This window comes from Triticum urartu, chromosome 3A (genome assembly GCF_056163025.1).
Source record: "Triticum urartu cultivar PI428250 chromosome 3A, HENAU_Tu73, whole genome shotgun sequence".
Classification (NCBI taxonomy): Eukaryota; Viridiplantae; Streptophyta; class Magnoliopsida; order Poales; family Poaceae; genus Triticum; species Triticum urartu.
The window spans coordinates 12,796,300-12,868,388 of record NC_141875.1 but is presented as its reverse complement, the minus strand read 5'-3'; the positions used below and the strand labels follow the sequence as shown (position 1 = coordinate 12,868,388).

Sequence of the window (72,089 nt, the reverse complement as noted above, 5' to 3'; positions counted from 1 at the left end):
TTGACCATAGACTGAACCGCCATATTGTTATTTATTTTTCAGTTCGTTACTCATCATGCCGTCGAAGTCACCGACCGTCTGTAACTGGATCCCTTCTTCCGTAACTGAGGAACGGTTAAAAGAATTCTTCATCGTTGGGTTTCTGCCTTCAAAGAATGTCATGTCTTATCGTGCTCCTGACCCGGAGGAAGAAAGTCCCAATCCGAAAGATGGAGAAGTGATTATCTTTACTAACCACATGAACCGGGGATTTTCACCACCCGGTTCAAAATTCTTCAGAGAGGTCCTTCATTTTTTCAAACTCCATCCTCAAGACCTTGGACCCAACTCTATTTCCAATATTTGTAACTTCCAAGTGCTCTGTGAGGCGTATCTTCAGCAAGAGCCCACTGTAGAATTGTTTAGAGAGTACTTTTATCTGAATCGCCAGAATGAATGCACCAACGGTTCTAGCTTAGAACTTGGAGGCATTTCAATTCAGCGCCGTCAGGGTGCTGTTTTCCTCTCATCGTCTTACCGAGCCACCCAAAAGATTGGAACCAAACTTGGTTTTATTGTCAGGATACTTCTCCAGCAAACGAGAAGCCTTTGCCAGGTTATCGCCCTAACCGTCTTGACTCCAAGTTCACCCTTCCGGATAAGCTTACCGTCGCTGAACGTAGGAAGCTTCTTCCCTCCATTAGAAGAATGAACGACTTATTGGGTAATGGTCTAACCGGAGTAGATCTGACCCGTTGCTGGATCTCATGGCGGGTTATCCCATTAAGTCATTGATCTCAACTGATGTATGAATATGACGGTAGCCCGAACCACCCTCTTCGTCACAGCCAAATTGAACTCACCGAAGAAGACATTGTTTCAATGTTGACCCTTTTGGTAAATGGGAAGTACGAAGATTGCAGTATTGTTGGGTTAAGTCCCTTCTGCAAGATTAATCCGATGCCAGAAGTAAGTACATTCCGATCTATTTTTTTCTTTGTGTTTTGCCCGGCTATTAGTACTTAATACTGATCTTTCTTCTTGTCTTTACAGGCCAATTCTGACTTCTGGAAGGTGAAATATGATCACGAAGCTGCCAAGAAGGCAAAACTCGCCGCCATGAACGCCAAGAAAACAGCCCGGAAATCCAAGAAGAAGAAGAAGAAAACCACTGCTGAAGATTTAATGAAGCTTGATGACTCGTCTGACTCGGAGGTAGTCCTTGACTCCCTTGGCCAATTTTTTAACACTCTTATTGACACTGATCCTTACCAGGATGACACTGGGGCCAGTCAGGCTGAGGAAGTAGAGGTAACTATTATTTCCTCCGACTCAGAGCCCTTACCAAGACACAAAGTTCGTCGAGTGATCCGTAAAGTAAGGTTTTATAACCCTTTAGCTCACTTGGATCCCAACTTTCATTCGAAAAAACAGCAACATGAAAGCCACCGTGAAGTTGGAATTGAGGATGAACCGGCTGTTGTCCTTCAACAGACTCCTCGGAAACGCCCAAACGAGGTTTAATTATTACTGTCTTTAACCCGTTTTGATGAATCCTGCTCCTTGTATTTTCTTTAACTCATTTCATTTACCTTTTCAGGAGGTGTCTCGTTCTTCGGGCGACTCATCACAAACACAATTTTCGGCTTTCAAGACTGCTCCTGGGTAATTAAAAACCCTCTTTTCTTCCGAGTTTGATCAATTGTTATCTTAATGCTGATTATTCTGAAATATTTTTCTTCAGTGGTAAAGCTAAGTCCAAAAAAGCGAAGGCAACAAAACCAATGGAAGATCCGCCAGTACTGGCATCTGAGCCGACTAGGACACCTTCTCCATTGATTGTCGCCCCAGAAGACCCACCTATTCTTCATGAAGCAAATCCTCCAGAGCCATCCCTTGTCAAGAACACTATTAACTCTTCTGCAGTTGGTCCATCAAGCTCAACCGGCCCACCGTCTCCCCGTGTTCAAGATGTTCAAATTACTGGGAGCCGCTATGTTGAGCCGGGGAACCCGACGGTTTTGGCACGGTGCACCGCTAAGCAAGAAGCTTTGGAGAGGCGGAAGGTTCGTCTTGATGTTGCCAATTATGACCATCTTAATGCCAGTGATATCTTATCCAGCTATCTGAGTCATGTACACTCCAGTCGTGATTCTTAGATGGAGATGGTCAAGCAGCTTCAATTGAAGTATGAGGTATGTAATTTCTGGTTTATCAACATTCCTTCAGCCCCCAAGTCTGTAGATTATGAGAGAAACAGAATAACCTATAGACTTACAATATAGACTGATACTTTTACTTCTGAATCTTTGCTTGATATTAGTAGAACAAGACTTCACTCGTAGTCCCCAAGGACCGGTTTATTTAATTATTAATGAATCGGTACTTCAGAATTGAATGCCATATGTAAAATACTTAATATTCTGGTTTAAACTTGAAAAACTTGCTGAACTGCATGCATTAGCCCCCAAGTGCCAAGTGCTGTTACTTTGTAAAGGACTTGGGACTTCAAATATGTTGGTAGAGTCATAAAAAATTGATTTGACATACATTAGCCCCCAAGTGTCAAGTGGTTTATTCATAAAGTATTTGAGACTTGAATCTTTGAAATTGGATACTGGAATTTGAGGCCAAGTCTTGATTTATCTGAATGTGTTCACAGAATGCATTATCTGAACTGAACTCCCAACTGACTGATACAAAGACCCGGCTAGCGAACCAGGAATCAGAAATTAAATCTTCCACCTCCCAACTGCAAATAAGTCTTTCTGAAACGGAGAAGTTGAAGACTGACTTTGCTGTCAAAGAAAAAACGTGGGCATGTGAGAAGATACTTCTGACCTGGCGAGCTGAGATAGCCGAAACAGCTCTGAAGGAAATTTCAATCAAACTGAACAGTTTAAAAGGCCGGGTGTCTCAGATGGTCGCTGCTATCTTTGGTAAGCTTCCTGATTTGATCTTTCATATGTGTTTCCTGTCAAGCCAGAATATGATCCGTTAACTGACTCTGTGAAAAATGTGTGTAGGTCCGCGAAGTAAGAATCTAGACCAAGACCCGTTGATTAAGATGAAAGCCGTATACACTTTAACTGCACAATTGTATATCGGCGCACAACGAGCTCTGGCAGCCATCTCTCCTACTAATCAAGGGTCTAACCGGATCAGTGACGTCCTGAAGAGGTTGTCCATTTTCCCTGCCAGATTCCAAGAGGTGAAACGCTCCTGCGCGCGAGCCGGAGCTTTGACTGCCCTAAGCCGCTCCAAGGCTTGGGTACCAAATCTAGACCCGACAGATGTGGCAAGGGGTTATCCTACCGTGAAGGAGGACGGGTCTCCTTTTGATCAGGATGACTTTATAGCCTGCGCCCGTGAAGTCCGGCCTCAGGCGACTAGCCTTGGAGATGACACCAATGTGGACAAGTATCAACCGGGTTTTGACAGTGAAAATAAGAAGATGGCCCCTCCTTCCTATAAAGTAACCGACTTGATCCCATCGGTGAGACAAGACACATTTTCCCCGGAGGTTGATCCGGTCGGCCTGATTGATGATGAAGCTGAATTTGTCGCCATGAACGGCTATGACTGGTCAAAACCCAACTTCTAGCAGATTCAAGATGTTGAGCCAGTGAGGGAAGGACAATGATCATCTTCATGGGCTTTAGAAAGCCCTGTAATAGCTTTAGCTGTTAAAAACACCGCATGTTTGCTTATGCCATCGCGCATAAAACGCTTCTCTGTGAATCTGTGCTTCCGGGTGCCAATGTTTTAATGCTGTTCTTATGCCTTGTTTAACACTTGTCTCTGCAATGTTTAAACTCTGTTCCTGTGAACACAAGGAAAAAGGAAAGACCTGGCAAGGCGGTTTAGAAACAACTGGGTTTAAACACCTCTTTTACAGCCCATATTTCCACCTCAAAAAACAGAGAAAAATATAAATAAAGGATAAGGTTTAATACCAACTCTGAAGTTAACACAGCCGATAAGCGCGTGTAAGTAAAAACCATACCTTGTCCTTGGTGATCCTTAGATCGCCGGTTTAAATAAACCGGGTGATGAATTTGAGAATTCAATATAAAAGTTGAGACTCCTTGAACATTCAATAATCATCATACCTCAGTAGCTCATACCTTCGGATCCTTAGACCACCGGCTTGGATAACCCGGGCGGCTGTGTTGTCCAATAATTGAGCCGGCGAAGAGAATCAGGCCATCTCATTTGTAATATGGAAGCAACAAAAACTCAAAGGCAAGCAGCAGATAAAAAACATAATTTTAACTCTGTATTTAAAAGATTGGGGGTTTCTGATTCGAATACGACCAGTAAACCGGACCAAAGGGGTTAAGCTAAGGTTCGAATGCGACCATATAGCCCCCAGTGGCTTTGGCGTTGCGCCGATCAAGAGGGTACCGACAGCTATGTTCTCTTTGGTTCGAATACGACCTATGTTTGAATAGGAAGCCCCCAAATGACCTTGAGAGGTTTTTAACGACCCTGATTCGAATACGATCTAAGTCGGCTCAAAATGGGTTAAGCTATGATTCAGATACGATCAAGAAGCCCCCAAGTGAGTTTGGCCTTGAGCCAATCAAAAGGGTTACGACAGCTATGTTCTCTTTGGTTCAAATATGACCTATGTTTGAACAGGAAGCTCCCAAGTGACCATGATATTTACAGCTAGATTCGAATACGATCATAAGCCGGACTAGAAAAAGGTTAAACTTGATTCAAATATGATCAGCTCCTTAATAGTCATTTGTGAAAAAGTAATAAAGATGCATAATCTTTGAAAAGAAAAGAGACCGATGGTCTTACTTTATTGCTTATCATCGTATATACAGGATGAACGTATGTACAGGATGAGAGCCGGTGGCTCAGGTATAGTACGGCCGAAGTTGAGCAATGTTCCACGGCCGGCGGGTCTCCTCTTCCGGCTTACGTGAGTCTGCATGCTCTCGAACGTCAATGAGGTAGTAGGACCCATTGTTTAAATTTTTACTGACCACAAAGGGTCCTTCCCAAGGTGGGGATAACTTGTGTGCATCTGAAAGATCTTGGATGAGCCGGAGCACCAAGTCGCCTTCCTGAAAATTCCTGGTCTTAACCCGGCGGCTGTGATAACGACGCAGGTCCTGTTGATAGATTGCTGATCGTGCTGCTGCTAAGTCTCTTTCTTCATCCAACAAGTCAAGCGCATCCTGTCTGGCTTTTTCATTGTTAGCTTCAACATAAGCCGCCACACGGGGCGAGTCATGATGCATGTCACTGGGCAATACCGCTTCTGCCCCATAAACCATGAAGAAGGGCGTGTAACCCGTAGACCTGTTGGGTGTAGTATTGATGCTCCATAACACTGAAGGCAACTCCTCTACCCAACAACCCGGCGTTCACTGTAAAGGAATCATAATCCGGGGTTTTAGCCCTTTCAGAATTTCCTGATTGGCTCTCTCAGCTTGACCATTGGATTGAGGATGAGCTACAGAAGAAACATCAAGCCGGATGTGCTCTCGCTGACAAAACTCTTCCATAGCCCCTTGGGATAGATTGGTGCCATTGTCCGTGATAATACTGTGTGGAAAACCGAAACAGAAGATTATTTTCTTCATGAACTGAACCGCCGTGGCTGCATCACACTTACTCACAGGCTCTGCCTCAACCCATTTAGTGAACTTATCAACAGCCACCAGGAGATGTGTCTTCTTGTCCTTAGACCTTTTGAAAGGTCCCACCATGTCAAGCCCCCAGACTGCAAACAGCCAAGTGATTGGAATCATCCGGAGCTCTTGAGCCGGCACATGCGCCCGTCGTGCGAATTTCTGACATCCGTCACATCTACTAACTAGATCCTCCGCATCAACGTGATCCGTCAGCTAGTAAAAACCGTGACGAAACGCCTTGGCCACCAAAGATTTTGACCCGGCGTGATGACCACAATCACCTTCATGGATCTCGCGAAGGATTTCTTGACCTTCTTCGGGGGAAACACACCGTTGAAACGCTCCAGAAACACTGCGATGAAATAACTCTCCATCCGAAATCATCATGGAGTTAGACCGCTGGGTTATCTGTCGAGCCAGGGTCTCATCCGCTGGAAATTCTCCCCGGGTCATGTAATCCAAGAACGGCACCGTCCAATCTGGGATGACATGAAGAGTCGCCACCAACTGCGCCTCCGGGTCAGGAACAGCTAAATCTTCTTCTGTGGGCAATTTGATAGAGGGGTTATGCAAAACATCTAAAAAGGTGTTGGGTGGTACCGGCTTACGTTGAGACCCCAGCCGGCTCAAAGCATCAACTGCTTCGTTCTTTCGACGGTCAATGTGTTCCACCTGATAGCCTTTAAAATATCCTGCAACAGCATCGACCTCTCGGTGATAAGCCGCCATGAGAGGGTCTTTGGAATCCCACTTGCCAGACACCTGCTGAACCACTAGATCCGAATCACCAAGACATCTGACCCGGCTCAAGCTCATCTCCTTTGCCACTCGAAGACCATGGAGCAATGCTTCATACTCTGCTGCGTTGTTATTGCACGGAAACATCAATCGTAACACATAACAAAATTTATCACCTTGTGGGGAAGTTAATACAACTCCAGCCCCCGAGCCCTCCAATTGCCTGGACCCATCAAAATGAATAGTCCAATATGTGTTGTCCGGCTTTTCTTCTGGCATCTGCATCTCTGTCCAGTCATTGATGAAGTCAACCAGGGCTTGAGACTTAATTGCAGTGCGTGGAACATACTTCAGCCCATGAGACCCAAGCTCAATTGCCCACTTGGCAACTCGCCCTGTAGCTTCTCTGTTTTGAATAATGTCTCCCAAAGGAGCAGAGCTAACCATAGTGATTGGATGTCCCTGAAAGTAATGCTTAAGCTTCCGGCTTGCCATGAACACCCCATAAACAAGCTTCTGCCAATGTGGATATCGTTGCTTAGACTCAATTAGCACTTCACTGACATAATAAACCGGCCGTTGAACCAGATGCTCTTTGCCAGCCTCCTTGCACTCTACCACCATAGCCACGCTAACAGCCCGTGATTTGGTAGCTACATATAACAATAGCGGCTCTTTCTCAATTCGAGCAGCTAGGACCGGCGGCTCAGCTAGTTGTGCCTTCAGATCTTCAAAAGCGGCGTTCGCAGCATCACTCCAAACAAACACATCTGTTTTCTTCATCAACTGATACAGAGGCATAGCCTTTTCCCCTAACCGGCTTATGAACTGGCTCAAAGCAGCCACACGACCTGCCAGTCGTTGAACATCATTGACGTAAGTTGGTTTGGCCAGGGATGTAATTGCTTTGATCTTCTCCGGGTTAGCTTCAATGCCTCGGCTAGACACCAGAAAACCCAAAAGCTTGCCAGCTGGCACTCCAAAAACACATTTGGCCGGGTTAAGCATCATCTTGTACACCCGAAGATTATCAAAAGTCTATTTCAAGTCTGTGACCAAGGTTTCCTCTTCCCTGGATTTCACTACTATATCATCCACATAGGCATGAACATTGCGCCCAATTTGATCATGAAGAAAATTCTGCACACACCGTTGGTAAGTCGCCTGAGCACTTTTGAGCCCAAAAGGCATAGACACATAGCAGAAAGCCCCAAAAGGTGTTATGAACGCTATTTTCTCTTGATCCTTGATTGCCATCTTAATCTGATGATACCCGGAGTAAGCATCTAAAAAACTCAACCATGCACAACCCGCCGTAGCATCAATAATCTGATCAATACGGGGAAGAGCAAAAGGATCAGCCGGACAGGCCTTGTTTAAATCTGTGTAATCCACACACATATGCCAGGTGCCATTCTTTTTGAGCACGAGCACCGGGTTAGCTAACCATTCTGGGTGAAAGACCTCCACAATGAACCCGGCTGCCAAGAGCCGGGCCACCTCTTCTCCAATGGCCTTACGCCTTTCTTCATTGAACCGCCGAAGAAACTGTCTGACAGGCTTGAACTTTGGTTCGATATTAAGAGTGTGCTCAGCGAGTTCCTTCGGGACACCTGACATGTCTGAAGGTTTCCATGCAAAGATGTCCCGGTTCTCACGGATGAACTCGATGAGTGCGCTTTCCTATTTCGGATCCAAGTTTGCGCTGATGATGAACTGTTTGGATGAGTCGCCAGCTAACTTGAACTTCAACTCCGGCTCATGCTCTGTGGTTAGTTTCTTTAATGACGTCATGTCCGCCGGGTCAACCTGATCCTTATAGAATTTCAACTCCTCTGTCGCACAAACAAATTCAACATAGGCAGCATCCCCCTCTTCACATTCCAAGGCGATCTTTCGGCTCCCATGGACTATAATGGTGCCCTTGTGACCCGGCATCTTGAGCTGTAAATACACGTAACACGGCCGAGCCATGAACTTGGCATAAGCCGGTCGCCCAAACAAAGCATGATATGGGCTTTTGATCTTAACCACTTCAAAGGTTAATTTTTCTGCCCTGGAGTCATACTCATCCCCAAAGGCTACCTCCAGCTCGATCTTACCAACGGGGTATGCCGACTTACCGGGTACTACACCATGAAAAACAGTGTTGGATTGTTTAAGATTTTTATCCGTCAATCCCATCCGACGGAACGTCTCATAGTAAAGGATGTTGATGCTGCTGCCTCCATCCATGAGTACCCTAGTAAACTTGTACCCACCAACCTGAGGTGCCACTACCAAAGCCAAGTGACTCGGATTATCAACCCGGGGCGGGTGATCCTCTCTGCTCCACACAATAGGCTGCTCCTACCAACGTAGATAACGTGGGATTGCCGGTTCAACGGCATTGACGACCCTCTTGTGGAGTTTCTGGTCTCTCTTACATAAACTGGTAGTAAAGACATGATACTATCCGCTACTCAACTGCTTCGGGTTGCTCTGATAGCCGGATTGTTGCTGTTGTTGATTCCCTTGGTTGTGTTGCTGATTATATCCCCCCTGATGACCAGGATGACCATGAAAACCTCCTCCGTTTGAACCGGCGCCCGGGCCCTGAAAGCCGCCTGAGCCGCCACCCGGACCATGACCCCCATCAAACGCGTTTGAATTTTTGAATGCCTTCATGATCGTACAATCCTTCCACAAGTGGGTAGCTGGCTTCTCCTTGGTGCCATGTCTAGGACAAGGTTCATTCAACAGCTGCTCAAGGGTGGGACCTGACCCGCCCGATCGAGGGGGCTGTCTGCCCTTGCGCCGCTGATTACCACCCTGTGCATTAGTATTAGCAACAAACTCATCAGCCTTACGCTTATTACCTCCTTGATTTGCCGGGTTATGCTGGTGACCCTTGCCATTGCCGTTCTTCTTTCCCTTTGTTGCTTTTTCCTCATCAGACACCGGGTCTTTGGTGGTATCAGAATCGGCATACTTGACAAGAGCCGCCATCAATGTTCCCATGTCATTACAATCTCGTTTAAGCCGCCCCAACTTCTGCTTCAGGGGCTCAAAACGGCAATTCTTCTCCAACATCAAAACTGCTAAACCGGCGTCCATTTTATCAGACGAATGTATTATTTCCTTGACCCGGCGCACCCAATGAGTCGTAGATTCCCCATCCTCTTGCTTGCAATTGGTCAGGTCCACAATTGACATTGGCTGCTTACACGTGTCTTTAAAGTTATGGATGAACCGTGCCTTTAACTCTGCCCATGAGCCGATGGAATTGGGTGGCAATCCTTTCAGCCAGGTCCGAGCCGTTCCATCCAACATCATGGTAAAGTACTTGGCCATTGCAGCATCACTAACCTCCAACAACTCCATAGCCATCTCATAACTCTCAATCCAAGCCCCTGGCTGTAAGTCAGCCGTGTAGTTTGGTACCTTACGAGGCCCCTTAAAATCCTTGGGCAACCGTTCATTGCATATGGCTGGGACCAGGCAAGGTACGCCTCCGGTTCTCGTAACTACACCTGCCTCCACCGAAGTCGCTGGGTAAGCTGGAAAAGTCTGGTGAGCCACCTGCTCCGCTGCTATCTAAGCCGTCCGTTCCGCCTCTTGATGAATTCTCTCCTGATCCGCCAAGTTGAGGGCTCCAGCCCGCACCGGCTCATGCCTATATGGCCGGTTGTGGCGTTGACCGTTACTTGACATCTCTGCAGATTCCATGTGCCTACTGTAACTTGGGCTCTGGCTTGGGCGAGGAGTTGAATGAATCCTGTCTCGACTGTAGGAGTATGCATCTTGCTGGGCCAAAGCTGTCTGAAGTAGTTCTCTACCCTCCGGGTTTCAATTGCTTCTGGCGAGTCACCTTCCATCGGGAGAGCTGCTGAGCACGAGCATCCAAGGCTGCTCGTTCTGCTGCCATCCAGGTTTCCTCCATAGCCAAAATTTCCTTAGCTTGCACCATCTCCTCCCGCACGCGTGCCACTTGCGCGTCATGCTGGGCTTTATCCGCCGGCTCTACCGCAGCGGTTAACAGAGTCGTCAGTTTATCCATGAGGTCCATGAGAACCTGAGCCGGGGGGCGCGCGGGGTCTCCTGACCCGGCAGCTGCCGACCCGGTGGCGGCTGCTGTCGCTACGGTGGAGTTCTGCCCGGGCTGCGTCCCTGCCATGAAGACTCCGGCCCAAGTTGGCGGCTCAAGGGGGTCTGGAATACTGCTGCCATCGGAACAGCCCCCGAGCATGCCGTCTTGCAGTTGGTACAATGAGTCCGTCTCACCCGTTGAAGATGCAGCATCAGAGCAGATGGCCGTCTCCCCGCCTTCCATCAATCCTTCAGAGTATTCACCGCCATGGACGCAGCCTACGAAGGCATGCTTCACGACAGATTGAACACGGGCGGACCCGGCACGCTGAGCCGTTTTGATGAGGTCGGTGTGGACATCCGGCTCAGGGCCTGACTCGCCGATCTGGCCGATGAAGACGTGGATTCCGCCGAAGGGGACCCGGTACCCGTACTCGATTGAGCTAGCCTCGGGGCCCCAGCCTTCGTCGTCGATGTAGATCTTGCCTCGACGAGTCTTGGTCATCCGGCCCACAGCGTATCCCTTGAGCCCTTCGAAGTTGCCCTTCAAGAACTCAAATCCACCATGCACTGGCCCCACGGTGGGTGCCAACTGTCGTGGAATTGTCACAGCAGATGTCCTAGAGCAAGGACTTAGTCGTAGGGCCATCGCACTAGGAAGCTTAAAGGGGTTAATCGGGACAAAGGACACGAGAGAGTTTTATGCTAGTTCGGCCCCTTATGATGAAGGTAAAAGCCTACGTCTAGTTGGGTTTGGTATTGCTGGGGTTTCGATCACCAAGAGGCTTAACTCGCCGGCTTGGTTATCGACTTGTTGTTTCTTACCCTAAACCGCCACTGGGTCGTCCCCTTATATACATGGGTTGACGCCAGGTGGCCTACAGAGTCCCGGCCGGCTCATAATCGTGTCCGGCTCGGTGACTTTCTTTATATGTCTTTCTGTACAGGTATTTCCTTACATGTGGCGTTTTACAATATCGGGCCTTAAGCCGGCCCCTGACCTTTGGGTCTTCTATAAGACTTAATAAACTACAAACTTGGATGTTTACTGAACTTCTTGCGTAACCCACCATTGAAGCTGACCCGGCCCCTCCTGGGCGGGTCTCAGCTGATAGTAATATCCCCAACACATCCCCTCTTTCGTCTTCGTCCATCGGTAACTTTACTTGAGGCTATATTTTTATTCATCACATGATATGTGTTTTTCTTGGAGCGTCTTGTATGATTTGAGTCTTTGCTTCTTAGTTTAACACAATCATCCTTGCTGTACACACCTTTTGAGACAGACACACATGAATCGAAATTTATTAGAATACTCTATGTGCTTCACTTATATATTTTTGAGCTAGACAATTTTGCTCTAGTGCTTCACTTATATCTTTTAGAGCACAGTGGTGGTTTTATTTTATAGAAATTATTGATCTCTCATGCTTCACTTATATTATTTTGAGAGTCCTTTAGAACAGCATGGTAATTTACTTTGGCTATAAAATTGATCCTAATATGATAGGCATCCAAGATTGATATAATAAAAACTTGCATAAAAAGGTGCATTGAATACTATGAGAAGTTTGATACTTGATAATTGTTTTGAGATATAAAGATGCTGATACTAGAGTTGTGCTAGTTGAGTAGTTGTGAATTTTAGAAATACTTGTGTTGAAGATTGCAAGTCCCATAGCATGCACGTATGGTAACCGTTGTGTAACAAATTTGAAACATGAGGTGTTCTTTGATTGTCTTCCTTATGAGTGGCGGTCGGGGACGAGCAATGGTCTTTTCCTACCAATCTACCCCCCTAGGAGCATGCGCGTAATGCTTGGTTTTTGATGACTTGTAGATTTTTGCAATAAGTATGTGAGTTCTTTATGACTAATGTTGAGTCCATGGATTATACGCACTCTCACCTTTCCATCATTGCTAGCCTCTTCAGTACCGTGCATTGCCCTTTCTCACCTTGAGAGTTGGTGCAAACTTCGCCGGTGCATCTAAACCCCATGACATGATATGCTCTATCACACATAAACCTCCTTATATCTTCCTCAAAACAGCCACCATACCTACCTATTATGGCATTTCCATAGCCATTCCGAGATATATTGCCATGCAACTTTCCACCGTCTCATTTATGACACGCTTCATCATTGTCATATTGCCTTGCATGATCATGTAGTTGACATCGTATTCGTGGCAAAGCCACCATGCATAATTTATCATACATGTCACTCTTGATTCATTGCCCTTCCCGGTACACCGCCGGAGGCATTCATATAGAGTCATATTTTGTTCTAGTATCGAGTTGTAATCATTGAGTTGTAAATAAATAGAAGTGTGATGATCATCATTAATAGAGCATTGTCCCAAATAAAAAAAGAAATAAAAAGGGACAATGCTACTATCCTTTTTCCACACTTGTGCTTCAAAGTAGCACCATGATCTTTATGATAGAGAGTCTCTTGTTTTGTCGCTTTCATATACTAGTGGGAATTTTTCATTATAGAACTTGGCTTGTATATTCCAACAATGGGCTTCCTCAAATGCCCTAGGTCTTCATGAGCAAGCAAGTTGGGTGCACACCCACTTCGTTTCTTTTGTTGAGCTTTCATACATTTATAGCTCTAGTGCATCCATTGCATGGCAATCCCTACTCCTTGCATTGACATCAATTGATGGGCATCTCCCTAGCCCATTGATTAGCCACGTCAATGTGATACTTTCTCCTTTTTGTCTTCTCCACATAACCCCTATCATTATATTCTATTCCACCCATAGTGCTATATCCATGGCTCACGCTCATGTATTGCTTGAAAGTTGAAAAAAGTTTGAGATTACTAAAGTATGAAACAATTGCTTGGCTTGTCATTGGGGTTGTGCATGATGAGAGCATTCTTGTGTGACGAAAATGGAGCATCACCAAACTATATGATTTTGTAGGGATGAACATTCTTTGGCCATGTTATTTTGAGAAGACATGATTGCTTAGTTAGTATGCTTGAAGTATTATTGTTTTTATGTCAATATTAAACTTTTGTCTTGAATCTTTCGGATCTGAGTATTCATGCCACAATAAAGAAAATTACATTGAGAATTATGCTAGGTAGCATTCCACATCAAAAATTCTGTTTTTATCATTTACCTACTCGAGGATGAGCAAGAATTAAGCTTGGGGATGCTTGATACGCTTCCAACGTATCTATAATTTTTGATTGTTCCATGCTATTATATTATATGTTTTGGATGTTTAATGGGCTTTATTATACACTTTTATATTATTTTTGGGACTAACCTACTAACCCAAGGCCCATTGCAAATTGCTGTTTTTTTGCCTATTTCAGTGTTTCACAGAAAAGGAATATCAAACGGAATGAAACCTTCAGGAGAGTTATTTTTGGAACAAACGTGATCCAGGGGACTTGGAGTAGACGTCAAGAAAGAAGCGAGGAGGCCACGAGGCAGGGAGGCGCGCGTGCCCCCTGGGCGTGCCCCCCACACTCGTGGGCCCCTCACAGCTCCACCGACCTATTTCTTCCTCCTATATATATCCATATACCCCAACAACATCCAGGAGCACCTTGAAACCCTATTCCCACCGCCGCAACCTTCTGTACCCAAGAGATCCCATCTTGGGGCCTTTTCCGGAGCTCCATCGGAGGGGGGATCGATCACGGAGGGCTTCTACATCAACACCATAGCCTCTCCGATGATGTGTGAGTAGTTTACCTTAGACCTGCGGGTCCATAGTTATTAGCTAGATGACTTCTTCTCTCTCTTTGGGTCTCAATACAAAGTTCTCCTGGATATTCTTGGAGATCTATTCGATGTAATTCTTCTTGCGGTGTGTTTGTCGAGATCCGATGAATTGTGGGTTTATGATCAAGTTTATCTATGAACAATATTTGATTCTTCTCTGAAATCTTTTATGTATGATTTGTTATCTTTGCAAGTCTCTTCGAATTATCAGTTTGGTTTGGCCTACTAGATTGATCTTTCTTGCAATGGGAGAAGTGCTTAGCTTTGGGTTCAATCTTGCAGTGTCCTTTCCCAGTGATAGCAGGGGCAACAAGGCACGTATTGTATTGTTGCCATCGAGGATAAAAAGATGGGGTTTATATCATATTGCTTGAGTTTATCCCTCTACATCATGTCATCTTGCCTAATGTGTTACTCTGTTCTTATCAACTTAATACTCTAGATGCATGCTGGATAGCGGTCGATGTGTGGAGTAATAGTAGTAGATGCAGAATCGTTTCGGTCTACTTGTCGCGGACGTGATGCATATATACATGATCATGCCTAGATATTCTCATAATTATGCATTTTTCTATCAATTTCTCGACAATAAATTGTTCACCTACCGTAATACTTATGCTATCTTGAGAGAAGCCACTAGTGAAACCTATGGCCCCGGGTCTATTTTCCATCATATAAGTTTCCAATCTATTTTATTTTGCAATCTTTATTTTCCAATCTATATCATAAAAATACCAAAAATATTTATCTTATTATCTCTATCAGATCTCACTCTCGTAAGTGACCGTGAAGGGATTGACAACCCCTTTATCGTGTTGGTTGCAAGGTTCTTATTTGTTTGTGTAGGTACGAGGGACTTGCATGTAGTTTCCTACTGGATTGATACCTTGGTTCTCAAAAATTGAGGGAAATACTTACGCTACTTTGCTGCATCACCCTTTCCTCTTCAAGGGAAAACCAACGCAGTGCTCAAGAGGTAGCACCTACGGACCCGTAGGTCTATGGTGAACTACTCACGCATCATCGGAGGGGTACCAATGAGGATGATGAACCCCTCCGTGATCGTGTTCCCCTCCAGCAGAGTGCCAGAATAGGGCTCTAGATTAGATCTTGTGGTTCTGCAACTTGCGGCGGCTGGAATTGTGTTTCTTCAACTCCCTAGGGTTCTGGAATATTTGGGTATTTATAGAGCTGAGAGGCGGTGGAGGTGACCCCCCGTGGGCCCCACAACCAATCAAGGCGCGTTAGGGGCCTCTAGCACGCCCTGGTGTCTCATGGGACGCACGGGCCTCCCCTCTGGTGCTTCCTTAGCTCCCAAGTTGTCTTCTGGTCCAAAAAAAATTCCAAATGTTTCACTGTATTTGGACTCCGTTTGGTTCTGATATTATGCGAAGTAAAAAACAGGCAAATGACACTGGGCAGTATGTCAAGAAAGAATTCCTTATTTAACACTATTTTAAATTTCATTTCCCTATTTAACACTGAAGAAATATTTCTTCCCTATCTAACACCAACTTTAAATTTTGTTCCTAATATAACACTTTCGCCCATTTTTTGACCTAACGGTGTTTAATGACACGTGAAATGACAAGTTTACCCCTGGTTCTGGCTGAAAAACTTCTCAAGACATGGTGGTGGGGACGTCGAAGGCGCAGTGGACAGGAGCGGACAAGTGTTGCGTGAGCCCGTGGTGAAGTGTCAGTTTTAGAATGCCAAGTCGATTCACCCAAGCAGCGCACGTACGTGCAATGCTAGCTCAGAAATACATGCAGCTTGATTAATTTTTTCCTAGATGCAGAACGTGCTTGTCTCTAGCCGCGTATGTACGTACGTACTTGAGCGTTGAGTCTTGCTTGCGTTAGCTTGGTGAATAGAACAAACAGGTCGAAGAGATTTGTTGGTCATGTCGCTCCTGCATTTTTTTACACTTCTCAATCTTTTTTCCTGTTGTACAAAGCAGTCTTGACGGTAAGCACAAAGCAGTCTTGACAGTAAGCATGTCTATGCACTATCAGAGACTTGATTAGAACTAGAAAACCTAAGTCTAATATAAAGAAAATGATTGAATAGATGTCTGAGGGCAGAATTGTCATTTCACGTGCCATTTAACACTATTTGCACAAAAAATGGATGGAAGTGTTATATTGGGAATAAAATTTAAAGGTTGTGTTAGATAGGGAAGAAATATTTTTTCAGTGTCAAATAAGGAACAAATTTTTTAGACAGTGTTAAATAAGGAATTCTCTCCTATGTCAATAGGTTAGTCCCAAAAAATGATATAAAGTAGCTATAAAATGACGACAAAACATCAAGAATGATAGTATAACAACATGGAACAATAAAAAATTATAGATAGGTTGGAGGCGTATCAACATCCCCAATCTTAATTCCTGCTCGTCCTCGAGTAGGTAAATGATAAAAACTGAATTTTTGATGTGGAATGCTGCCTAACAAGTTCATTACATATTATTTTCTTTTTGTAGCATGGACATTTGGACTTTCATATGGTTCAAAGAAATAGTATAGTTTTGACATGAAGATTTCAATACGCAAGCATATCAAAAAGCAACCATGTCTTTCAAAATATCAACACCAAAGAAAGTTATCCCTAGCCCATCATGCTCAATCATTGATCTATTCACGAAACACACCCGCATATTAGCTACATACAATGCTCAAGTATGATCATAGTGCTCCCTAGTTGGCGCTTTATAAGAGAAGATGGAGACTCAAATAAAAATAAAAATTGTATAAAGTAAATAGTTAGGCCCTTCGCAGAGGGAAGCAGAGATTTTTAGAGGTGCCAGAGCTCAAAGCTTAAATTGAGAGATAATTTTTTGAGAGGCATGATTTTCCTGTCAACGACAAGACCGAGTAGTTCCCAATACTTTCCATGCTAGATACATCATAGGCGGTTCCCAAACATAAAATAAAGTTTATTCCTTTTTGCACCATTCTTTCACAATCCATGGCTAGTCGTATCCACGGGTGCCTTCCATACCAACACTCCCCAAGGAATTTATTATTTGACAACATAAAGTAAATTTTCTTTTCGTTTCGGCACTGGGCATCCCTATTAACGCCGTACTCTCATGCAATGACAAGTGAATAAACACTCATCTTGAGAATAACACATCTAGCATTGAAAAATATTGGCCACCCCTATGATACGTCTCCGTCGTATCTACTTTTCCAAACACTTTTGCCCTTGTTTTGGACTCTAACTTGCATGATTTGAATGGAACTAACCTGGACTGACGCTGTTTTCAGCAGAATTGCCATGGTGTTATTATGTGCAGAAACAAAAGTTCTTGGAATGACTTGAAACTTCACGGAGTCTATTTTTGGAAATAATAAAAAATACTGGCAAAAGATCAAGACCAGGGGGCCCCTACCTCGTGGGCCCCCTGGAGCTCCTCCGACCTCAACTCCAACTCTATATATTCGTGTTCGGAGAGAAAAAATCAGAGAGAAAGATTCATCGTGTTTTACAATACGGAGCAGCCGCCAAGCCCTAAACTCTCTCAAGAGGGCTGATCTGGAGTTCGTTCGGGGCTCCGGAGAGGGGAATCTGTCTCCATCGTCATCATCAACCATCCTCCATCACCAATTTCATGATGCTCACCGCCGTGCGCGAGTAATTCCATCATAGGCTTGCTAGACGGTGATGGGTTGGATGAGATTTATCATGTAATCGAGTTAGTTTTGTTAGGGTTTGATCCCTAGTATCCACTATGTTCTGAGATTGATGTTGCTATGACTTTGCTATGCTTAATGCTTGTCACTAGGGCCCGAGTGCCATGATTTCAGATCTGAACCTATTATGTTTTCATGAATATATGAGAGTTCTTGATCCTATCTTGCAAGTCTATAGTCACCTACTATGTGTTATGATCCAGCAACCCCGAAGTGACAATAATCGGGACCACTTCCGCTGATGACCGTAGTTTGAGGAGTTCATGTATTCACTATGTGTTAATGCTTTGGTCAAGTACTCTATTAAAAGGAGGCCTTAATATCCCTTAGTTTCCGCTAGGACCCCACTGCCACGGGAGGGTAGGACAAAAGATGTCATGCAAGTTCTTTTCCATAAGCGCGTATGACTATATTCGGAATACATGCCTACATTACGTTGATGAATTGGAGCTAGTTCTGTGTCACCCTAGGTTATGACTGTTACATGATGAACCACATCCGGCATAATTCTCTATCACCGATCCATTGCCTACGAGCTTTCCATATATTGTTCTTCGCTTATTTACTTTTCCGTTGCTATTGCTATCATCACTACAAAACACCAAAAATATTATTTTTGCTACCGTTACCTTTTGCCACCATTACCACTACTATCATATTACTTTGCTACTAAACACTTTGCTGCAGATACTAAGTTTCTAGGTGTGGTTGAATTGACAACTCAGCTTCTAATACTTGATAATATTCTTTGGCTCCCCTTGTGTCGAATCAATAAATTTGGGTTGATGATGCCACTTCTAATACTTGATTCACCTTCTGTTTTGAGTAAGCTTGCGACATCTAAACCTGCTTCTATTATTAATTCCGATATGTCGCATATTATTGATGATGCCACTTCTGCTATGCATGATACTTACGATGAAAGTACTTCTATGCTTGATACAACTGTGCCACTTGGTGAATTTCTTGATGAACAACTTGCTAGGGCTAGAGAGAATGAAATTATTGAAACTGATAATACTGATGAAAGTGATTATGAAGGCTCTCCTAATAAATATGAATTACATGTTGTGCCTGAGGGCTATGTTATGGATGAAGAAACTAAAAGAGACTTTCTTGCTTGCAATGATAGAAGTGATCTTAAGAAATTATTAGCTAAGCTTAAACAAAAAACTCTGAATGCTAGAATGAAATATGATCCTGCTTATGCTACTTCACCTATCTTTGTTACTGATAAGGATTATGAATTCTCTATTGATCCTGATATAATTACTTTGGTTGAATCTGATCCTTTTTATGGCTATGGATCTGAAACTGTTGTGGTACATCTTACTAAATTAAATGATATAGCTACCCTATTCACTAATGATAAGAGAACTCGCTACTTTTATATCCTTAAAATATTCCTATTCTCATAAAGGGTGATGCTAAGATATGGTTTAATTCTCTTGATCCTGGTTGTGTGCGTAGTCCCCAGGATATGATTTATTACTTCTCTGCTAAATATTTCCCTGCTCATAAGAAACAAGCTGCCTTAAGGATATATATAATTTTGTGCAAATTGAAGAAGAGAGTCTCCCACAAGCTTGGGGGCGGCTTCTCCAATTACTTAATGCTTTTCCTGATCACCCTCTTAAGAAAAATTAAATACTTGATATTTTTTATAATGGACTAACCGATGCTTCCAGAGATTACCTGGATAGTTGTGATGGTTCTGTTTTCAGGGAAAGAACACTGGATGAAGCTGAAATTCTATTGAATAATATGTTGACAAATGAAAATAATTGGACACTTCCTGAGCCAACTCCTGAGCCTATTCCTAAACCAACTCCGAAGAAAAGGGGTGTTCTATTTCTCAGTCCTGAAGATATGCAAGAGGCAAAGAAATCCATGAAAGAAAAGGGTATTAAAGCTGAAGATGTTAAGAATTTACCTCTTACTGAAGAAATACATGGTCTTAATTTACTGCTTGTTGAAGAAATATATGGTTTTAATCCATTACCTATTGAAGAAACACATGGTCTTGATAACCCGACATAGGTAGTAAAGGTAAATTCTCTCTATAGTTATGATAAAGCTGAAATCCCATTTACTAAGTTTGCTAGCCCATGCTTAGATGAGTTTGATAAATTTATGGTTAAGCAAGAAGACTTCAATGCTTATTTTGGTAGAGAATTAAAACATAGTGTTGATATGCTTGAACACTTGGGTGATTATATGGCTAATGTCAAAGGTGAACTTAAACTTATTAGTAAACATGCTTCTATGGTTACCACTCAAGTAGAACAAGTACTTAAAGCTCAAAATGATTTGCTCAATGAATTGAATAGTAAGAATAAGGACTATGCTGTTAGAGTGGCTACTAGAACTAGTAAAATGACTCAGGAACCTTTGTATCCTGAAGGCCACCCTAAGAGAATTGAGCAAGATTCTCAGAGAAATAATACAGATGCGCCTAGCCCTTCTAAAAGGAAGAAAAAGAAAAATGACAAGACTTTGCATGCTTCTAGTGAATCTATTGCTGAAACACCTGAGAATCCAAATGATATTTCTATTTCTGATACTGAAACACAATATGGTAATGAACATGAAACTAGTGATAATGTAAATGATAATGTTCATATTGATGCTCAACCTAGTAATGATAATGATATAGAAATTGAACCTGTTGTTGATCTTGATAACCCATAATCAAAGAATCAACGTTATGATAAGAAAGACTTTGTTGCTAGGAAACACGGTAAGGAAAGAGAGCCTTGGGTTCAAAAACCCATGCCTTTTCCTCCCAAGCCATCCAAGAAAAAGGATGATGAGGATTTTGAGCGCTTTGCTGAAATGATTAGACCTATCTTTTTGCGTATGCGATTAACTGATATGCTCAAAATGAATCCTTATGCTAAGTATATGAAAGATAGTGTTACTAATAAAAGAAAGATACCGGAAGCTGAAATTTCCACCATGCTTGCTAATTATACTTTTAAAGGTGGAATACCAAAGAAACTTGGAGATCCAGGAGTACCCACTATACCATGCTCCATTAAAACAAACTATGTTAAAACTGCTTTATGTGATCTTGAGCCAGTGTTAGTGTTATGTGAAGGAAATATGCCCTAGAGCAATAATAAAAGTTATTATTTATTTCCTTATATCATGATAAATGTTTATTATTCATGCTAGAATTGTATTAACCGGAAACATAATACATATGTGAATACATAGACAAACAGAGTGTCACTAGTATGCCTCTACTTCACTAGCTCGTTGGTCAAAGATGATTATGTTTCCTAGCCATAGACATGAGTTGTCATTTGATTAACGGGATCACATCATTAGGAGAATGATGTGATTGACTTGACCCATTCCGTTAGCTTAGCACTTGATCGTTTAGTTTGTTGCTATTGCTTTCTTCATAACTTATACATGTTCCTATGACTATGAGATTATGCAACTCCCGTTTACCGGAGGAACACTTTGTGTGCTACCAAACATCACAACGTAACTGGGTGATAATAAAGGTGCTCTACAGGTGTCTCCAAAGGTACTTGTTGGGTTGGCGTATTTCGAGATTAGGATTTGTCACTCCGATTGTCGGAGAGGTATCTCTGGGCCCTCTCGGTAATGCACATTACTCAAGCCTTGCAAGCATTGCAACTAATAAGTTAGTTGCGGGATGATGTATTACAGAACGAGTAAAGAGACTTGCCGGTAACGAGATTGAACTAGGTATTGAGATACCGACGATCGAATCTCGGGCAAGTAACATACCGATGACAAAGGGAACAACGTATGTTGTTGTGCGGTCTGACCGATAAAGATCTTCGTAGAATATGAAGGAGCCAATATGAGCATCCAGGTTCCGCTATTGGTTATTGATCGGAGACGTGTCTCGGTCATGTCTACATAGTTCTCGAACCCGTAGGGTCCGCACGCTTAAAGTTCGGTGACGATCGTAATTAGGGTTTTTGTGTTTTGATGTACCGAAGGTTGTTCGGAGTCCTGGATGTGATCACGGACATGACGAGGAGTCTCGAAATGGTCGAGACATAAAGATTGATATATTGGAAGCCTATATTTGGATATCGAAAACGTTCCGGCCGAAATTGGGATTTTACCGGAGTACCGGGGGGTTACCGGAACCCCCCCGGGGGTTAATGGGCTACATGGGCCCTAAGGGAGAAGAGGAGGGCCGGCTAGGGCAGGCCGCGTGCCCCCTCCCCCCTAGTCCGAATAGGACAAGGAAGGGGGGGCCGCGGCGCCCCCCTTTCCTCTTTCCCCCTTCCCCTTTGCTTCTCCAACAAGGCAAGAGGGGGGAGTCCTACTCCCAGGGAGTAGGACTCCTCCAGGCGCACCCCTAGGGTCGGCCGCACCTCCCCCTCTCCCTCCTTTATATACAGGGGCAGGGGAGCACCCCAGGACACACAAGTTGATCCTCATGATCGTTCCTTAGCCGTGTGCGGTGCCCCCTTCCACCATATTCCACCTCGGTCATATCGTAGCGGTGCTTAGGCGAAGCCCTGCGTCAGTAGAACATCATCATCGTCATCACATCGTCGTGCTGACGAAACTCTCCCTCAACTCTCGGCTAGATCGGAGCTCGAGGGACGTCACCGAGTTGAACGTGTGCAGAACTTGAAGGTGCCGTACGTTCGGTACTTGGATCGGTCGGATCGGGAAGACGTACAACTACTTCCTCTATGTTGTGTCAACGATTCCGTTGCCGGTCTACGAGGGTACGTAGACAACACTCTCCCATCTCGTTGCTATGTATCACCATGATCTTGTGTGTGCGTAGGAATTTTTTTGAAATTACTACGTTCCCCAACAGTGGCATCCGAGCCAGGTTTTATGCGTTGATGTTATGCACGAGTAGAACACAAGTGAGTTGTGGGCGATATAAGTCATACTGCTTACCAGCATGTCATACTTTGGTTCGGCGGTATTGTTGGATGAAGCGGCCCGGACCGACATTACGGTACGCTTACGCGAGACTGGTTCTACCGACGTGCTTTGCACACAGGTGGCTGGCGGGTGTCAGTTTCTCCAACTTTAGTTGAACCGAGTGTGGCTACCCCCGGTCCTTGCGAAGGTTAAAACAGCAGCAACTTGACAAACTATCGTTGTGGTTTTGATGCGTAGGTAAGAACGGTTCTTGCTAAGCCTGTAGCAGCCACATAAAACTTGCAAAAACAAAGTAGAGGACGTCTAACTTGTTTTTGCAGGGCATGTAGTGATGTGATATGGTCAAGACATGATGCTAAATTTTATTGTATGAGATGATCATGTTTTGTAACCGAGTTATCGGCAACTGGCAGGAGCCATATGGTTGTCGCTTTATTGTATGTAATGCAATCGCGCTGTAATGCTTTACTTTATCACTAAGCGGTAGCGATAGTCGTGGAAGCATAAGATTGGCGAGACGACAACGATGCTACGATGGAGATCAAGGTGTCGCGCCAGTGACAATGGTGATCACGACGGTGCTTCGAAGATGGAGATCACAAGCACAAGATGATGATGGCCATATCATATCACTTATAATTGATTGCATGTGATGTTTATCTTTTATGCATCTTATCTTGCTTTGATTGACGGTAGCATTATAAGATGATCTCTCACTAATTATCAAGAAGTGTTCTCCCTGAGTATGCACCGTTGCGAAAGTTCTTCGTGCTGAGATACCACGTGATGATCGGGTGTGATAGGCTCTACGTTCAAATACAACGGGTGCAAAACAGTTGCACACGCGGAATACTCAGGTTATACTTGACGAGCCAAGCATATACAGATATGGCCTCGGAACACGGAGACCGAAAGGTCGAGCGTGAATCATATAGTAGATATGATCAACATAGTGATGTTCACCATTGATACTACTCCATCTCACGTGATGATCGGACATGGTTTAGTTGATTTGGATCACGTGATCACTTAGAGGATTAGAGGGATATCTTTCTAAGTGGGAGTTCTTAAGTAATATGATTAATTGAACTTAAATTTATCATGAACTTAGTACCTGATAGTATCTTGCTTGTTTATGTTTGATTGTAGATAGATGGCCCGTGCTATTGTTCCGTTGAATTTTAATGCGTTCCTTGAGAAAGCAAAGTTGAAAGATGATGGTAGCAATTACACGGACTGGGTCCGTAACTTGAGGATTATCCTCATTGCTGCACAGAAGAATTACGTCCTGGAAGCACCGCTGGGTGCCAGGCCTGCTGCTGGAGCAACACCAGATGTTATGAACATCTGGCAGAGCAAAGCTGATGACTACTCGATAGTTCAGTGTGCCATGCTTTATGGCTTAGAATTGGGACTTCAATGACGTTTTGAACGTCATGTAGCATATGAGATGTTCCAGGAGTTGAAGTTAATATTTCAAGCAAATGCCCGGATTGAGAGATATGAAGTCTCCAATAAGTTCTATAGCTGTAAGATGGAGGAGAACAGTTCTGTCAGTGAGCATATACTCAAAATGTCTGGGTATAATAATCACTTGATTCAATTGGGAGTTAATCTTCCAGATGATTGCATCATTGACAGAATTCTCCAATCACTGCCACCAAGCTACAAGAGCTTCGTGATGAACTATAATATGCAAGGGATGAATAAGACTATTCCCGAGCTCTTCGCAATGCTGAAAGCTGCGGAGGTAGAAATCAAGGAGCATCAAGTGTTGATGGTCAACAAGACCACTAGTTTCAAGAAAAAGGGCAAAAGGGAAGAAGAAGGGGAACTTCAAAAAGAACAGCAAGCAAGTTGCTGCTCAAGAGAAGAAACCCAAACCTGGACCTAAGCCTGAAACTGAGTGCTTCTACTGCAAGCAAACTGGTCACTGGAAGCGGAACTACCTCAAGTATTTGGCGGATAAGAAGGATGGCAAGGTGAACAAAGGTATATGTGATATACATGTTATTGATGTGTACCTTACTAATGCTCGCAGTAGCACCTGGGTATTTGATACTGGTTCTGTTGCTAACATTTGCAACTCGAAACAGGGGCTACGGATTAAGCGAAGATTGGCTAAGGACGAGGTGACGATGCACGTGGGAAATGGTTCCAAAGTCGATGTGATCGTGGTTGGCACGCTACCTCTACATCTACCTTCGGGATTAGTATTACACCTAAATAATTGTTATTTGGTGCCAGCGTTGAGCATGAACATTATATCTGGATCTTGTTTGATGTGAGACGGTTATTCATTTAAATCATAGAATAATGGTTGTTCTATTTATATGAGTAATATCTTTTATGGTCATGCACCCTTGAAGAGTGGTCTATTTTTTATGAATCTCGATAATAGTGATACACATATTCATAATGTTGAAACCAAAAGATGCAGAGTTGATAATGATAGTGCAACTTATTTGTGGCACTGCCGTTTAGGTCATATCGGTGAACTTTTGGAACTCCATATCGGTGAAGAAACTCCATATTGATGGACTTTTGGAACCACTTGATTATGAATCACTTGGTACTTGCGAACCGTGCCTCATGGGCAATATGACTAAAACGACGTTCTCCGGTACTATGGAGAGAGCAACAGATTTGTTGGAAATCATACATACAGATGTATGTGGCCCAATGAATGTTGAGGCTCGTGGCGAATATCGTTATTTTCTCACCTTCACAGATGATTTAAGCAGATATGGGTATATCTACTTAATGAAGCATAAGTCTGAAACATTTGAAAAGTTCAAAGAATTTCAGAGTGAAGTTGAAAATCATCGTAACAAGAAAATGAAGTTTCTACGATCTGATCGTGGAGGAGAATATTTGAGTTATGAGTTTAGTCTACATTTGAAACAAAGTGGAATAGTTTCGCAACTCACGCCACCCGGAACACCATAGCGTAATGGTGTGTCCGAACGTCGTAATCGTACTTTACTAGATATGGTGCGATCTATGATGTCTCTTACAGATTTACCGCTATCGTTTTGGGGTTATGCTTTAGAGACGGCCGCATTCACGTTAAATAGGGCACCATCAAAATCCATTGAGACGACGCCTTATGAACTGTGGTTTGGCAAGAAACCAAAGTTGTCGTTTCTGAAAGTTTGGGCCTGCGATGCTTATGTGAAAAAGCTTCAACCTGATAAGCTCGAACCCAAATCGGAGAAATGTGTCTTCATAGGATACCCCAAAGGAGACTGTTGGGTACACCTTCTATCACAAATCCGAAGGCAAGACTTTTGTTGCTAAATTCGGATTTTTTCTAGAGAAGGAGTTTCTCTCGAAAGAAGTGAGTGGGAGGAAAGTAGAACTAGATGAGGTAACTGTACCTGCTCCCTTATTGGAAAGTAGTACATCATAGAAACCGGTTTTTGTGACACCTATACCAATTAGTGAGGAAGCTAATGATAATGATCATGAAACTTCAGATCAAGTTACTACCGAACCTCGTAGATCAACCAGAGTAAGATCCGCACCAGAGTGGTACGGTAATCCTGTTCTGGAAGTCATGCTACTAGATCATGATGGACCTACGAACCATGAAGAAGCGATGGTGAGCCCAGATTCTGCAAAATGGCTAGAAGCCATGAAATCTGAGATGGGATCCATGTATGAGAACAAAGTGTGGACTTTGGTTGACTTGCCCGTTGATCGGCAAGCAATTGAGAATAAATGGATCTTCAAGAAGAAGACTGACGCTGACAGTAATGTTACTGTCTACAAAGATCGACTTGTTGCGAAAGGTTTTCGACAAGTTCAAGGGATTGACTACGATGAGACCTTCTCACCCGTAGCGATGCTTAAGTCTGTCTGAATCATGTTAGCGATTGCCGCATTTTATGATTATGAAATTTGGCAGATGGATGTCAAAACTGCATTCCTGAATGTATTTCTGGAAGAAGAGTTGTATATGATGCAACCAGAAGATTTTGTCGATCCAAAGGGAGCTAACAAAGTGTGCAAGCTCCAGCGATCCATTTATGGACTGGTGCAAGCCTCTCGGAGTTGGAATAAACGCTTTGATAGTGTGATCAAAGCATTTGGTTTTCTACAGACTTTTGGAGAAGCCTGTATTTACAAGAAAGTGAGTGGGAGCTCTGTAGCATTTCTGATATTATATGTGAATGACATATTATTGATTGGAAATAATATAGAATTTCTGGATAGCATAAAGGGATACTGGAATAAGAGTTTTTCAATGAAAGACCTCGGTGAACCTGCTTACATATTGGGCATTAAGATCTATAGAGATAGATCAAGATGCTTAATTGGACTTTCACAAAGCACATACCTTGACAAATTTTTTAAGAAGTTCAAAATGGATCAAGCAAAGAAAGGGTTCTTGCTTGTGTTACAAGGTGTGAAGTTGAGTAAGACTCAATGTCCGACCACCACAGAAGATAGAGAGAAAATGAAAGATGTTCCCTATGCTTCAGCCATAGGCTCTATCGAGTATACGGTCCAAGCTGGACGGACCCGACGTACTTTGTTTGAATGGCTTTTTCCGCTGACTGGGTTTAGAGCCTTTGAATCCGGCATTGACTGTTGTATCCTCAGTATTTTCGCTGTTAATGCGGCGCTTATGCTTGTTGCGATGTGACCTGCTATTGCCGTCCTTGGTATCTGAGGTACCATGGTTCTTTGATATGTTATTACTGCGAGCCAGCCAGCTGTCTTCTCCCGCACAAAAGCGGGTCATGAGTGTTGTGAGAGCTGCCATAGATTTCAGCTTTTCCTGACCAAGGTGCCGGGCTAGCCACTCGTCTCGGATATTGTGCTTGAAAGCCGCTAAGGCCTCCGCATCCAGACAATCGACGATTTGATTTTTCTAAGTAAGGAACCGAGTCCAGAATTGCCTGGCTGATTCTTCTGGCTGCTGAATTATGTGGCTCAAATCATCGGCGTCTGGTGGTCGCACATAAGTGCCCTGAAAGTTGTCGAGCAATGCGGCTTCCAGATCTTCCCAACAGCTAATGGAGTCCGCTGGCAAGCTGTTAAGCCAATGCCGCGCTGGTCCTTTGAGCTTTAGTGGGAGGTATTTGATGGCGTGTAAGTCATCGCCGCGGGCCATGTGGATGTGGAGGAGGAAACCCTCAATCCATACTGCGGGATCTGTTGTGCCGTCGTATGATTCAATATTTACAGGTTTGAAACCTTCTGGGAATTGATGTTCCATTACTTCGTCTGTGAAGCATAAGGGGTGTGCGGCGCCTCTGTATTGGGCTATATCACGACGCAGCTCGAATGTGTCTTGCCCGCTGTGTTCGGCCTGGCCGGATTTGCTTCTGTATCCGGCGTGACGTTTGTCGTCTCGCAGAGTGGTGCGCCCTTGTGATCCGTAGATCGATCTTGAATGCTTTGCCTTGTCCTCCAATATGTCTCGCAGGTCTGGCGTATCTCCCCATGCCTTTTTATTTGAATGGCGTTGGGGTGGAGGCTGAGCTTTTGGATGGAATGCCTCTCTATCGCGGCCACGACGTGGCCGATCAGCCGTATCATACGCTTCTTCCTCCAGTCGGGGTAGTAACCTGCGCCTTGGGTAACTCTTGGAGGGGCGCTCGAGTTTATATTCCTCGGCCGCGAGGACTTCAGTCCATTTTTTAGCTAGCAGATCTTGATCAGCTTGAAGTTGCTTCTGCTTTTTCTTTAGGCTATTTGCCGTGGCCATAAGCCGGTGCTTGAAGCGCTCTTATTCGACGGGATCCTCTGGGACGGCGAACTCATCGTCGCCGAGGCTTGCCTCGTCTTCAGAGGGGGGATGTAATTGTCATCCTCCTCCTCTCCGTCCGCCGTTCTCTCAGGAGAGCTGGCTCCTCCATCCTCCTGCTCTAAATCTTGCTGGAGGGGTTTGTTGTTTTCTTCGGCACTATCCAGAGTGTTATTATGTCCTGTGCCGGTATCACCACTTTTGCTTTGGCGGGACTTAGAGCGGCGCCGCTGACGTCGGCGTTTGGGTTGCTTCTTGGAGGGGTCATCCTCCGCTATCCCGTCGCCATTGCCTTCTTTGGGTGTATCCACCATGTATATGTCATATGACGAGGTGGCTTTCCAGTGCCCTATAGGTGCTGGTTCATGTTCGTCTCCTACATCGTCGTCCATACCGTTGATGTCTTCCAAGTCGAAGTCGAGCATGTCGGTTAAATCATCGATAGTGGCTACGAAGTGGGTGGTGTGTGGGTGTCAAATTTCTTCGTCGTCCGCATCCCAATCTTGTTGGCCATAATCCGGCCAGGGCTCTCCTGACAAATAGAGAGACCTTAGTGAATTTAGAATGTCGCCGAAGGGCGAGTGCTGAAAGATATCTGTGGCGGTGAATTCCATGATCGGCGCCCAATCGGATTCGATTGGCAGGGGCATGGGCGGTTCGGGGTCAGAAAAAGAGTCCGGCACCTTGGAGTCACGGGCTGCGCAGAGGATTATGTTGGTGTTCGGTTCTATCGCCGTTGAGACTGCAGCCCTTGAGGCGGTGTCTAACCACCCGTCCTCGATTGGCGCAGTTGGCTCCGAACTAAGGGTCGGAGCTGATGCGGGCGCGGCCTCTGGGGTACTGTTCGGCGGCAGAGCTAGGTCATACCCATCGCGATAGTGCGGCGCGCCCGGCTGTGTCTCGAATCCGTCGAAGATCAAGTCTCCGCGGATGTCGGCCGTGTAGTTCAAACTTCCAAATCTGACCTGATGGCCAGGGGCGTAGCTTTCAATCTGCTCCAGATGGCCAAGCGAGTTAGCCCGCAGTGCAAAGCCGCTGAATACGAAGATCTGTCCGGGGAGAAAAGTCTCACCCTGGACCGCATCACTATCGATGATAGCAGGAGCCATCAAGCCTAACGGCGACGACACAGAGGAACTCTCAATGAAAGCACCAATGTCGGTGTCAAAACCGATGGATCTCGGGTAGGGGGTCCCGAACTGTGCGTCTAAGCCGGATGGTAACAGGAGGCAGGGGACACGAAGTTTTACCCAGGTTCGGGCCCTCTTGATGGAGGTAAAACACTACGTCCTGCTTGATTAATATTGATGATATGGGTAGTACAAGAGTAGATCTACCACGAGATCAGAGAGGCTAAACCCTAGAAGTTAGCCTATGGTATGATTGTATGTTGTGATTGTTGTCCTACGGACTAAAACCCTTCGGTTCATATAGACACCGGAGAGGGTTAGGGTTACACAAGGTCGGTTACAAAGGAGGAGATATCCATATCTGTATTGCCTAGCTTGCCTTCCACGCCAAGTAGAGTCCCATCCGGACACGAGACGAAGTCTTCAATCTTGTATCTTCATAGTCTAACAGTCCGGCCAATGGAGATAGTCCGGCTGTCCAGAGACCCCCTAATCTAGGACTCCCTCACCAGTTTTGCCACATAAGTCCACTATACCTACCTATATGCGGTATTATTTTGCCGTTCTAAGCAAATCTGTATGTGCCATCTCTAATTTTCAAAATAAATTTCTCTTTTGTGTACTCGTACTGCTCACAAAACGGTAGGGGTGGCTGATATATTTCCATGCTAGATGTGTTATTCTCAAGATGAGCGTTTATTCACTTGTCATTGCACGAGAGTACGGCAAAGGTATTAAGGATGCCCAGTCCCAAAATGAAAAATGAATTTACTTTATGTTGTCAAATAATAAATTCCTAGGAAAGTGTTGGTATGGAAGGCACCCGTGGATATAGCTAGCCATGGAAAGTGAAAGTATGGTGGAAAAAGGAATAAACTTCATTTTCTGTTTGGGAACCACCCATGATATATCTAGCATGGAAAGTATTGGGAACTACTCGATCGTTTTTGTTGACAGGAAAAGCATGCCACCCAAAATGTTTTATCTCCATCTTTTTCGCTTTGAGCTCTGGCACCTCTACAAATCCCTACCTCCCTCTGCGAAGGGCCTTTCTTTTACTTTATGCAATTTTTATTTTTACTTAAGTCTCCATCTTGTCTTATAAAGCACCAACTAAGGGGCACTATGATCGTACTTGAGCATTGGGTGTAGCTAATATGCGAGTGAGTTTCATGAATGGATCAATGATTGAGCATAATGGGGTAGGGATAACTTGCTTTAGTGTTGATATTTTGAAAGACATGCTTGCTTGTTGATATGCTTGAGTACTGAAATCTTCATGTCAAAACTAGACTATTGCTTTGAATCATATAAAAGTCCAAATGTCCATGCTACAAAGAAAAGAATATGTGATGAACATGTTAGGCAGCATTCCACATCAAAAATTCTGTTTTTACCATTTACCTACTCAAGGACGAGATACGTCTCCAATGTATCTATAATTTTTTATTGTTCCATGATGTTATACTATCATTCTTGGATGTTTTACAATCATTTTATATCAACTTTATATCATTTTTTGGGACCAACCTATTGACATAGTGCCTAGTGCCAGTTGCTGTTTTTTGCTTGTTTTTTACTTCGCAGAAAATCAATACCAAACGGAGTCCAAACCCAACGAAACTTTTTGGAGATTTTTTCTGGACCAGAAGACACCTATTGGGCCCAAGAAGTACCAAAGGGGGTCACCGAGGGGAGCACAACCCACCAGGGCGCGCCTGGGCCCCCAGGCGCGCCCTGGTGGGTTGTGCTCCCCTCGGTGACCCCCCGCACCACCTCTTTGCTCTATAAATACCCCAATATTCCAGAAACCCTAGGGGAGTCGACGAAAATCAATTCCAGCCGCCGCAAGTTCCAGAAACCAGATATCCAATCTAGACACCATCACGGAGGGGCTCATCATCCTCATTGGTGCCTCTCCGATTATGCGTGAGTAGTTCATTGTAGAGCTAGGGGTCCATAGTTAGTAGCTAGATGGCTTCCTCTCTCTTTTGATTCTCAATACAATGGTATCTTGGAGATCTATTTGATGTGACTCTTTTTGCGGTGTGTTTGTTGGGATCCGATGAACTTTGAGTTTATGATCAGATCTATGTTTTTTATCCATGAAATTTATTTGAGTCTTTTGATCTCTCATATGCATGATTACTTATAGCCTCGTATTTCTTCTTCGAATCTTCGGTTTAGTTCGGCCAACTAGATCGATTTTTCTTGCCATGGGAAGATGTGCTTTGTGATGGGTTCGATCTTACGGTGCTTGATCCCAGTGACAGAAGGGGAACCGACACGTATGTATTGTTGCTATTAAGGATAAGAAGATGGGGTCTATTTCTACATAAATAGATCTTTTCTACATCATGTCATCGTTCTTATTGCATTACTCCATTTCTCCATGAACTTAATACACTAGATGCATGTTGGATAGCGGTCGATGTGTGGAGTAATAGTAGTAGATGCAGGCAGGAGTCGGTCTACTAATCTTGGATGTGATGCCTATATAATGATCATTGCCTGGATATCGTCATAATTATTTGAAGTTCTATCAATTATCAACGGTAATTTGTTTACCCACCGTATGCTATCTTCTCGAGAGAAGCCACTAGTGAAATCTACGCCCCCCGGGTCTCTTCTTTATTATATTTGCCTTTGAGATCTATTTTTATTCGCTTTTATTTTCAGATTTATATTTCCAAAAACCCAAAAATACCTTGCTGCACTTTATTTTATTTTGAATTTATTCGAGATCTATTTATCCAATCTATCATGTTTTTATCCCGTCAACTCAACAATTTCTGGCACCGTTACCCGAAAGGGATTGACAACACCTTTAACATGTCGGGTTGCAAGTATTTGTTCTTTGTCTGCAAGTGTTGTTTACGTAGTGTTGCGTGATTCTCCTACTGGTTCGATAACCTTGGTCTGATCACCGAGGGAAATACCTACCATTGTTGTGCTGCATTACCCCTTCCTCTTTGGGGAAATACCGACGTAGTTCAAGCCGCAATCAATCTACAACATATATATGCAAAACTATTAAGACTAAGTTCATGATAAATTAAGTTCAATTAATCAAATTACTTCCCACTTAAATCAACATCCCTCAAGTTGCCTAAGTTATACATGATCCAAATCAACTAACCCATTTTCGATCATCACGTGAGATGGGGTAGTCATCAATGGTGAACATCTCCATGTTGATCATATCTACTATATGACTCATGTTCGGCCTTTCGGTCTCTAGTGTTCCGAGACCATGTTTGTACATGCTAGGCTCATCAAGTTTAACCCAAGTATTCCGCGTGTGTAAATCTGGCTTACACCCGTTGTATGTGAACGTAGAGTCTATCACACCCGATCATCACGTAGTGTCTCGAAACGATGAACTTTCGCAATGCTGCATACTCAGAGAGAACACTTATATCTTGAAATTTAGTGAAGGGATCATCTTATAATGCTACTGTCGTTCTAAGCAAAATAAGATGCATAAAAGATAAACATCACATACAATCAAAATATGTGACATGATATGGCCATCATCATCTTGTGTTTTTTATCTCCATCTCCAAAGCATCGTCATGATCTCCATCGTCACTGGCTCGACACCTTGATATCCATCATAGCGTCGTGGTCATCTCGCCAACTATTGCTTCTACAACTATCGCTGATGCATAGTGATAAAGTAAAGCAATTACATGACGTTTGCATTTCATACAATAAAGAGACAACCATAAGGCTCCTGCCGGTTGTCGATAACTTACAAAACATGATCATCTCATACAATAACATTTATCACATCATGTCTTGACCATACCACACCACAACATGCCCTGCAAAAACAAGTTAGACATCCTCTACTTTGTTGTTGCAAGTTTTACGTGGCTGCTATGGGCTTCTAGCAAGAACCATTCTTACCTACGCATAAAACCACAACAGTGTTTCACCAAGTTTGTTGTTTTAACCTTCTTCAAGGACCGTCCATAGTCAAATTCGATTCAACTAAAGTAGGAGAAACATACACCTGCGAGCCACCTTTATGCAAAACTAGTTGCATGCCTGTCGGTGGAACCGGTCTCATGTGCGTGGACATGTAAGGTTGGTTCGGGCCACTTCATCCCACAATACCGCCGAATCAAAATAAGACATTGGTGGTAAGAAGTATGACTATTACCGCCCACAACTCTTTGTGTTCTACTCGTGCATATCATCTATGCATAAACTTCTTCGCGATCCAACCGATCAAGTACCGAACGTACGGCACCTCCGCGTTCAGCACACGTTCATCTCGGTGACGTCCTCGCCTTCTTGATCCAGCAAGATGGTCGAAGTAGTAGATGAGTTCCGGTAGCACGACGGCGTGGTGATGGTGACGGTGATGTGATCTCCGCGGGGTTTCGACTAAGCACTACGAAAATATGACCGAGGGAGTAAACGATGGACGGGGCGCCGCACATGGCTAAGACAATGTTGTGTTCTTTGTGTTGCGCTCCCTACCCATGTATATATAGGTGGGAGGGGAGGAGGCAGCCCCTAGGGCGCCCCAAGAGACATGGAGGCAGCCCTAGGGCTGCTGCCTTGCCCTACGCCCCCTTCCTTGTATCAACAAGGGGGAAGGAAAGAGGGGGGAGGGAAAGAAGGGGGAGTCCTACTCCACACTTTCCTTTCCCTCCCCTCTTTCCTTCTCCTGCTCATAGGGTCGGCCACTATAGGGGCGCACCAGCCCCTTGTGGGCTAGTGTGTTCCCTCTCTTGGCCCATAAGGCCCATATCTTTGCCGGGGGTGCCCGAAACTCCTTTCCGGTGACTCGATAAGTACCCGGTACCCTCCGAATCACTTCCGGTGTCCAAATATCATCGTCCTATATATCAATATTTACCTCTCGACCATTTCGAGACTCCTCGTCATGTCCTTGATCTCATCCGGGACTCCAAAAACATTCGGTCACCAAATCACATAACTCATATAATACTATATCATCAACGAACGTTAAGCTTGCGGACCCTGCGGGTTTATAACGCCCTCGATGCGGCTATAGCTCCCACGTGTCGAGGCACGGCTTAGAGGCATAACCGCATTGAAAGCAATGTCGCAAGTCAGGCAATCATTACAACATCCCATGTAATACATAATAAAAGGGGGAGATAACGTAGTTGGCTTACACTCGCCACGTCACATCAGAGTACATAAATAGCATCCATCAAACAAACACTCATGGCCCGTCTATGGCGCCAAAATAGAAAAGAACCCAACATGCGACAAGGCCCTGAATCAAACCCCAACTAGGCACCACTACTGATCATCGGGAAAGGAAACATAATAACGCTGAGAGTCCTCGTCGAACTCCCACTTGAGCTCGTACTCGTCACCTGGAGCGGAATCACCTGGACCTGCATCTGGAATTATAGTATCTGTGAGCCACAGGGACTCAGCAATCTCGCACCCTCGCGATCAAAACTATTTAAGCTTATAGGAAGGATAAGGCAAGTATATGTGGAGCTGCAGCAAGCGACTAGCATATGTGGTGGCTAACTTATCCGCAAAAGAGAGCGAGAAGAGGAGGCAAGGCGCGAGCGAGAATCTAGAAGAATAACCTGCGCAAGCATAACTCCAACACCGTGTCCACTTCCCGGACTCCGCCGAGAAGAGGCCATCACGGCAACACACGCAGTTGATTCGTTTTAATTAATTAAGGTTTAAGTTATCTACAACCGGACATTAACAAATTCCCATCTGCCCATAACCGCGGGCACGGCTTTCGAAAGTTCAATCCCTGCAGGGGAGTCCCAACTTAGCCCATGACAAGCTCTCACGGTCAACGAAGGAATAGACCTCCACCCAAGATACACCGATCAGACTCGGTAACCCGGTACAGCAAGACAATTCGACAGGTTAAAACAAGACCAGCAACACCGCCCGAATGTGCCGACAAATCCCGATAGGAGCTGCACATATCTCTTTCTCAGGGCACACTCAGATGAGCGCTCCATACAACTAAAACCAAACCTCGAGTTTCCCCGAGGGGGCGCTGCACAGGACTCTAGTTTGGACCAACACTCAGAGGAGCACTGGCCCGGGGGGGTTAAAATAAGATGACCCTTGAGTCTGCAGAACCCAAGGGAAAGGAAAAGGCTAGGTGGCAAACGGTAAGACCAATGTTGGGCATTGCTGGAAAAGCTTTAATCAAGGCGAACTATCAAGGGGTTCCCATTATAACCCAACCGCATAAGGAACGCAAATCCGGGAACATAACACCGATATGACGGAAACTAGGGCGGCAAGAGTGGAACAAAACACTAGGCGAGAGGCCGAGCCTTCCACCCTTTACCAAGTATATAGATGCATTAAGATAACATGGCAATATAATGATATCCCAACAAGTAAATAAATGTTCCAACAAGGAACGGCCTCCAAACTTCACCTGCAACTAGCAACGCTATAAGAGGGGCTGAGCCAAGCGGTAACATAGCCAATCAACGGTTTGCTAGGACAAGGTGCGTTAGAGGTTCAACATGGCAATTGGGAGGCTGACAAGAAAACGGTAGGCATCGTAGCATTGGCATAGCAAGAGCGAGCAAACTAGCATAGCAAAGATAGTAGTGATTTCGAGGGTATGATCATCTTGCCTGCACAGTTGTCAGAGTTGACTGGATCCTCACAAGCAAACTCAACGGGCTCCTCGGTAGCGAACTCATCTCCCGGATCTACCCAACAAGACAAACAAGCAACAAGGATACAATCAACCACGTGCAAGACCAAGCAATATGATGAAATGATGACATGCTATGCGGGATGCGATGCGGGATGCAAAATGCAAGATATGACAGGAAATGCATGAACCTGGCCTCAACTTGGAATTCCAAGGGTGCCACTGGATAGAGGGGATGAAATCGCTTGAAAACGATATAAAGATCATTGGAATCGGAGCTACGGTTTGGAAATGGCGAGCGTTTTACGAAACGAACCGATCTGCGATATACAGCAAGTAGGCTCCTAAATGCAACGAAATGAACATGCTACAGCCACCAAACATGACAACAAAATACATGGCAGTGATGCATACAAGATGCTTAACAAAACACTAGCATTGAGCCATACTCAAAATCATCCATTAAGAGGTTCAAACAAGCATGGCAAAAATGAATATGCAAAACAGATTCCAGACTTAGTGAAATTAACACTAGCCTGAAATTTCAGATCACGAAGCCCTCTTCGGAGCAGCAAAACAACATGATACATGACCTGAACATGAAAAGTAAGAACATGGCATGGAGCTACTCAACAAGCTTAACAAAAGTCCCAAAGTGACCTGAGGCCAAGAGGGATCACAAAATATATTAACGGGCACACGAACATAGCTAAAACACAATCAGTTTTCAGACTTAGTGAAAACTGAGACATGCTGAAATATAACTCACGAAGGCATGTAAACGAGCTTGATGCACTCACCATGGTGCAAGTCATAGAAAGACAAGAATACATCCATTAAGAAGGCACAAAATACAAGCTAGACATGGCAAAAACAAAGGCATAGCATGCATGTAACACTAACGGTACCATCGGCAAAATCGCAAACAAGTTGATGATCTGCCCAGATTAACAACGAAGCAAAAGTTAAGCTCTATTGAGTCAACCTAGAGCACTCCATATATGCAAACAAAGACATGGATGGATAGAGCATAACATAAATATCAAAACTCCCTTACTGATCATCCTCAAAAGAGGCACGGATCACTAGGAAACAAGCTGGACATATAGCATCATGAACTAAAATATCCCAGACTTAGTGAAATCACTAAGTCCCTAAAATCAGCAATCTCAGGTACCTCTCTTTGCAAGCTTGCACAAGACAACACACACATCCTAAAAATGCATGGGTGGCACCTCTGGAAAGAAGACAAAATGCTTAACAATTCATCCCAAAGGGGCACAGGCATATCATGCACGGATTAAACATGGCAAAAATGACAAAAGTCTATGATGAACTAACGGATCTGCAATTTAACTCACGAAGCCTCCTTCTAACAGCATTTTGGGCATCAAGATGAACTCAAATTCAAATGATGCAATGGAATGAAATGATGTACAAGTCGAGACAAAGATTTTGATATATCATACGTCCAAAAAGGAGCTACGGTTGCGGAGATACAAGCAGTCAAAGAATGCATAAAAATCTGGGAGTTAGGGTTTCGGGGGAGGGGGGGTCAACCCAGATCCAGATCCAGCGGCACGGATTACGAGGCGGCCGGGGCACTGTAGCACGAGTCGCCGGAGGAGCTCGCCGGAGCCGGAGCTTGGGGAGGAGGCCGGCGAGGCGGGGCGAGGCCGGGGCGGCGGCGGTCGGCGGCGGCGGCGGCGGCGGCGTCCCGCGGCGGCGCGGCGAGGAGGCGGCGGGGCCGGCGGTGCGGGGGCGAGGAGAGGCGGCGGCGTCCGGCGCCGATGCGGGCGGCGGCGGGGCGGCGCCGGCGACGAGGGCGGCGGACGGCGGCGGCCTCGGGCGAAGGAGGAGGCGGGCGGCGGCGATGCGGCCTCGGGCTCCGCGCGGGCCCGTCGGTGGCTGCGGCGGCGGGCCACGTGGCGGACGCTGGTTGGGCGAGGCGGATCGGGCGGACGTTGTCCGGTCGGATCCGGACACGTCCGTCGGTGCGGGGGGGTTTGATCTATTTTTTTTAGGAGGAGGACGGGGAGAATCCGAGATCCGAAAATGGGGGGCCTTTAAATAGGCATAGAGGGAGCTAGGAGAGTCCAAATGAGGTGCGGTTTTCGCCCACGCGATCGTGATCGAACGCTCTAGGACATGGAGCAAAGTTTGGTGGGTTTTGGGACAAATTTGGGGGGTGTTGGGCTGCAACACACACGAGGCCTTTTCGGTCCCTCGGTTAACCGTAGGAGTATCAAACGAAGTCCAAATGACCCGAAACTTGACAGGCGGTCTACCAGTAGTAAACCAAGGCCGCATGGCAAGTCTCGGTCCAATCCGGAAATGTTTAATCCCCACACACGAAAGAAGGCTAGAAATGGCCACCGGAGGAGAACGAAGCGCCGGAATGCAAAACGGACAACGGGGAAAATGCTCGGATGCACGAGATGAACATGTATGCAAATGCAATGCACGAGATGCCATGATATGAGATGCACGAAAAATAAAACAACACACAGAGACAAAGACCCGAACCCGAGAAATAAATATAAGTTAACGCCGGAAACGGCAAGAGTTGGATACAAATATGGAAAGTATATCTGGGGCATTACAACACTCCACCACTACGAAAAGATCTCGTCCCGAGATCTAGGACTGAAAGAACTCCGGGTACTCAGAACGGAGGTGATCCTCGCGTTCCCAGGTAGCTTCACGGTCGGAATGGTGTGACCAGTTGACTTTGAGAAATTTGATTGACTTGTTGCGAGTTCTGCGTTCAGTTTCTTCAAGAATGGCAACTGGGTGCTCACGGTAAGAGAGATCTTCTTGGAGCTCAATGTCCTCGAAGTTGATGGTGCGTTCAGGCGTCTTGAAGCACTTTCGGAGTTGGGAGACATGGAACACATCATGAACATTGGCAAAGTTTGAAGGAAGCTCGAGCTGATAGGCGAGGTCGCCTCTCTTGCTAGCAATCTTGAAAGGCCCGACATATCTAGGGGCAAGCTTCCCTTTGATACCGAAGCGACGAGTACCTTTCATAGGAGAGACGCGGAGGTAAACGTGATCTCCGATCTCGAAAGCCAGATCACGGTGCTTACTGTCATAGTAGCTCTTCTGGCGGGATTGGGCTGCTTTGAGGTTATCACGAATGACCTTGCACATTTCTTCTGCCTCTGTGATTAGGTCATTACCCAGCAGCTGACGTTCACCGGTTTCAGACCAGTTGAGAGGGGTACGACACTTCCTGCCATACAGAATTTCAAAGGGGGCCTTGCCCGAACTTGCTTGAAAACTGTTGTTGTATGAGAATTCAGCATAAGGAAGACAGTCCTCCCACTTCATGCCGAAAGAAATTACGCAAGCCCTGAGCATGTCTTTGAGAATCTGGTTGACACGCTCGACTTGACCGCTCGTTTGAGGATGGAAAGAAGTGCTGAAGCGGATGCTGGTGCCCATGGCCTTCTGAAAAGAATCCCAAAACTTGGAGGTAAAGATGCTGCCACGGTCTGAAGATATCACTTGAGGAATACCGTGCAGAGAGACAATGCGAGAGGTATAGAGTTCCGCCAATTGAGCTGCAGTGATCGACTCTTTGATAGGCAGAAAGTGAGCCACTTTGGTGAGCTTGTCGATGACAACAAATATAGCATCATTGCCACGCTTGGACTTTGGAAACCCAGGGTTGGCTTGCGGAATAAGCCGGAACAAATACATGATACAAATTTCGTCCGAAGTTTTCGTGGTGGGACCTACACGGGCTCGATCGTACAGCACCATCATGTACAAGGCAGTGCACATGACATACGAAGCGTCCCCGAGTCAGCATAGCCAAGGACTCTTTAAGACACAACGAGACCATTGTAAAATCGACCGTGAATAGGCGAACCACTAGACGTCGAACCCCAATTTCATATCATACATCTGTCGGAAAGATATCCTAAGGCTACTTGAATTCCCACCTATGAAATTCCCGAAATTATCCCGGTTATGCAATCAGGTGTTGGGGATACAGGGGAGCATAATATCTCACTCAAGCTAGCAATCCTACATCCAGCTGTATCCATCCTTCAACACATAACCAAGAAACCTTCGGAAACCATCTACCTCAACCTTCGAAAAGCATCCGTTATACAAGTTATGGCGATACTCCCGAACTCCCGCCCCAGTACTGGGTGGCGTCGAGGTTATCTCACCAACGAACTGCATAAAGGAGATTTTCGATGTCGCGCACAAATCTCAAGTATACCAGAATTGCAACGATAAAATTGTGACGACAACACCTCGGAGCTCAACTCCCTGGGACACTGCCACAACCCCTAAAGACAGGAGGCACCAAGAACAATGTTCTCGTCACAAAACCATCAGAACAAAACCAAGATACTCGCGTGATCCTAAATTTTTTTTTAGTGAAATTTGAGAAGAGAAGAGTCAAAACTCTACGTCAGGATGCCTTACCAGAGCGATGAGGAGACTGGGAAGTAAAAAGAATTCCTAAGCTCTCCGATATATAATTCCTAAGAACCCAAAACATTTTTCTAGACACAACTCGGCTGCTAAAAACGATCAAGCAATGGGGGCTCCTAAGGTCGGGGAAGGCTCTGATTACCAACTTATAACGCCCTCGATGCGGCTATAGCTCCCACGTGTCGAGGCACGGCTTAGAGGCATAACCGCATTGAAAGCAGTGTCGCAAGTCAGGCAATCATTACAACATCCCATGTAATACATAATAAAAGGGGGAGATAATGTAGTTGGCTTACACTCGCCACGTCACATCAGAGTACATAAATAGCATCCATCAAACAAACACTCATGGCCCGTCTACGGCGCCAAAATAGAAAAGAACCCAACATGCGACAAGGCCCTGAATCAAACCCCAACTAGGCACCACTACTGATCATCGGGAAAGGAAACATAATAACGCTGAGAGTCCTCGTCGAACTCCCACTTGAGCTCGTACTCGTCACCTGGAGCGGAATCACCTGGACCTGCATCTGGAATTATAGTATCTGTGAGCCACAGGGACTCAGCAATCTCGCACCCTCGCGATCAAAACTATTTAAGCTTATAGGAAGGATAAGGCAAGTATATGTGGAGCTGCAGCAAACGACTAGCATATGTGGTGGCTAACTTATCCGCAAAAGAGAGCGAGAAGAGGAGGCAAGGCGCGAGCGAGAATCTAGAAGAATAACCTGGGCAAGCATAACTCCAACACCGTGTCCACTTCCCGGACTCCGCCGAGAAGAGGCCATCACGGCAACACACGCAGTTGATTCGTTTTAATTAATTAAGGTTTAAGTTATCTACAACCGGACATTAACAAATTCCCATCTGCCCATAACCGCGGGCACGGCTTTCGAAAGTTCAATCCCTGCAGGGGAGTCCCAACTTAGCCCATGACAAGCTCTCACGGTCAACGAAGGAATAGACCTCCACCCGAGATACACCGATCAGACTCGGTAACCCGGTACAGCAAGACAATTCGACAGGTTAAAACAAGACCAGCAACACCGCCCGAATGTGCCGACAAATCCCGATAGGAGCTGCACATATCTTTTTCTCAGGGCACACTCAGATGAGCGCTCCATACAACTAAAACCAAACCTCGAGTTTCCCCGAGGGGGCGCTGCACAGGACTCTAGTTTGGACCAACACTCAGAGGAGCACTGGCCCGGGGGGGTTAAAATAAGATGACCCTTGAGTCTGCAGAACCCAAGGGAAAGGAAAAGGCTAGGTGGCAAACGGTAAGACCAATGTTGGGCATTGCTGGAAAAGCTTTAATCAAGGCGAACTATCAAGGGGTTCCCATTATAACCCAACCGCGTAAGGAACGCAAATCCGGGAACATAACACCGATATGACGGAAACTAGGGCGGCAAGAGTGGAACAAAACACTAGGCGGGAGGCCGAGCCTTCCACCCTTTACCAAGTATATAGATGCATTAAGATAACATGGCAATATAATGATATCCCAACAAGTAAATAAATGTTCCAACAAGGAACGGCCTCCAAACTTCACCTGCAACTAGCAACGCTATAAGAGGGGCTGAGCCAAGCGGTAACATAGCCAATCAACGGTTTGCTAGGACAAGGTGCGTTAGAGGTTCAACATGGCAATTGGGAGGCTGACAAGCAAACGGTAGGCATCGTAGCATTGGCATAGCAAGAGCGAGCAAACTAGCATAGCAAAGATAGTAGTGATTTCGAGGGTATGATCATCTTGCCTGCACAGTTGTCAGAGTTGACTGGATCCTCACAAGCAAACTCAACGGGCTCCTCGGTAGCGAACTCGTCTCCCGGATCTACCCAACAAGACAAACAAGCAACAAGGATACAATCAACCACGTGCAAGACCAAGCAATATGATGAAATGATGACATGCTATGCGGGATGCGATGCGGGATGCAAAATGCAAGATATGACAGGAAATGCATGAACCTGGCCTCAACTTGGAATTCCAAGGGTGCCACTGGATAGAGGGGATGAAATCGCTTGAAAACGATATAAAGATCATTGGAATCGGAGCTACGGTTTGGAAATGGCGAGCGTTTTACGAAACGAACCGATCTGCGATATACAGCAAGTAGGCTCCTAAATGCAACGAAATGAACATGCTACAGCCACCAAACATGACAACAAAATACATGGCAGTGATGCATACAAGATGCTTAACAAAACACTAGCATTGAGCCATACTCAAAATCATCCATTAAGAGGTTCAAACAAGCATGGCAAAAATGAATATGCAAAACAGATTCCAGACTTAGTGAAATTAACACTAGCCTGAAATTTCAGATCACGAAGCCCTCTTCGGAGCAGCAAAACAACATGATACATGACCTGAACATGAAAAGTAAGAACATGGCATGGAGCTACTCAACAAGCTTAACAAAAGTCCCAAAGTGACCTGAGGCCAAGAGGGATCACAAAATATATTAACGGGCACACGAACATAGCTAAAACACAATCAGTTTTCAGACTTAGTGAAAACTGAGACATGCTGAAATATAACTCACGAAGGCATGTAAACGAGCTTGATGCACTCACCATGGTGCAAGTCATAGAAAGACAAGAATACATCCATTAAGAAGGCACAAAATACAATCTAGACATGGCAAAAACAAAGGCATAGCATGCATGTAACACTAACGGTACCATCGGCAAAATCGCAAACAAGTTGACGATCTGCCCAGATTAACAACGAAGCAAAAGTTGAGCTCTATTGAGTCAACCTAGAGCACTCCACATATGCAAACAAAGACATGGATGGATAGAGCATAACATAAATATCAAAACTCCCTTACTGATCATCCTCAAAAGAGGCACGGATCACTAGGAAACAAGCTGGACATATAGCATCATGAACTAAAATATCCCAGACTTAGTGAAATCACTAAGTCCCTAAAATCAGCAATCTCAGGTACCTCTCTTTGCAAGCTTGCACAAGACAACACACACATCCTAAAAATGCATGGGTGGCACCTCTGGAAAGAAGACAAAATGCTTAACAATTCATCCCAAAGGGGCACAGGCATATCATGCACGGATTAAACATGGCAAAAATGACAAAAGTCTATGATGAACTAACGGATCTGCAATTTAACTCACGAAGCCTCCTTCTAACAGCATTTTGGGCATCAATATGAACTCAAATTCAAATGATGCAATGGAATGAAATGATGTACAAGTCGAGACGAAGATTTTGATATATCATACGTCCAAAAAGGAGCTACGGTTGCGGAGATACAAGCAGTCAAAGAATGCATAAAAATCTGGGAGTTAGGGTTTCGGGGGAGAGGGGGTCAACCCAGATCCAGATCCAGCGGCACGGATTACGAGGCGGCCGGGGCACTGTAGCACGAGTCGCCGGAGGAGCTCGCCGGAGCCGGAGCTTGGGGAGGAGGCCGGCGAGGCGGGGCGAGGCCGGGGCGGCGGCGGTCGGCGGCGGCGGCGGCGGCGGCGTCCCGCGGCGGCGCGGCGAGGAGGCGGCGGGGCCGGCGGTGCGGGGGCGAGGAGAGGCGGCGGCGTCCAGCGCCGATGCGGGCGGCGGCGGGGCAGCGCCGGCGACGAGGGCGGCGGGCGGCGGCGGCCTCGGGCGAAGGAGGAGGCGGGCGGCGGCGATGCGGCCTCGGGCTCCGCGCGGGCCCGTCGGTGGCTGCGGCGGCGGGCCACGTGGCGGACGCTGGTTGGGCGAGGCGGATCGGGCGGACGTTGTCCGGTCGGATCCGGACACGTCCGTCGGTGGGGGGGGGGGTTTGATCTATTTTTTTTAGGAGGAGGACGGGGAGAATCCGAGATCCGAAAATGGGGGGCCTTTAAATAGGCATAGAGGGAGCTAGGAGAGTCCAAATGAGGTGCGGTTTTCGCCCACGCGATCGTGATCGAACGCTCTAGGACATGGAGCAAAGTTTGGTGGGTTTTGGGACAAATTTGGGGGGTGTTGGGCTGCAACACACACGAGGCCTTTTCGGTCCCTCGGTTAACTGTAGGAGTATCAAACGAAGTCCAAATGACCCAAAACTTGACAGGCGGTCTACGGGTAGTAAACCAAGGCCGCATGGCAAGTCTCGGTCCAATCCGGAAATGTTTAATCCCCACACACGAAAGAAGGCTAGAAATGGCCACCGGAGGAGAACGAAGCGCCGGAATGCAAAACGGACAACGGGGAAAATGCTCGGATGCACGAGATGAACATGTATGCAAATGCAATGCACGAGATGCCATGATATGAGATGCACGAAAAAGAAAACAACACACGGAGACAAAGACCCGAACCCGAGAAATAAATATAAGTTAACGCCGGAAACGGCAAGAGTTGGATACAAATATGAAAAGTATATCTGGGGCGTTACAGGGTTCGAGAACTATGTAGACATGACCGAGACTCCTCCCCGGTCAATAACCAATAGCGGAAAGTGGATGCCCATATTGGCTCCTACATATTCTACGAAGATCTTTATCGGTCGAACTGTCATGACAACATACGTAATTCCCCTTTTCTATCGGTATGTTACTTGTCCAAGATTCGATCGTCGGTATCTCTATACCTAGTTCAATCTCGTTACCAGCAAGTCTTTTTACTCGTTTCGTAATACATCACCTCGTGACTAACTCCTTAGTCATTTACTTGCAAGCTTATGATGTGTATTACCGAGAGGGCCCAGAGATACCTCTCCGATACACGGAGTGGCAAATCCTAATATTGATCTATGCCAACTCAATAAACACCTTCGGAGATACCTGTAGAGCATCTTTATGATCACCCAGTTACATTGACGTTTGATAGCACACAAGGTATTCCTCCGGTGTCCGGGAGTTGCAAAATCTCATAGTCAAAAGAATATGTATTTGACATGAAGAAAGCAATAGCGATAAACTGAACGATCAATATGCTAAGCTAACGGATGGTCTTGTCCATCACATCATTCTCCTAATGATGTGATCCCGTTATCAAATGACAACACATGTCTATGGTTAGGAAACCTTAACCATCTTTGATCAACGAGCTAGTCTAGTAGAGGCTTACTAGGGACACAGTATTTGTTTATGTATTCACACATGTATTTAAGTTTCCGATTAATACAATTCTAGCATGAATAATAAAACTTTATCATGAATAAGGAAATATAAAATAACAACTTTATTATTGCCTCCAGGGCATATTTCCTTCAGTAGCGCCCAATCATACCGAGCTACTGTGCAATGAAGCAAAGAGTGTTGACATGAATCTTCAGCCCCGCATAAACTGCACGTTGTGCTGGTCAACATATTCCGATGGTTTAGCACATCCGCTGTGGAAATTGACTGTTGGGCGAGACTCCATAAGAAGATTTTTACTTTGGACGGAACATCAACTTTCCATAGATTCTCCCAAGCCTTGGTTTCTCTGCTAGTGTCTAAAGAATTAGCACGACCCTCAAGCCATGCTTCTCTCCTCATTTTGGTGTCAACAAGCATGCGGTAGGCAGATCGAACAGAGGAAGCTATGTTCTTTTTATGTACCTAGGACGAAACTCATCAATGTGTCTAGTGCACAAGGGTATGGACATGATTGCCCGCACATCCGTTGGTAGAAAGATCTCTGAGACAACAACTCGGTCCCAATCCGCACTCGACAGAATCAGTTGACCGACCCACTAAGGTGGGTCTGCAACCCTGCTTAATATAGGTCTCATGTTGGCTAGTCTCGGCAGCTAGTTCCATTCCCATATGTGTCTGGTGAGTCCATCACCGATGCGCCTGATCAGCCCTTGGGTGCGAACATCCAGGCCATCCATAGTGGCCTGCCAGATTTGTGAAGGAGCCGAGCCCAACTCAGAGTTAAAAAAATCAACACCAAGGTGGTACTTGGCCTTCAGTACTCGAGCGCCGAGGGAGACTGGACCCGTTAAGATTCTCCACGCCTGTCTGGCTAGGAGGGCTAGATTGAAAAGCTCTATGGCACGAAATCCAAGCCCTCCACAATATTTCGGCCTAGTCATCGTACTCCAGGAGACCCAACTTGGCTTCCTCTGCCCTTCTTTGCCGCCCCACCAAAATTTTCCGATCAATGAGTTAATGTGCTCACAAAGGCCACGTGGAAGTTTGAAGCAAGACATGGAATATGCAGTGACCGCCTGTGCAACAGATTTAATCAAAACTTCTTTGCCTCCCGCTGACGGAAGCTTCTCCGTCCACCCTTTTACCTTGTTCCAGACTCTTTTTAAAAATTTGAAAGCTCCATTCTTGCAATTACCCACATCAGATGGCATTCCCAGATATCTATCTGTAAGCGATTCATTTGTAATATTCACTGCATTCCTTACCTCGATTTTGAGAGAAGTTGGGCAGCCCTTACTGAAAAACACCGAGGATTTTGATAAGTTTATTCTCTGGCCCGAGGCATTGCAATAATTATTCATCAAGGAAGACAACTCATTTGCTTCAAAAGAACTGGCTTTAACAAACAGCAGGCTATCATCTGCAAAAAGCAAGTGGCTTATCGATGGAGCCGACGGAGCTACTCGAAATCCACTGAGGTGAGGTGATTCATCTTGGGTTTTTAAAAGGCACGAATGGCCCTCTGCTACTAGCAAAAACAGGTATGGAGAAATTGGGTCTGAATTCCTCAAGTTAGTGAGATCTCGTTTGTTTTTTCAGGAAACTTGTTTCATTTTTGTTCAGATTGAGAAACTTAGAGCGGAACTAGATGAGCCCTGTACGGCCCGGCATGGCCCAGGCCCATAAGAGATCCGGATTCGCTCAGGAGGAGCAGCACGAGCCACACAAAGGTTGGTAGGACCGTAGGACTCGAGGAGAGAGTGTGGGGAGCTGCCATGGCGACGGCGGCCGGCGGCGGGAGCATGATGACGAGGGAGCAGCTGCTCCACCTCTTCTCCCGCTTCTCCTTCCTCACCTCGCTCCCAGGTCTCCCATCCCATCCCGCCGACTTATTTTCCTTCAACACTGATCCCCCGTCACTTTCCTCCCCTTCCTAATCGTGGTCTTTGCCGCGGAGTTCCAGAGTTCAAGGACCGAATCGCCGACGCCGTCAGCGACAAGCAGGTTGGAAATCTTTCTCTGTTCTTTCCCCCGCATTCCTTTGCTAGCAGCAGTAGTAGTATCTGTAATTTGTGCAGATGCAATTGAAGTGAATTGACTCGGTCCTCTGTAATTTCATTCAGTTTGGACAATTCTTGAAATGTGACCGACTTGGATTGGATGGTAGATGGTTTAGTTCGTGTGGAGCCTCCCTCTTACAGTATCCGTGTGTTCTTCTTGTTCCACAGGAGGCCGTGGCGGTGACCACCGAGGTGCAAGAGGAGATCCTTCGCGAGATGGGGATCGGTATATGTTCCTAACTGCATTCTTAGCTCCATGTCTTTTCTGGCTTGCTTCGCTCCAGCGATTCTTGTGCAGATGTGAGGTTCGAATTGACAATGGCCTACCATGTCTATGTTAGTAGTGATGCCCAAATGCAGAATTTAGTCATGTAGAAACTAGAAAGATTTCAACGATTGGTACTCCCGCCGATCCATATTAATTGTCGCTCACTTAGTACAACTTTGTACCTTGTACTAAGTGAGTGACAATTAATATGAATCGGAGGGAGTAGCATATTTGTAAAGCTATGTAACATATCCTGATGTATGGAAATTTAGTTTATTGAAGAGGTCCATACTTCCTGTCAAATGCTAGGTATTGACAGTGAGTACATGTGCCATACATGGAGTTACTGTTTAGCCAATAGCCCACTGTTGCTGCCACTGCCTTACAGCCATGATCAGTGTATTCATTTACTAGGAATTTTACTTCTTAAATTAAATCTCTCTTCATATGATGGGTTGCAACACAATGCAGCTTCAGGTACGTAGAATACACGATGCCGATTGAAAAATATTTGTGCTGAATAATAAAGGAAATCAATCTTTTGTTATGTGATAAATCGATCGTGAGTTTGGTCTGGTAGAAAACTATGAGTCCACAGCAGCAACAGTGTAGTGATCTTGGATGCAAGTCAAAAATCTGAACAACCAATTGCTCATAGCTGACCAACGCAAAGACATCACCGAATGTTTGTAGTTTCTGCTTCAACTGTGTCCAAATGCATCATGTTGTAATCTTCAGCGCTTTGGAATCAATTCGCCGTCTGCCATGGAGTCCTTGTTGCGTCAAGTCTATAAAATGCTTTGTAAATGTAAAAAAAAAAATCAAACTTCTACTTGTCACTTGTACGCTAAGTAAGATTGCTAATTTATTTTTCTTATAGAAGGGTTCTGAATGAATCATGATTTTCTTTGACTTGATATATACAGTAATGTTTCATGCATGACTTACGCTGACATGTAATTTCTGAACATCAGATCCAGGTTTTGGTATTAGCTGCCTGGGAAAGGTGAATGTCGTGTATGAGAATGACATGGATTTGATGATTAAATTCTACCAGTTTGTTGCCAAGTGAGAGCCTACTGATTTTTTTTCTTGTATATTTTGGGTCAAACTTTGATCATCTATCAAACTAATAAAATATAAATTATATGATACAAAAAGCATATTGTTAGCTTTGTATTTGAAAGAGCTTTCTCATAGTATAGTTTTTTGTGACACATATTATACAATTTATTAGTGAAATTTATTGTCAAACTTTAGCCCAAAATAAGAGGGGGCCTAATAAAGCCGGACGGAGGTAGTAGTGGGCTAAGAGACCTGCCAGTAAACCTTAATTTATTTATTCACTATTTTGGATTTAGCAGTTTTCTGATCTCATTTGTGTATGTTACACCCCATAGATTCATATATTAGTTCCAATGTTGCATGGCCTTTACATAATTCAGTGACATATTAATTTTTCTAATTAAAACAACTTATATGGTAGTGCAAGTTTGAATATAGTCCACGTTGATCTGTGTAGTGGTGTGTTCTTTTATTTATTTATTTTCAAGGAAAAGAGCTGTATCAGTTAATCCACCAGCTATAAAACGGAACAAGTAAAATGAATATAAAGCCACAGTTACCTGCCCTCTGCTCTCTGGCAAGAATAGTTTGTGGTTTACAAACTTGACCTGAACTATTGTCTAAAAGCCATGTTCTGATTATTTCCCCATTAATTTGATAGAGAAGAGATGGCTATTGACGAGGCCGAGCTTGAGCCTCTAGAGTTTGCCGAGAAAATGCACACTCAACAGGAATTGCAACAACAGGTGAGGCAAAGATGTTTTTATAGTGCCTTCTTCAAAACATCCATCTTAACTGTATTGAAGATGGTAATTAGATCCTTTTAATTGCTGTTGCAGCAACTGGAGATGTTGGTTCAAATTAGAAAATACAGCCCCGAGAGCCAATCTGTCATACTTGAGACTGTATGTTCTCTATGCTCGTCCCCTTTCAGTAAAACATACACAACCAGAGTTTTGTTTTGACCGTTTATCAGCAGAAGAAGCAATGCATAACGCTTACCTTGACATTATTGCCAATGCAGTTGCGCAAGCAGTTGGAGAGTGCTGATTTCGATACCAGTGCGTCAATCTTGACTCCGGAGCAGATCCAAGAGATTGTTGAGAAATAGTTCACATGTTTGATGAGATGAGAGATTTACATCCCATCCAGTCTTCTCCCTCTACTATAGCCGATGGTTGTATTCTGCCCATACAAGAAGCATATAATTGCCATCCAGCTTTACTTCATGTAATCTGCACTTTGCTAAGTGAAAAGACTACAGCTGTTCTACTTATATTATCTGCATTTTGCCACCGGAAAGGCTACAAATAGTGTACACAGCTTCTTGCCATACATTCACTTAACCCCAAATGCATACAATTAACCTTGATGACACAACCTTGTCAAAACATCCAGTTTAAGCAAATACAATTTTATTTCTTATTTTCCATGGAGACAATGAGTTGCCATTATCGATCGACAAAGGGATGAAAACGAAGGCAGTTAAGGAGACGACTGAATATTGACATAATGACCTATGGTAAGACTAAGAGCCAACACAAGAAGATCACATGTCAAATTGCTGACTTCTCCGTGACTTTGAATTGTGCCCAAACATTTCTATATTTGATAGGACACTGGCTGAAAAAATATGAACCCATCTGACCAATTTACATGTAGCTTGTCCATCTGCACTGCAGAAGGTACGTTTTTGTTCAACGAATCAACAGATAGAGATATTGGCAAGTAAATTTCCTGGAAAAGAATACTCAAGATGAACAACTTCTCACACATCAGGCAGTAAGCCATTAAGTGATTTACATTCTCTCGCATTAGCTGGATTTTTTTAATGATAACTGGGGTCTTGCTGAGGGTACGAAACTATCAAAAATGCCCTGTCCATGGAAGGCCTACCCTTTGAAAGAAGATGACCGCTTCCCCCGATCAATAAATTACCCCATCTTCCAGCAACATTTCAGAAACAAACTCCAGACACAGTTAATCAAACAATTGCTCATCTAGTGTAGGCCCGAGAGGCAGCAGGAGAGCAAACTTTCAATAATAACTAAAGTAGCTTCAGTATACTTGTCTTATGTTGATATTTATCCTTGAATTATGAATGTAGTCCAATATAAAGCGGTCATCATCATCAGATAGTTCTGATACCAGCCCAGAGATATCTTGCTGGTCACCCTCTGTGAAGATCCGTGGGACACCTGTAGAATAGAGGCCATGGGTTATTCTACAAAGCTGATGATCCATGGTATTTCAGTTTACTTTCTTATTAAGACATAAATTTTTCCCATTAAAAATAAATAAATTACCATGGAAGCGCTCTCGTGCTTCCCCAGCCATCAGTACAATATCACCACTTCGCAGGAACATTGGCGTTGGAGCTTCATCCCTTGTCTTCCCTCCAAGCAGAAAAATACACTTGCAACCCAAACTAAAACAACAAAAAAGTAAGAGACTACACTCAAATGAAGATCATTATATAAGCAACTGAACCGTAGTACCTTATGCTCACAATAGGTTTTGTCCAATCTGCTTCCATGTCATCAACATGGCCACCAAGCATGTCGCCTACAGAAGTCAAAGCTTATTGTTGTATGGACAGAGAGGCAAGCATGCAACTTCGAGGTAATGTGCCATGGTGTATATCAGTATATCTACGAGGTTAGGTTATTCACTGTTTGAAAAGACAAGCTACATACTTGGACCATAATAGTTAACGATGGCCGCTTCTGCAGTGAATTCTTCTCCAGAAGGCATTGCTGGAACAGCCATCTTTTTTGCTAGAGTAGCAAGGTCATCTGGAATCTTGTTGTGTGGAAGCGATACATCATAGTTACGCTGACAGAAACAGGAACTGGTTAATATGCAGTTGCGACCAAAAGCGTATCTTACAGTGCAATAAGTACATGATTTTAATTAACTGCGAGCACCGCGCAAGAGATTGCAGCTATCAAGTTTCATGGCTGAGTACGAGAATAAGTTACATCATGATATTAGCGTATGATGTATGCACACTGGGATTAGTTGCATAATGATTTCAGAGATCATCATGCTTAAAAATAGCTTTCAAGGAAGAACTATCATAAGCAAACAAAGCTCCTTAAGTAATAAAACTTGTTATGCGCTAACATGGAATTATAATTCATCATCATCATAATATGATTATAATGAATTGGGCTTGTTTGTCACAACTGCAGAAAAATTTGAAGAAAATTATGCCTGCTGGTTTATTCATATTCATATGTAAAGCATCAAATTTTAATACCATCACAAGCTAAAAGAATTAAATTCAAGAAAAATGAAAATAAAGACACATTCATTGTACATACATACTTTTGACCAATCAAATTGCAAGCCAAGGGTGCTCCACCGGAGCTTGCGCACAAGAGCAGCTGCCATGGTCGACTTAGGTCTTTCCTCCTTTTGGATCTCTGAGCCATCCACAAATTTGAATTTACCCGGATGTGCATTTTCCCCAACATTACTCTGCTCAACTCTTTCTTGGCCATTGGAACTTTGCACTTCAACCAAAATCTTTTGGTTTTTAGCAGCGATGAACAAGTCAGAAATTGGACCGTATGTAGCAGTCAAGTTAGTTCTATTAGGAGGCTGTGGGAATGTTTTCAAGCTTTCCCTGATCCAATAGCATTGTTCCTCAGTTGATAGAGCACCAGGGATGAAATAGAATCCTACAAAAATTGAGGCGCGAAGGGTATTATCAGTACTATTTCACAAACGAACATTATAATGAGATTACGATGATTGATGGATATTAGGTGTGACGATCAAGTGTTGGAACCTGAAATGTTGACATAAATAGGCAAGCAAAACCCTAATTACTCAAAAGTTATGATGCCATTCGTCCTCCTTTTTGGATACACATATACAGATCTACTCATGATGAAGAACTTGCTGACATAATAGTTCAGGCATAGCATATGTTCCACATAGGAGGGGTTAAGGGAAATCATGAGTTCCATATGAAAATTTGACATTCTCTGCCGCTCATGTTTGGGACAAAGTTAGAATTAATGTGAAAATTGCACAAGCACTGGAATAAACAATTACTCCCTCCGTCCCATAATATAGTTGTTATATTACGGGACGGAGGGAGTAAGAAATAATTTTATGACCCAAAACCAGAATCAGGAAGAAATTTTGCAAGTTGCCGCTGTTCAAATGCAATGTCCTGACTTGCAAATTTGTAAGAACAGAAATCCAAACTGGATCAAGAATAATCGTAAGTATCGAAAACAAAGCAATATTGGGAGAAATTGTGGAGTTACCCGGCCGGTCGAGGAAGCAGAACACGGGCAGGTGGAAGCCGGCGCGGTCGCACCTCCGGATCCCGGCGGGCAGCTCGCCTTCTCCGGCAGCAAGCAGCGCGTGGAAGTCGACCACCGCGGACAGGTCCCCGCCGCCGCCAAACCCGCCACCACCGGCTTGCTTGCCCCTGTAGCGCTTGAAAAGTCAGGGTTCTGCTATGCTGTTTCCGCACAGAGATGGCAGAGAGACAGGGAGAGAGAGAGACCTGGATTTCGACCTGCCCTTGCGACTGGGTGGCTTGTAGAGCTTGTACTGCTTCTCGGCCCGCCGGAACGCCGTGCGCTCCGCGGCGCCGCCGGGCTCCGTTTCCGCGTACATCGCCGGCAAGTGTGGCGCCGCCGCCGCCGCCGCCGTTCTCGCTGTATTCTCTCGTTTTTCCCCTTCGGACGGTGGTCTTGGCCCAGGGAAGTTAATGCGCCGAACCAGTTTCGGTCCAGGGACGTTTTGTGTCTCCCTCCTCGACTGGGCCAGGAACTGTACACAGAACCAGGCCCGGCCCAGGTTTGATGGCTGACGTGGATAAATTAGAAGGTCCGTCTCAGGAGACCGAAGTAGTTAATCAACCAGATCGATCGCTCTAGGTTTTCATCACCGCCGGCGACTCTTGGCAAGGGCGTGCGCGGTATGGCTGCCGCCGGAGGGCCGCCGGAAAGACCATCCCCGAGGGCCATCTTGGGCGACCTGCAGACATGCACCACTGAGCCCGCTATCGGAACAGGAACGGCAGAGACGGAAGACTCTGCTGCCGAGTTCAACCAGAAAGAGGTTGACGACTGTCACACCCTAATTAGTTTAAGCATTAAAGTGTGCATCATATTTAAATTTCTCTTAAATTTGAAATGAAGAAGACAGAAACCCCCAACACCCCTTCTGGAATCAACTAGGATTTACTAAAATTATTTTCAGTGAACCTGAAATGCTTTTTTAAAAAGTTCACCCTCTTTGTCTTGGGTTAGAACCTCTGGAAAAATTGGTGCACAATTTTCTAGGTCAACAGAAAGTCATTGAATTAAATCATAAGTATTTGAATTTGGGCATTTAAATGCTATAAAATAATTTAAATGCTCAAATAATTTTGGAAATAAATGGTTGCTGTTGGAAATATTCTAAACAGAGCCCAAAATTATTTTCAGGATTTTTGAAAACGTTTTAGTATTTTAATTAAAGCCCAACATTTGCAGTTAAATAGAAAAACAGAAACAAATAAAAATAAAAGAGAGAGAGGGAAGCTACCTGGGCCTTACCTGTGCTGGCCCAGCCCACCTGGATTGGCCCAGCCGACTGGCTGCCAGTCGTCGTCCTCCTCCCGCCAGAAGGACGCGGAGCGCGTGGCCGGCGCCCGCGGCCACACGCCGGCCACCTCCTGCTTCTGCCGACGTCCTGGAGACGTCCAGGGATGCCACGCGACCCCCACGTCCCCCTCTCATCGTCGCTCACTCTTCCCCTCGTCTCCCTCACTCTCTCCCGCGATGCCCGAGCGCGTTCCTCGCCGCCGTTCGCCGTAGACGACGCCAGAGCCACCCCCTCGCCCCTCCGACAAGCCAAATCGCTCCGCCATGACGCCCTCGCCCTCCCCACCGAGCCACGCTTCGCCGGAGGCCCTGCATCGCCGCTATCGCGCCGTCTTCAACCTCGGTACCTGCCGGACGCCGTTTATCGATTCGCCTCGCTCCGGTCACCCCCGAGCACACTGATCTGCTCATCGACCTCCCTGTGAGCTCCGCTGCTTTTTCCCTCTTCTTTCCCACGCGTTTGCACCCTCTAGGCCATAGTTCCACCATGGCCGAAGCTCGTCTCCGCTCGAGCTTGTCGCCGGCGTCGCTCCGGCGACCATTTGGTCATCCCGTGCTATGCAACGTGCTTGCCGCATCGCGTAGTGCCTCGCTAGCGCCTTAGTTTTCGCGTTTGCACGCCGCAGCCCACACCCCGCACATGGCCGAACTCCGGCCGCCGCCTTGGAGCTCGTCGTCGTCGTCTCCGGCCACCGTAGGCCCGGCCTCCACCACCACTAGATGCGCGACTGCAAGAGCTCTCCAACGAGCCCAAGAACGGCCTCGCCCGTGCCCTGTGGGCGTTTTCCGAGCCGCACCACCGTCTCGGGCCTCGCCGGCGTCGAGTCGCCGGCGAGTTTGACCCAGCTTGACTCCTGGGTGGGCCCAGGTAGACCCCCCCTGAGTCTATGACAGGTGGGGCCGGTCTGCTAACTAATCTAGGATTAGTTTTAACTAATTTTAATTAAATCAGTCACTGACATGTGGGCCCAGGCCCCACTAACAGCTAATTAGTGTTAATCTAATCCTGTTAATTAGCTGAGAGGCTGACAGAAGGGGCCCACCAGTCAGGTTTGACCTGGGCTGGCGCCTTTGACCTGCTGAGGTCAGCATGACGCAATGCTGACGCAGTAATGCATTTTCTGGATTTATTTTTATTCAGGAAATTCCAGAAAATAGTCAAAACTTCTAAAAATCATAGAAAATCAACCATAGCTCCAAATGCAAAGATTTATATATGAAAAATGATCAGAAAAATTCAATCTATCCATCTGTAATGGTTTCATGCATGACAAAACAAGTTTACCTTGCTGTTTAAGCAGAATAAGGAAATGCACTATTAAAGCCATGTTTAATAAGCTAATAATTGAATCTTTGATTCAAATAAGCACATTCCTTTCTGTTATAGCTTGCATTAGGCCAAGACACATTCATATTGCCATGTCATAGCATGCATCATATTGTTGCATATCGTCATGTGTTGATTGTGTTCCGATGTGTTCTTCGTGGTAGGTTCTGCCTCCGAGGATATTCACGAGTATCCAACTGAAGGGCAGTATCCCACTACCACTCCATCAGGCAAGCAACCCATTGATCATTCCGATACAAACCCATGTTCTCGCTTCTGCTCTTGTTTACTGCATTAAGACAACGCGATTCAAACTGCTGTGTGCTACGGTAGTTGAACCCTTATCCTCTGCATGACCTGTCATTGCCACAGTAACTAGATGAAACCCACTAGCATGTGTAGGAGTTGATTGAGCCATGTATGTGATTCCTACCTTGCTATGCCTGCTATGCTTAGAGTTGTGTCAGGTCTGGTTCATCTGGGTGATGGGCTAGAGTGAAATGCTTATGTCGGTAATATGAGGGATGTGTTGAACATGTTTTGGTAAAGGTATCGATGAGAGGCCATGTAGGAGTACATGGTGGGTTGTTTCATTGAGATCGTCCCTAAGAACTGAGATCTGTATGTGTGATTTAAGATTCAGCTACTACCATGCATTGGGATCCTTAATTGACCCTCTCGGCTTCTTAATCACCCTAGTACTCTGTCCAGGAGTTGCAAATAGTTTCTGGTGTTTGTAGATTATGTGTTGGCGGCCGTGCGTAGCGCTGACCCTAGGGGTGGGCTATGTTGCGGTAGATACACCATGGCACGGTGTACCGAGTCACCCGTTTGGTGTCTCGGGAACCCTGTTCACATCGTTCGGGGCCGTATGTGGAAACCTCGGCCGGACTCCCTGCGGATGGAACCTGGATAGGCGATAAACCTGGACTAGAGACTTAAGTGTTTAGGTAGGCCATGGCCGACACCCTCACTGGGCTTCCGCTTGAAGGTTGCCGAGTACATGTCGTGTAAACGGCGGTAAGTGGTGAAAGCGTGTATGACAAAGTACACCCCTGCAGGGTATAAAACTATTCGAATAGCCGCGTCCGCGGTAAAGGACTACTTGGTTGCCTATACAGTTCATAGACAAGTTAATGGATACTACTAAAAGACTCAAGATAAGTGTGAGTACCGAGGATGGCCCTCTCGTAGGATGACGAGGGAGGATCCACGGTGGAGTATTGTGTTGGTGAGTAGTGGACTCGTGTGCGAAAACTATTTTACTGGTGAAGTTCCGTAGGATAGCTTAGCCAAGAGTCAAAGCTGGGTTGCTGCAATAACCCCACCACCTTCTTGAGAATGAGCATGTATATTAGGTTCTGATGTAAGACTTGTTGAGTACCTTTGTACCCATGTTTGCTTATTTATTGTTTTCAGATGACAACACTGCCCCCTCCGATGGGTTTTATGTAGACCTTGATGTCGACGAGTGACTAGCCACCCAGGTGGTGATCCTGGCCATGGAGGGCCCTATGTAGATAGACAGGCTTCGAGAAGCCTTCTTTCTTTCTAGTGTCTGTACTCAGACCGGTTGCTTCCGCATGTGCTTGTATGATTGTATGACTTGAGTGTCGGGTCATGTGACCCCTATCTGTATGAACATGTTATGTATGGCTCCCTGGAGCCTTTTAAATAAAGTACTTGAGTTGTAGAGTTTTGTTGTGATGCCATGTTGTATGTACTCATATCGGGCATATTGTGTGTATGATTGAAATGCTTGGTATGAGTGGGATCCGACAATCTAGTTGTTTATCCTTGGCAGCCTTTCTTATGGGGAAATGTAGTCTAGTGTTCCTCGAGCCATAGTAGTCCGCTACAGCCCGGTTCACCGGAGTCCTGCTAGCCCAACACTACTGTTCAGGACACTTGACTGGCCGACATGTGTTTCACTTCGTTCCTATGTCTGTCCCTTTGGGGAAATGTCACGCGGTGACTTCCGGAGTCCTGCCTAGCCTGCTACAGCCCGGGTCCCCCGGAGTCCTGTTAGCCCAATGCTACAGCCCGGAATCACTCGCTGATGACCGACATGCTCGATGTGATTCATGTATGCCTGTCTCCATAGGTCTGTGCCGCTTTAGGTTCACGACTAGCCATGTCGGCCCGGGTTCTCTGTCATATGGATGCTAGCGACACTATCATATACGTGAGCCAAAAGGCGCAAACGGTCCCGGGCCATGGTAAGGCGACACCCGTGGGATACCGTGTGTGAGGCCGCAAAGTGATATGAGGTGTTACCGGCTAGATTGATGTGACTTGGAATCGGGGTCCTGATAGCGTTGGCATTAGAGCCGGACTGCCTGTAGGTTCATTGAGCCAAACTGGTCGATGTCGAGTCTAGAAATGCTTTAGTTATATGTAGGGGAATTGATTGTGGGAGGGAACGTAAGGCTCTTTTACTCCTTTACCCTATGTCTCTGATCTGAGTCATTATCTTCTCATTCAACGTGGGTTAAGGACTAGGCTCTCTTCTTCTATCAGGTTCACGTGTTACTAATCCGTAGTAGCTTATAGGATTGTTGTTACAAGTCCCAGTTCAGTTTCTACTATTCTTAGTATGTTGCTAATTGGATCAAAACCTTGATATGATGATGTTGAGTGGTATTGCGAACTGTTGTGGATGTCTCAAATCTTTTTCTGAGCATTTACAGCTGTTATGCTGTCCAATTTTCCCTAGAAATTCTGATGTCTTTGCATTGTGGTTGTGCTTTCAGATGGCCAACCGTGTTCAAAACCAAGTGGTTCGCCTGACCCGGTGCCTCGACGTGCCCGGTCATACTGCTATGTTAGTCCGGGTAATGATCGAGAAGGGTTACCGTTGGTATCCCGAATACACCGTCGAAGAGCAATTCCGAGACTTTAATCAAAGCCAATATTTCTGCACCATCAGGATATTTCCTTCTTATCCCGGATCTATCGAGCCCCTTCACTGTTCCTATGGACTCGGGGTTACTGTTGAGATGGTTGTGCAGGATGCTGCCTATTCCATGATGACCATCATGCGAGTCCGGACTGGCCTGCTTCGGAACACCGACTTCCGTTACATGCCAGCTTCACTTCCGGGAGCGCAAGGGTATCTTCAGGCTATCTATGCTGACTCCACTCAGGAGGACTCATTAACTCGCACCACTGCCGAGATGCTCGAAGATAAGGACCGAGAGAATCGGGCCTTGAGGCTGGAGCTTTTCAATACCCGTGCTGATCATTGGGCCACATTGACTCGGTTTGCACATGCGGTGCAAGCTGGATGTATGGATACAAGGGATCTGTATCCTGTGAGATCAGCTCTGCCGGACATGGTGGATTGGCGTGATGTGGGAGGCATTACCCCACCCCGTGGTCCCCGCAGGCCACCGTTTGTTGGTCCAAGACCTCATCCTAGTCCCTATGGTCCACAGGCTCCTTAGGACCGTCTGTTCCCGGATGGTCACGTTGAACTTCCAGGCTATGGAGGTGACTTCTATGAGGACTACTACGGAGTTGTCTGAGTTAGTAGTAGTACCACTAGTATTGTAATAGTTGTATCTCCACTGTCCTGCGTGACTTGTGGAATATGACTTGGCGTGTAGTCAATTCCGGAGGTGTAGACAAATAATGTATAGGAGCTTGGAATGCCTCCGATGAGATGTAACGTATTTCATCATAGTTGTACTGTAGCCTGGGCTTGTACTAAACTATGTATGATGTGTATGACCGTTGGTATATATATGGCAGTTTTATATTACCATGACATACGGATGAACATCTCTGCATTCTGTGTTATCCATTACATTCTGCACTCCTTGCTAAGTTTGAGCCATCCTTATCTAAACCATTGTCTTGTTTTCTCCTAGGATGGTCAACACCCGCAGCAACCCTGCTGCCTCGGAGCAGGGGGAAGCCAGTGCAGCTAGGGGTGAAAATCTGCCTCACCCGCCTTCTCTGGCCGAAGTGATGCTGGAGGCGGAAAGAAACAAGAGTGAGACTAACCGCCTGCTGGAGCGGATTGAGCAGAACACTGCACGCCACCCATGAAATGACTTGGTGTCAATCAATGACTTTATCAAGCTGTACCCACCAAAGTTTAACCATTCCGTCAAGCCCCTCAATGCGGATGACTGGCTTCGCAGCATCACCCACAAGCTACGTTGTCCGAAGCCGACAAAGTTACTTATGCTGCCTATCATCTTGAAGGCCCTGCTAGCCTCTGGTGGGAGAATTTTGAAGCTATGCGCCCGGTCGGCCAAATCACTACTTGGGCTGAATTCAGTGAGGCTTTCCGTGAGCATCACATTCCGGAAGGTCTCATGGATCACAAGAGGGAGGAGTTCTGCAACTTCACCCAAGGAAGACTGACTGTGGATGCTTATAGTCGTGAATTTGGGAATCTGGCACGTTATGCCCCTGAAGAGGTATCTACTGACGCTAAGAAGCAAGCAAGGTTCCGCAAGAGACTTAGCCCTGAGCTTCACCGTGATCTCCGTCTGCATGAGTGCACATCCTTTCAGAAGTTGGTCAATAAAGCCATCAGTGCTGAGACAGGCCAGACTGATTATGATGCTTCACGCAAGCACTCCCGTGATTTTGGCTCTTCATCCGGCTCTGGAGCTCAGAAGCGCCGGGTGTGGATTCCAAGCACGGCACTGCCACCCAGGTTCCCGAGGCCATCCTTTGAGGCGCCTCGTCCCATCTAGCAATTTGCACCGCCCAAGCCCTATGGTGGCCCCGCTGCTAATGCTGCTCCACGCCCCAATGTGGTAACATGCTTTAAGTGTGGAGAGCCGGGTCACTATAGCCAAGAGTGTCCCCAGAACAACAACCCCATCCAAACTGGAAAGTCTGTTGGCCGTGGTAAGCCCGCGGGAAAGACATTCTACGCCAAGCCGGTCACCACTACCCGTGGCCATGTCAACTATGTTTCAGCTGAGGAGGCTCATGAGGATCCTAACGTCGTCCTTGGTACGCTCCTTGTTAACTGCCATCCGGCATCTGTTCTTTTCGATACTAGAGCATCTCATTCATTTCATATCCACTGGTAGAAAAAGGGCCTATAGTCCCGGTTCGTAAGGGCCTTTAGTCCCGGTTCCGGAACCGGGACTAAAGTGTCGGTACTAATACCTCCCCCCTTTAGTCCCGGTTCAATCCAGAACCAGGACTAAAGGCCCTCCACGTGGGCAGTGCGCAGAGCCCAGTCAGGAGACCCTTTGGTCCCGGTTGGTGGCACCAACCGGGACCAATAGGCATCCACGCGTCAGCACTTCTGTGGCTGGGGTTTTTGTTTTTTTGAAAGGGGGGGGGGTTGGGGGTTTTGGGGGGTTAATTTAGGTGTTTCATATATTGTGTTAGCTAGTTATAATTAATAGAGAGAAGTGTCCTCTATTATGTCCGTGCTTGGTCGACGCTACGTACTATACATACGTATATAGAGAGGACTAGACACGCTAGCTAGCTAGTAAGCAAACGAAGGAAACAGAAGATCGTCATGAACATATATGCATATATACAGAGAGAAGTGATATCGACCACCTCTCCTTCTCCGAGAGATTGGTCGAACAACAAGTTCTCGTATATCTATCTGACACTACCGGCTACATATATACAATAATTATCTCTTACAAATATAATCATACGGACTCAGGGTCCACATAGAATTCTCCGTCTTCAGGGATCACGTGGTCAAGAAAGAATGCCGCCAATTCCTCTTGAATTCCTCGCATGCGAGCTGGTGCTAGGAGTTCATCCCGCTTTCGAAACATCTAATTTAAAGAAGGGGGTCAATACATATATATATGAATGAATGAAACTCAACACAAATGATGGTAATAAAATAAAATTGTGAATGTTGTTATGTACGTACTTCATATTGTTCGTCAGTGTAGCCCCGCTCACAGGTCGTGTGGCGGATGGACTCCAAACATAGTATCCACAAAAATCATTCCCTTGTTCCTGCCACAACCACTTTACAAGAAATAGAGGTTAATCAAACTGATAAGCAAGAATGCCAAATGGTATTGATGAAACTAGCGCTTGAATGACTAGTAGATGCGCTTAAAATGCTACTATAGCTAGTACTTACTTTCGGGTGTCTAAATTGCAGCTCCTTCGGCAGTCCCGGAGCTTTTCTGGTGAATTTTCTCCAAACCCTGTTGGACAAAGAAAACAATTACTTGATATATCAGAAAATGAACAAAGTTGCTGATATGGTGGATAATGATCGATTTAACTTACTTCTCGAGTATTTGAGTCATGTCTGCATAGTCCTTGGGATCTTTTCGTCTTGAGTCTAAGACGGTTACTAGTCCCTGCTCAAGCTTAATATGTAGGAGAATATAGTGGAAACTGCACACGCATGCATAACTCATCAATTACATTACTATAACCTTGACTAATATATAAGGGAAACCGAATATGCACAAGACAGTAACACTCACTTGAAGTTGTAAGGAAAGAGTATTATATCTTTGTTTTGATTTATTATCAACGATTCTAGCATGCTGGCCTCGGTTTCTGCGGCATGAAATTTAACCTGAGTTGCATCTATGAGATATGTGTTAATGAACCCAATATCACCGACTTGTCTTTTCTTCAATTCTACGATCTTCAATCTGCATAATATAGTGAGGATGATTATAAATACATGCAATGAAAGAGCTAAGCTATATAGAGAAACTTAATGATAGAAGTAGTACTACTTACAGACAGTAGCAGGCGACCGTTGTTTTATCGAGGGCCAATTGATTGAAAAACTGATAGAACTCCTCAAATGGAACAGGCAACAGATCAATTCCAACGAGGTCATGCTCCTTTTTAACTTTCACATACAAAGTACTCCTCCCCCCAGAGTCTCTGCAGATTTTCAAGTACCAATCATGCAATCTTTGCATCATCGTTGATAGAGATCTTTCATCTTTGACGAGAGGCTTCCCGTACTCGTATCTTTGTATCTGCATCTCCATGGGTTCATAATGTACTTCGTCGGGCAGGTAATCTGCAAGATTGCTATAACCGGGCACCATCCTCGGATCATTATCGACATTGTGGCTAGGCACCTTGAGCGGGGGGCACGATTGCTTCGCTTGTTCGCCGAGCTGGGCAATTTGTTTCCCAGCTCGTCGTTCTTTCAGCCTTTGATCACTGACAGTACTTCCCGACCGCTCCGCTTCGGCAAATTCCTTTCCAATAATGCGGTCATAGTTTCCTTTCGGTGGATCAGACTTCGGTGGTTTTGTCAGGGCAGCCAGAGTGCGCTTCAATTTCACCCGATCTACCTTCTCCTCCGGAGGTGGATGTTTCTTTGCTTTCACCCCTTCAAAGAATTTCTTCACTTCTTCTCGCGCGATCTCGGCGTTCTCCTCCTGGGTCCTCTCGTATGGTAACTTCTCTGGAGTCTTCAGAGAAGGACCGAATCTGTATGTCCTCCCGCCTCTGGTTGTACTGCTAGACGCCGACCGAGCAGACGTAGCAGTTGTCTTCTTTACTTGCTTAAGAGGCGGAGGAGAAGGACTACGACGCGCCGGAGCAGCTGGAGCGGCGGCAGGTCTCTTCCACCCTTGCTGACGAGGCGGAGAAGGAGTAGGCTGGCTGCTCGGGCGCGTCGGCGCAGGCGGAGAAGGAGGCGGAGTGCCGCCACGCGCCGGAGAAGGAGCCGGCCGAGGGCCCTGATCGTCACTCACCGGAGGAGGAGGAGGCGGTGGAGGCGGAGTGCCCTGACTCGCCGGAGGAGGAGGAGGAGGCGGTGGCGTCCAGTTCGGAAGGTTGATGAGCTCCTTCCGCCATAGGCATGGAGTCTTCAGAGCAGACCCCAGCCGAGTCTCCCCTTCACCGGTAGGGTGGTCAAGCTGGAGGTCCTCAAATCCCTCCGTTATCTCATCCATCATCACCCTAGCATATCCTTCTGGAATCGGCCGGCAGTGAAAAGTTGCGCCGGGTTCAGTAGGAAAAACAGAGCCAACAACCGCCTTGACCTTCAAATTCATCCATTGCGTCATAAGGAGGCAATTTTGAGACTCCGTTATAGCATCCACGGGATAGCTGGCAGGAGCCGTCAAGGCATGCTCCGGCTGAAGCAGCTCGGTGGAAGCCACGCTGCTTCTGCGCTGAGATGGCGGGGTAGCTTCGGGGGAGGCTTCGGCAGTACGTTTGCTGCGATTTGCTTCTCGTTCCTCTATCGCGTCTACCCTTGCTTCCAGCGCCTGCATTTGGGTCTGCTGCACTTTTTTCCTCCTCTCATGGGATTTGTAACCGCCTGCGTCCGGAAACCCAACCTTCCACGGAATGGAGCCTGGCGTGCCTCGTGTCCGTCCAGGGTGCTCAGGATTCCCGAGGGCCATTGTGAGCTCGTCGTTCTCTCTGTCTGGAAAGAATGTCCCTTCCTGCGCTGCTTCGATATACTGCTTAAGCTTACTGACCGGTATGTCCATTTGATCGTTCGTCCAAATGCACTTCCCTGTTATAGGGTCCAGTGTTCCGCCAGCCCCGAAGAACCAAGTCCGGCAACGGTCTGGCCAGTTAATTGTCTCTGGTTCGATCCCTTTATGAACCAGATCATTCTTAGTCTTGGACCACTTAGGCCGGGCTACGAGGTAGCCACCTGACCCTGTGCGATGGTGAAGCTTCTTCTTCGCAGCATTTTGCTTGTTTGTCGCTGACATCTTCTTACTCTTTTCCGATGTCTTGTGGGCCACAAATGCGGGCCAGTGATCTCTGATCTTCTCATATCTGCCCTTGAATTCTGGTGTCTCATTATTTTCGACAAACTTATTCAGCTCTTTCTTTCACCTCCTGAATAGTTCTGCCATCCTCTTCAGAGCAAAAGACTTGATTAATTTCTCTTTAACTGGGTTCTCTGGATTATCCTCAGGCGGTAGGGTGAAATTTGACTTCAGCTCAGTCCAAAGATCATTTTTCTGCATATCATTGACATAAGAGACCTCAGGGTCTTCTGTAGCCGGCTTAAACCATTGCTGGATGCTTATCGGGATCTTGTCCCTAACCAGAACCCCACACTGAGCAACAAATGCGCTCTTTGTCCGAAGGGGTTCAATAGGTTGGCCGTCGGGCGCGATTGCTATGATCTCAAACTTTTCATCCGAGCTCAACTTTTTCTTCGGGCCTCGTCTCTTTACCGAAGTTGTGCTCGATCCGGAGGGCTAGAAAAAAGAACAAAGACTTAATTAATATGTGTACATACCAAAACAATGAATGCATCAATCAGCTAGTCAACATAGGCTTAACTAATATATATACCTGGCCGGACTCGGTTCGGTCACCGGAGCCGTCATCACGGTCTCCTTCTTGCACCGGCATTGGGTCACCGGAGCCGTCCTCATGTTCTTCTTCTTGCACCGGCATTAGGTCACTGTAGCCAGCTTGTTCACCCTCTCCTTCCAGACCATCAGTTTCGTTGAGAAACAACGAGATGGCATCACTTCCTTCTGCGATTATGTCCCTCAACAACGCTTCTTTTGTTACTTCGTCTAGGGCGGTGTCCATAGTTTCTACAAATATTTACAACATGGCAATTATTATTCAAACATGACAGATGGATATATTAGTGCCAAACGTAGAACTAGCTACCTAATCATAGTAAGCTATCGGGAGGGGGTATATATCGACAACGACGACACTACATCTATGTCCCTCGACGACCCTCGTTCCCGATAAAAAAAAGAGGAAGAAGAAGAAAAATAAGAGGAGAAGAAAGAATAGAGGAGAAGAACCCTCGACCCCTAGACGACCCTCTTCTTCCTCTCATGTTCGAGAGGATCGCCGAGGGGTCGGGAGGTTGCCTAGTGTCAAAGGATTCAACAAAACCATGTCTTCATCATTAGGCGAAAGTAACATGTGCATGATGGTACGAAGCTCTTCAAAGTTGTTCTGGAACGGAGTCCCAGATAGGATAATTCGCTTTTTAGTACAACGTTCAGAAAGAGCCTTCCGAATATCGCTATTTGGAAGGCCTTTGCTGAATTCGTACCAAAAGGCGGATTATTCTATCCGGGACTCCATTCCAGAACAACTTTGCAGAACTTCGTACCAACATGCCCTGGTTACTTCCGGCTAATGATGAAGGCATGGATTTCTTCAATACTTTGACACTAGGAAACCTCTCTCGACCCCTCGGCGATCCTCGACCCCTCGAACCCTCGACGACCCTGGAACCCTCGACCCCTAGACGACCCTCTTCTTCCTCTCATGTTCGAGAGGATCGCCGAGGGGTCGGGAGGTTGCCTAGTGTCAAAGGATTCAACAAAACCATGTCTTCATCATTAGGCGAAAGTAACATGTGCATGATGGTACGAAGCTCTTCAAAGTTGTTCTGGAACGGAGTCCCAGATAGGATAATTCACTTTTTGGTACAAAGTTCAGCAAGAGCCTTCTGAATATCGCTATTTGGAAGGCCTTTGCTGAATTCGTACCAAAAAGCGGATTATTCTATCCGGGACTCCATTCCAAAACAACTTTGCAGAACTTCGTACCAACATGCCCTGGTTACTTCCGGCTAATGATGAAGGCATGGATTTCTTCAATACTTTGACACTAGGAAACCTCTCTCTACTTCCGGCTAATAAGAATAAGAATAAGAAGAAGAATAAGAAGAAGAAGAAGAAGAAGAAGAAGAAAAGAAGAAAAAAAAGAGGAGAAGAAGAAAGGAATAGTGGAGAAAAGAGAAAATAGAATATATTCTATTTTCTCTTCTTCTCCACTATTCCTTTCTTCTTCTCCTCTTCTTTTTCTTCTTTTTTCTTCTTCTTATTTATTTCTCTTCTTCTTTTCGGTAGAGGAAACCCTAAATAGCTAGCAAGTATCGTGGGTGTGAGATACATGTGGCCTTCGGTGTCGGACACTACATCCACGTCCCACAAGTGACGTGGGCGTCGAAGCCCGCGCCACTTGTGGAATGTGGGTGTGGTGTCCGACACCGACGGTACATGTATCTCACACCGACAATACTTTCTATTTAGGGTTTCTCCTCTACCGCTCCTCGACCTCTCGACGACCCTCGTTCCCGATAAAATAAAGAGGAAGAAGAAGAAGAAAAAATAAGAAAAGAAAGAATAGAGGAGAAGACTTCCTCTTCTTCCTCTCCTCTTCTTCTCCCTCTTCTTCCCCTTCTTCCTCGCCTCTCTCATGAATGTCCGACGTTCTCGACCCCCCCCATGTGTCGAAGAAAACAAAGAAGAAAAAAAAGAAGAGAAGAAGAAAGGAATAGAGGAGAAAAAGCTCCTCTTCCTTTTCTTCCTCTCCTCGTCTTCTCCTTCTTCTTCTCCTTATTTCTCTACTTATTTTCCTTTTCCTTATTTTACTTTTTCCTCTCCACTAACATCATCATATATATGAAAAAATGCATATATGAAAAAAAACATCATCATATATATCATCATCATATATATCATCTATCATCTATGAACAAAAATATTCCTAGATACATAAAAAATTTCTACAAATGAAAATAACCTAAAAAAATCATATGATCATCTATGAACAAAAAAAACATCATTTGATCATCTATCATCTATGAACAAAAAAATCATCATTTGATCATCTATCATCTATGAACAAAAATATTCATCATTTGATCATCTATCATCTATAAACAAAAATATTCCTAGATACATAAAAAATTCTACAAATGAAAATAACCTAAAAAAAATCATATGATCATCTATGAACAAAAAAAAACATCATTTGATCATCTATCATGCATCTATGAACAAAAAAATCATCATTTGATCTCTATCATCTATGAACAAAAATTTGCAAAGGGATGGCGCCGGCGGCCGGACCAAGCTAAGGAGAGGTCGGCGGCGAGGATGGCGTCGGGGCAGGGGCGCGGGCGACGACAAGGGCGGGCCGGGGCGGCGCGCGGGCGACGGCGACGGGGGCGGGCCGGGGCGGCCGCGTCGGGGCAGGGGCGGGCCGGGGCAGGGGCCCGGGCGACGGCGAGGGCGCGGGCGACGGCGGGCGACGGCGAGGGCGCGGGCGACGACGGGCACGGGCGAGGCGACGGCGACGGCGGGGTAGCCTGGCGGCGTCGGCGTCGGGGCGGCAACTGCGAGAGACGGGAGTGAAAATTTTCAAAGTCTGAACTTATATAGCAAAGCCTTTAGTCCCGGTTCGTGGCACAACCCGGGACTAAAGGTGGGCATTAGTCCCGGTTGGTGCCACCAACCAGGACGAAAGGCCAATTTTCAGCAGCCCAAAGGGCCGGAAGCGGCGGCCTTTGGTCCCAGTTGGTGGCACCAACCGGGACTAAAGGGGTGCAATGGTCACGGTTGGTACCACGAACCGTGACCAATGCCCCCTTTAGTCCTGGTTGGTGCCACCAACCGGGACCAATGCCCTTGTGCTGCCAGCGCCCAAAAGTTTAGTCCCACATCGCTAGCTGAAGGGCGCCGACACTGGTTTATAAGCCCTGCTGTGCTTCCCCATTCGAGCTCCTCTCTAATGCAGGCTTTTGGGCCTAAACTTGCTACTGCCTGTGGGCCTATTGGGCCTCTGCGGGCCTAAATCCTGGCCCATGTAGGGTTTCTAGTCGTATTCAGGCCGTGGAGGCCCAGTAGGAGGCATTTTTTTTGGTTTTTTCTTTTTTATTTCTACATTTTTTTGGTTTTTTATTTTTTTATTTCTACTTAAAACTAAATACTTATAGTTTTTTAGTGATTTCTTTTTGCTTTTAGGTCACAAAAATTATAAACTTTCTGTTAGTGCCATTAGTTTTAAATTTTGAATAGTTTAAATTTGAATTTTTAAAAATTTGTGTGAATCACTAGTTTATGATTAACTTTACTATAAAAATAGAATTTTTTTCTATTTATTTTTTATTTATACTTACAACTAAATACTTATAGTTTTTTAGTGATTTCTTTTTGCTTTTAGGTCACAAAAATTATAAACTTTCTGTTAGTGCCATTAGTTTTAAAATTTTGAATAGTTTAAATTGGAATTTTATAAAGTTTGTGTGAATCACTAGTTTATGAATAACTTTACTATAAAAATAGAATTTTTTTTCTTCTTTGCTATTTATTTTTTTATTTATACTTACAATTAAATACTTATAGTTTGATTTTAGGTCAAAAAAATTATATTCTTTTTGCTATTGAAGAATATTATAGTTTTATTTTAGTTGATCATAACATAATATTTTAATTGATTGTTTTTATTTTCATAAAAGTTTTGTAGTTCATTCTGTTTGCTATTAATTCATTCTTTGAGCTAAATGACTCTGAAATTGGAAATCATTTCAAACTGAACTCTGAAAAGGTTCAAAGTTGGCATGGTATCATCATTTCACCCACATAGCATGTTCTAAAAAGTAGAGAGGGTTACGACAAAAACTTGATGCACTTCGTGTACAAAATGGACAATCACTTTCGAAGTATCAAAGTTTCGAACCATAAGACATGAAAGCATTTCAAATGAACTCTGAAAAAGTTGAAAGTTGGGATGGTATCATAATTTCACCCACATAGCATTTGCTTATTGCGGGAGAAAGTCTTCACTTTTTCTTCGCTTGTGTCATTTGCTTATTGCGCCGTAACCATGGATAATCTTCATTGTTTATCAGGATGCTTGGGTCAGCCTTGACATTGAAGGGAGGAATTTCATGAAACTTTTCATAATCTTCAGACATGTCTGTCTTGCCGTCCACTCCCAGGATGTCCCTTTTTCCTGAAAGAACTATGTGGCGCTTTGGCTCATCGTATGATGTATTCGCTTCCTTATCTTTCCTTTTTCTCGGTTAAATTCCTCCTGTCTGTGCTCATCCCACGTACGTACACCGTTTCCATTCCACAGCTGTAAAAGTTCTTCAACTAATGGCCTTAGGTACACATCAATTTCGTTGCCGGGTTGCTTAGGGCCTTGGATGAGAACTGGCATCATACTGAACTTCCGCTTCATGCACATCCAAGGAGGAAGGTTATACATACATAGAGTCACGGGCCAGGTGCTGTGATTGCTGCTCTGCTCCCCGAAAGGATTAATGCCATCCGCGCTTAAAGCAAACCATACATTCCTTGGGTCCTTTGCAAACTCATCCCAGTACTTTCTCTCGATTTTTCTCCACTGCGACCCGTCAGCGGGTGCTCTCAACTTCCCATCTTTCTTTCGGTTCTCACTGTGCCATCGCATCAACTTGGCATGCTCTTCATTTCTGAACAGACGTTTCAACCGTGGTATTATAGGAGCATACCACATCACCTTCGCAGGAACCCTCTTCCTGAGGGGCTCGCCGTCAACATCACCAGGGTCATCTTGTCTGATCTTATACCGCAACGCACCGCATACCGGGCATGCGTTCAGATCCTTGTATGCACCGCGGTAGAGGATGCAGTCATTAGGGCATGCATGTATCTTCTCCACCTCCAATCCTAGAGGGCATACGACCTTCTTTGCTGCGTATGTACTGTCGGGCAATTCGTTATCGTTTGGAAGCTTCTTCTTCAATATTTTCAGTAGCTTCTCAAATCCTTTGTCAGCCACAGCATTCTCTGCCTTCCACTGCAGCAATTCCAGTACGGTACCGAGCTTTGTGTTGCCATCTTCGCAATTGGGGTATAACCCTTTTTTGTGATCCTCTAACATGCGATCGAACTTCAGCTTCTCCTTTTGACTAATGCATTGCGTCCTTGCATTGACAATGACCCGGCGGAGATCATCATCATCGGGCACATCGTCTGGTTCCTCTTGATCTTCAGCAGCTTCACCCATGGCAGCATCATTGGGCACATCGTCTGGTTCCTCTTGATCTTCACCAGCTCCCCCCGTTGCAGCATCACCGTATTCAGGGGGCACATAGTTGTCATCGTACTCTTCTTCTTCGCCGTCTTCCATCATAACCCCTATTTCTCCGTGCCTCGTCCAAACATTATAGTGTGGCATGAAACCCTTGTAAAGCAGGTGGGAGTAAAGGATTTTCCGGTTAGAGTAAGACCTCGTATTCCCACATTCAGTGCATGGACAACACATAAAACCATTCTGCTTGTTTGCCTCAGCCGCATCGAGAAACTCATGCACGCCCTTAATGTACTCGCGGGTGTGTCTGTCACCGTACATCCATTGCCGGTTCATCTGCGTGCATTATATATAATTAAGTGTCCAAATTAATAGAAGTTCATCATCACATTAAAACCAAAGTGCATACATAGTTCTCATCTAACAACATATAGCTCTCCAGAGCATCTAATTAATTAAACCATACATTGAAACTATGTAAAACATTTCAATGCGAAAACAAATGCGATCATAATCGCAACCAAGGTAACAATTGATCCAACGGCATAATGATACCAAGCCTCGGTATGAATGGCATATTTTCTAATCTTTCTAATCTTCAAGCGCATTGCATCCATCTTGATCTTGTGATCATCGACGACATCCGCAACATGCAACTCCAATATCATCTTCTCCTCCTCAATTTTTTTTTATTTTTTCCTTCAACAAATTGTTTTCTTCTTCAACTAAATTTAACCTCTCGACAATAGGGTCAGTTGGCATTTCCGATTCACATACATCCTAGATAAATAAAATCTATGTCACGTTGGTCGGCATAATTTTCATAAACAATAAATGAACCAATAGTTATAAAGATAGTATACATACCAAATCCGAATCATAGACAGGACGAGGGCCGATGGGGGCGGATACCAAAACCATCGCACTATATAAGATGCAATAATAAATGTAAGAAAATGATACAAGTATCTATCTAAACATACAAGTAAGAATATTTTTCCTTTCAGAAAGAAGATAAGAACAAGAGGCTCACCACGGTGGTGTCGGTGATGAGATCGGCGCGGGTGATCGACGACGGTGAAGACGGGGACGGGGCGTGACGGACCGCTAAATCTAGACAAATCTCGAGGAAAATGGAGCTTGGAGGTCGAGCT

At 45.3% G+C, this 72,089-nt stretch overlaps 2 protein-coding genes across 4 annotated transcripts; one reads left to right on the top strand and one right to left on the bottom strand.

The window, feature by feature from the left end:
* The first annotated feature begins 47,512 nt into the window (after positions 1-47,512).
* Positions 47,513-50,515, top strand: LOC125542380 (plant/protein). Of its 3 annotated transcripts, none has more exons than XM_048705402.2 (7): positions 47,514-47,712; positions 47,810-47,850; positions 48,075-48,132; positions 49,149-49,242; positions 49,901-49,985; positions 50,079-50,144; positions 50,264-50,515. In XM_048705402.2, the coding sequence occupies exons 1-7, from the start codon at positions 47,622-47,624 to the stop codon at positions 50,348-50,350; spliced, it is 522 nt and encodes a 173-aa protein (XP_048561359.2). In that variant the 5' UTR covers positions 47,514-47,621; the 3' UTR covers positions 50,351-50,515. The 3 variants fall into 3 exon arrangements, with proteins under 3 accessions (XP_048561360.1, XP_048561359.2, XP_048561358.2); XM_048705401.2 differs by having other exon boundaries at positions 50,070-50,144; XM_048705403.2 differs by lacking the exon at positions 50,079-50,144 and having other exon boundaries at positions 47,513-47,712.
* A 475-nt stretch (positions 50,516-50,990) lies between these two features.
* LOC125542379 (oxidoreductase, 2OG-Fe(II) oxygenase family protein) lies at positions 50,991-53,979 on the bottom strand. The gene is made up of 7 exons (XM_048705400.2): positions 53,768-53,979; positions 53,523-53,689; positions 52,570-52,925; positions 51,936-52,074; positions 51,738-51,804; positions 51,546-51,667; positions 50,991-51,437 (listed from the first exon to the last, which is right to left on the bottom strand). The coding sequence occupies exons 1-7, from the start codon at positions 53,878-53,880 to the stop codon at positions 51,298-51,300; spliced, it is 1,104 nt and encodes a 367-aa protein (XP_048561357.2). The 5' UTR covers positions 53,881-53,979; the 3' UTR covers positions 50,991-51,297.
* Positions 53,980-72,089: the final 18,110 nt, after the last annotated feature.

Bases quoted from the DNA above. Each gene is read 5' to 3' on its own strand.
- LOC125542380 (XM_048705401.2), top strand. From the start codon at position 47,622: ATGGCGACGGCGGCCGGCGGCGGGAGCATGATGACGAGGGAGCAGCTG. The intron at 47,851-48,074 runs GTTGGAAATCTT...CTTGTTCCACAG, and splicing joins ACGCCGTCAGCGACAAGCAG to GAGGCCGTGGCGGTGACCAC. The intron at 49,243-49,900 runs GTGAGAGCCTAC...TTAATTTGATAG, and splicing joins TTCTACCAGTTTGTTGCCAA to AGAAGAGATGGCTATTGACG.
- LOC125542379 (XM_048705400.2), bottom strand. From the start codon at position 53,880: ATGTACGCGGAAACGGAGCCCGGCGGCGCCGCGGAGCGCACGGCGTTC. The intron at 53,690-53,767 runs GTCTCTCTCTCT...CAAGCGCTACAG, and splicing joins AAGGGCAGGTCGAAATCCAG to GGGCAAGCAAGCCGGTGGTG. The intron at 51,438-51,545 runs GTAATTTATTTA...TCTATTCTACAG, and splicing joins AGCACGAGAGCGCTTCCATG to GTGTCCCACGGATCTTCACA.